Source organism: Salvelinus fontinalis, chromosome 8 (genome assembly GCF_029448725.1).
Source record: "Salvelinus fontinalis isolate EN_2023a chromosome 8, ASM2944872v1, whole genome shotgun sequence".
In the NCBI taxonomy this organism is placed as follows: domain Eukaryota; kingdom Metazoa; phylum Chordata; class Actinopteri; order Salmoniformes; family Salmonidae; genus Salvelinus; species Salvelinus fontinalis.
This window is the reverse complement of record NC_074672.1, coordinates 15,546,230-15,618,318: the sequence shown is the minus strand read 5'-3', so window position 1 is coordinate 15,618,318 and position 72,089 is coordinate 15,546,230. Positions and strand designations below refer to the sequence as shown.

General features: G+C 42.9%; 2 protein-coding genes across 11 annotated transcripts in view; both read right to left on the bottom strand.

Moving 5' to 3' along the window:
- LOC129860684 (membrane cofactor protein-like) overlaps positions 1–2,265 on the bottom strand; it is a 19,389-nt gene extending 17,124 nt beyond the window's left edge. For 6 of the 8 annotated variants that reach the window (XM_055931329.1, XM_055931328.1, XM_055931335.1 and 3 more), the window contains exons 1-2: positions 2,121–2,265; positions 1,732–1,824 (exon numbers count right to left, since the gene is read on the bottom strand). In XM_055931329.1, the coding sequence (XP_055787304.1) occupies positions 1,732–1,810 (79 nt within the window). In that variant the 5' untranslated portion in view covers positions 1,811–1,824; positions 2,121–2,265. The remainder of the gene's footprint in view (positions 1–1,731; positions 1,825–2,120) is intronic. The other 2 variants (XM_055931330.1, XM_055931332.1) reach the window with 1 other exon arrangement.
- Positions 2,266–24,038: 21,773 nt separating this feature from the next.
- LOC129860685 (membrane cofactor protein-like) lies at positions 24,039–56,773 on the bottom strand. 3 transcript variants are annotated; one of them, XM_055931338.1, is made up of 11 exons: positions 56,628–56,773; positions 56,238–56,330; positions 47,370–47,555; positions 44,700–44,796; positions 44,131–44,204; positions 43,838–44,020; positions 36,013–36,189; positions 29,342–29,392; positions 28,508–28,549; positions 26,605–26,650; positions 24,039–25,862 (listed from the first exon to the last, which is right to left on the bottom strand). In XM_055931338.1, the coding sequence occupies exons 2-11, from the start codon at positions 56,314–56,316 to the stop codon at positions 25,838–25,840; spliced, it is 960 nt and encodes a 319-aa protein (XP_055787313.1). In that variant the 5' UTR covers positions 56,317–56,330; positions 56,628–56,773; the 3' UTR covers positions 24,039–25,837. The 3 variants fall into 3 exon arrangements, with proteins under 3 accessions (XP_055787313.1, XP_055787314.1, XP_055787315.1); XM_055931339.1 differs by having other exon boundaries at positions 29,342–29,386; XM_055931340.1 differs by lacking the exon at positions 26,605–26,650.
- Positions 56,774–72,089: the final 15,316 nt, after the last annotated feature.

Below are 72,089 nucleotides of genomic sequence, written 5' to 3'. Positions count from 1 at the left end.
AACACCACTGTCTTTCTGGATGTTTTAAAAGGTTTGCAAATAGTTATTTCTGCAAGGAATGTGAATCGAAAGGGATATGGTAATACCCATGTAGGTGACGTAGTTTCTCTACTGGTATAATGTGTATAAATGTGTGGTAGTTGCACACCTCCCTGCTGAATTATGTAGAGCTGATTTGGGCAAGTAGATTCTTTGTGGGGTCAGTTTGCGCTGTTCTGTGAAGGGAGTAGTACACCGCGTTGTACGAGATCTTCAGTTTCTTGGCAATTTCTCCCATGGAATAGCCTTCATTTCTCGGAACAAGAATAGACTAACGAGTTTTGGAAGAAGTGCTTTGTTTCTGGCCATTTTGAGCCTATAATCGAACCCACAAATGCTGATGCTCCAGATACTCAAATTGTCTAAAAGCCAGTTTTATTGCTTCTTTAAATCAGACCAGTTTAAATGTGCTAACATAATTGCAAAGGGTTTTCTAATGATCAATGAGCCTTTCAAAATTATAAACTTGGATTAGCTAACACAACGTGCCATTGGAACACAGGAGTAATGGTTCCTGATAATGGGCCTCTGTACGCCTATGTAGATATTCCATAAAAACTCAGCTGTATCGAGCTACAATAGTCGTTTACAACATTAACAATGTCTACACTGTATTTCTGATCAATTTGATGTTATTTTAAAGGGACTTTTTTTTGTTGCTTTTCTTTCACAAACAAGGACATTTCTAAGTGACCCCAAACTTTTGAACTGTAGTGTATGTTATGGTTCACTCTTAGTTTTCCTTAACTCCACTGTGGAATGTCCATGTTGATCCTATTGGTTGTCTTGGTCCTCTTGATCTACCAACCGGTCTTCTTTGTTAGTCAGGCCTGACCCCTTCATCCTGTAGTTTTTTTCCTGTAATCTAATTTAATATGACTTAAGATGCCAAATGTTATGGCCAGGCCCCTTCTAATAGGGTATAGCAGACTCGTTAGAACTTTGACTACATGCCCTCTAGACGGACTACATGCCCTCTATCAAAAACTGTCATGTTTACACAAAACAAAAGGCTGTAAAAGTATGCTAGACATTTATAGAATAAATCCTACATAGTTTGATGTTTGTGACAAACGGTGAATTAGTTAATGATTTATACAGCTTTAATTGCATTTTAAAGATTTGCATTTCCATCAAATCTGGAATTTTTATTCAAAACAGGTTGTTTGTAAAATGTCATTTATAGACTAAACCATATCTATTTTTATGTTTGTGACAATCAATGAATTAGTTATTGATTTTTACCATTTAAAATGGATTTTGGCTAATGTATGTTGAATGTCCGAATCTAAAAACAACTTTACCTCGGGTCTTTCCATTGGCTCTATTTCCCTGCATGGAAGCATTGCAAACCATCGGTTTGGATTTTTGACCTGGCTTCATGTACTCCTGAACAACACTGCAGCCTATCGACATGTTGTGTTATTTCTGTATAACAAAAATAAATAATCGACGACCAAGTTGCCGATTTTACAATGGGGGTCAATAGGAAACTAATGTTGGTTTCCCCAAATTTGTATCCCAACTTTTCTCATTACGTTCTCAAACCCTGGCCTGGTCTATTTGACAAGCGTTCCCGGAAGACTCGGAGTGTTGCGCCTCTGGGTTTAGAAACTATGTGGTACACGCTTCAAACCAATGAATGAAAACATGCACTCGGAGAAATAGAGTTCTGCTTCTAGATGACCCTACCTTGAACAGTGAGAACCATGAAGGCAAGGTGGACCATCCAGATTGTCAAGGACCAACAGACGTCTTTAGAGGGCTGCATGACGTCGTCGTTTCCTGTAACAAACAGCAGCAGCACACGGTTTCCTGGATTGGTTGGTTTGCTCTGTACTGTAAAGTTTGATCCCCTCTTATACGGATGAATTTTTCTCAATATCCACTTGTTGTAATCACACTGTGTTCATAATAAAATACAGGCACAACTAAGTTAGCTAGCTGGTACTGGAGACTGCGAGCTAGCTAGCATGGCTAATTAACGTTAGCTAGCTACTGTGTTTGCGTACATCGCACTTTCTTCTATAACAATGTCCAATAATGATCAGTTTTAGTATTAGGAAAACTCATAGTCTTACCTTAATGTTCAAGTAGTCTAGCTACGACTTCTTCAACTGGCAACTCTGTCTGCCTGTTTCGCAACAGCAAATTAACGTTTATTTTGCGAACTTCCTGGATGGCAGCGGTCTTGAAGCTCGTGAGAATCATGGAATTTGCGGTTTGCCTTCAAAATAAAAGTTCCCCATGTAAACTAATCAAAAGAGTGGAATAATGGCATATTTGGACTAAATAGTGCTAAACAAGGTTGTAATGGTGTTACATAACTTAAAAATAAAATACAATAATGAATTATATTTACAATAAATACAAACAGTCGAAATCCCACTGTGGATGTATTAGATCAGGGGTCTCAATTTGTCTATCACTGTGTGTAGCCAATTGATGTGATAACCATCTTGAGGGATGACAGAAATACTTTCCCAGAAACCTTCTCAATTAAACGTTAACTGTAAAGTAGGTTTACATGGCAGAAGTAGTGTATATCATGAGTAAGTATGTTATTTATATATATTATTTGTCATTTGCTAACTTAGCCCTGAAATGAGCAATGGCTCTGTACTGCTGCTGCTATCAACACATTAGATGGCACATTCCTCACTAGCTATATGCCCAATTAAAGGGGAATTATACAAAATAAAACATTTCTTTCATCCCCCCCCATCCCTGAAAAAGGTATTCAGATTTAAGCATTGACATGGGCCCTCCGAGTTGTTTTAACCATTATTCTACCAGGTATATTGCCAGAAAATATAGCGCACAACTTTCTATTGTACACTAAGTACCTGGGGAAGAGTTGCAGGAAGAGAAGAATGTGCCTATTTGAAAGCTAGTTTTGTAGCTCACAACATGTAAAAAAAACTATTTTTAAGTAGCTCATTCTAGAAAAGTTTGGAGACCGCTGTATTAGACAGACTGGACTGCATAATTGCATTGCAATTATTATACATATGCACCGTCACCCAATTTCCAGCGGTGGAAAGTCTATCCAACTATCATACTTGAGTAAAAGTAAAGATACCTTAATAGAAAATGACTCAAATAAAAGTAATTCAGTAAAATTCTACTTGAGTAAAAGTATAAAGTTTAAAAAATAAAAAAAATAGACGTCTATGTTTGCTTCACATTTAGTCCAGTCTGATCCAGCCTTGATTTGGTCCAAACATAGATGTCTATAAATGACATATTTTCAACTTTCATTGAGAAATGAAAATGTACCTGATTTCAATGTCCGGAAAATACATATTTTCACCTTTCATTCAGAACCTAAATCGAACTTCAACGTCTGGAAAAATACATACTTTAAACGTCTTTTCAGCTTAACTTTTGTTTACTGGGACTATTCTTGTAGGCAGTGATGGATTTAGGTATAGGCGACATGTGCAGCCGCCCAGGGCGTGCACAGGGCGTCCGCACAATATTTTTTGTAATGGTGACATTGATATAATAATTATAATTGATATAAAAGTAAAAGTCACCCAGTAAAATCCTACTTGAGTAAAAGTGTAAAAGTATTTGGTTTTAAATGTACTCAAGTATCAAAAGTACATTTAATTGCTAAAATATACTAAACTATCAAAGTAAAAGACTAAATCATTTCAACTTCCTTATATCAAGAAAACAAGATGGCACCATTTTATAGTTTTTATTTATTTACAGGTAGCCAGGGGAACGCTCTCACCCTCGGAGAGAATATACAAATGAAGCATGTGTTTAGGAAAGATAAGAGGCAGTAGGGATGTTCTCTTGATAAGTGTGTGAATTAGACCATTTTCCTGTCAAAATGTAACAAGTACTTTTGGGTTTCAGGGAAAATGTATGGAGTACATCACTTTCATTAGGAATGTATTAAAGTAAAATTATAAAGTTGTCAAATATAAATAGTAAAGTACAGATACCTAAAAAAAAACGACTTAAGTAAAAATACTTGAAAGTACTACTTAAGTACTTTACATCACTGCAAAAACGTAATGTTGTTAATATAGTAGTGACTATATTCCGTGGGAGATTCAGGGTGAAATTCCCTTTTAAAACCAAGATATGGTCACTATGCAGGGTTCTCCCCAAATAAGAGGGGCGTTGCACTACCTTGTCGGCTTGGCTGCACCACTATGTAAAGAATTCAGAGTCAATTACTTAGTAATACTTAGTAATGATAGAGTAACTACACTATATATAAAAAATAATGTGGACACCCCTTCAAATTAGTGGATTTGGCTACTTCAGTCACATCCGTTGCTGACCGGTGTATAAAATTGCCATGCAATCTCCACGGACAAACATTGGCAGTAGAATGGCCTTACTGAAGAGCTCACAGAGCGGGACCGTCGAGTGCTGAAGCGCATAGCGCGTATTCATTGTCTGTCCTCGGTTGCAACACTCACTACCGACTTCTAAACTGCCTCTGGAAGCAACGTCAGCACAATAACTGTTTGTCGGGAACTTCATGAAATAGGTTTCCAATACCGAGCAGCCACTCACACGCCTAAGATCACCAATGCCAAGCATCATCTGGAATGGTGTAAAGATCGCCACCATTGGACTCTGGAGCGGTGGAAACGCGTTTTCTGGAGTGATGAATCACATTTCACCATCTGGCAGTCCGACGGATAAATCTGGGTTTGGTGGATGCCAGGAGAACGCTACCTGCTCCAATGCATAGTGCCAGCTGTAAAGTTTGGTGGAGGAGGAATAATGGTCTGGGGCTGTTTTTCATGGTTCGGGCTAGGCCTCTTAACTCGACAGCATACAATTACATTCTAGACGATACTGTGCTACCAAGTTTGTGACAAGAGTTTGGAAAGGCCCCTTCCTGGTTCAGCATGACAATGTCCCCGTGCACAAAGCCAGGTCCATACAGAAGTGGCTTGTCGAGATCGGTGTGGAAGAACTTCTGTTCATGGCCTCCCGAGTGGCGCTGCGGTCTAAGGCACTGCGCCTCAGTGCAAGTGCTTTTGTTCTCCGAGTTGTAAATGCAAGCAGAGTAGAAACTGGCTACTGTTTAGTTGAGTGATCTAGCTGGCAAGGTAACTGCTGTTTGACAACAACAAAAAGTGTATTCCCAGTGCTGAGCTAGTAGTGTAACTGACATGTTAAATTAGCTAATATTTCATCCCCTCTTGACTTAGGTGAATGACCTGCAGTGGCGGTTTTAGCTTATATGGCTCCCTGGGCAAACTACCCCCCCCCCCCTTTAGCCGCCCCCAACAAAAACATTTGGAACAACACAAATAAATAATCATAACATTTGAAACTATATATATATATATATACAAAAATAAGACTCATAAATATAAAAAAATAAGTAACAAAGACAAATAGAAACAAATTTAAGTATATAAATACAAATAAAAAAAGAGAATCTAATTATTACACTATTACCCTATTGCGAACAAAAAACACACAAATAAAACTAAATTGCACAAATCCTATATCACACAAATAGAATAACACACTTAGAAAGAAGAGAACCTGATTATTACACTATTGCACTTCAAACAAAAAACACACAAACTAAATTGCAAAACTAATTGCATTAGTACTGTACAAAGTAAGAGGTGCGCTATTTGATAGAGTCATCCACTCCCCCTACCTCAGGCTTCCAGTGGGGAGACCTGAGGTCAACCTACCCCCGCCCCCTCCCCATCTCGTACTTCTGAGTGGGAGACCTACCCAGGCAATAGCCTGCCTAGCTCACAAACTATAATCAGGGTGTAACGGCTGTCGTCTTCCTCCTCGTCTGAGGAGGAGAAGTTTGAAGGATCAGAGGACCAATGCGCAGCGTGGTAATTGTTAATCTTATTTAATGGAAGTGAACAACTCAAAATACAAAACCATAAAGTGAAAACCGAAACAGTTCTATCTGGTGCAGACACACAAAGACTGAAAACAACCACCCACAAAACCCAAAAGAAAACAGGCTACCTAAATATGGTTCCCAATCAGGGACAACGAGTGACATCTGCCTCTGATTGAGAACCATATCAGGCCAAACACAGAAAACCAACACAGAAATAGAAAACATAGATTACCCACCCAACTCACGCCGTGACCAACTAAAACAAAAGACAAAACAAAGGAACTAAGGTCAGAACGTGACAGTACCCCCCCCCCCCCCTCCCCCGCATCTGTCCGCGGTGGTGGCTCTGGCGCTGGACGTGGACCCCACTCCACCATTGTCTTTGTCCGCTTCAGTGACGTCCTTTGAGAGGCGACCCTCGCCGCCGACCTTGGCCTGGGAACCCTAATAAAGGACCCCACTGAACTGAGGAGCGCCTCCGGTCTGAGGGGCGCCTCCGGTCTGAGGGGCGCCTCCGGACTGAGGGGCGCCTCCGGACTGAGGGGCGCCTCTGGACTGAGGGGCGCCTCCGGACTGAAGGGCGGCTCCGGACTGAAGGGCGGCTCAGGACTGAGGGGCGGCTCAGGACTGAGGGGCGGCTCCGGACTGAGGGGTGGCTCCGGACAGGCTGGCGGCTCCGGACAGGCGGGCGGCTCTGGCGGCTCCTGACTGGCGGGCGGCTCTGGCGGCTCCTGACTAGCGGGCGGCTTCTGATTGGCGGGTGGCTCCTGACTGGCGGGCGGCTCTGGCGGCTCCTGACTGGCGGGTGGCTCTGGCGGCTCCTGACTGGCGGGCGGCTCTGGTGGCTCCTGACTGGCGGGCGGCTCTGGCGGCTCCTGACTGGCGGGCGGCTCTGGCGGCTCCTGACTGGTGGGCGGCTCTGGCGGCTCCTGACTGGCGGGCGGCTCTGGCGGCTCCTGACTGGCGGACGGCTCTGGCGGCTCCTGACTGGCGGACGGCTCTGACGGCTCAGGACAGACAGGCGGCTCAGATGGCGCTGGACAGACGGGCAGCTCAGGCGGCCTGCTGGAGGTCATTTTGCAGGGCTCTGGCAGTGCACCTCCTTGAACAAAGGCGGAGGTAGCGGTCCTGCTGCTGGGTTGTTGCCCTCCTACAGCCTCCTCCACGTCTCCTGATGTACTGGCCTGTCTCCTGGTAGCGCCTCCATGCTCTGGAAACTACGCTGACAGACACAACAAACCTTCTTGCCACAGCTCGCATTGATGTGCCATCCTGGATGAGCTGCACTACCTGAGCCACTTGTGTGGGTTGTAGACTCCGTCTCATGCTACCACTAGAGTGAAAGCACCGCCAGCATTCAAAAGTGACCAAAACATCAGCCAGGAAGCATAGGAACTGAGAAGTGGTGTGTGGTCACCACCTGCAGAACCATTCCTTTTTGGGGGGTGTCTTACTAATTGCCTATAATTTCCACCTTTTGTCTATTCCATTTGCACAGCAGCATGTGAAATTTATTGTCAATCAGTGTTGCTTCCTAAGTGGCCAGTTTGATTTCACAGAAGTGTGATTGACTTGGAGTTACATTGTGTTGTTTAAGTGTTCCCTTTATTTTTTTGAGCAGTGTATATATATATTCCAATCTTCTTTTTTTGTGCGGGCGCCCCATGCCGCCCCCGGCAAGATGCCGCCCTGGGCGGCTGCGCATGTCGCCTATGCCTAAATCCGCCACTGATGACCTACAGTACGAGCAGCTAGTTAGCTAGCTAGTAGCTACCACAGCCAGTTCAGCTCTAGCTATCTGTCTGGTAGCAGTATCTAAGAGCTGTTATGTGTATGGAAATGTTTGGTAACCTTTGTTTTGTCCCGTTTCAACAGAAGTAAATTTGATGATGTACCATTGTAAAATTAGCTAGCAGAGTTAGCCAAAGTCACTAACTTAGCTATTGTTTTTTTCTCAATCACACTAGACCTGAATCAAACGATGAAACCAGCGGCCAAACAATTGAAGACCTGTCACACCCTGATCTGTTTCATCCGTCTTTGTGCTTGTCTACACCCCCCTCCAGATGTCGCCCATCTTCCCCATTATCCCCAGTGTATTTGTGCCTGTGTTGTTTGTTTTGTTCGTTAAGCATACCAGCGTTTTTCCCTTGCACCTGTCTTTTTTTTTAGTTCCTGTTTTCTAGTTTTCACAGTTTTGACCATTTCTGCCTGCCGTTCTGTACCTTGTCACACCACCCTAGATTATTGACCTCTGCCTACCCTGACCCCAAGACTGCCTGCCGTTCTGTACCTTATGGACTCTGATCTGGATTACTAACCTCTGCCTGCCCTTGACCTGTCGTTTTGCCTGCCACCTGTTCTAGTAATACACTTTTGTTACTTCGACACTGTCTGCATCTGGGTCTTCTCCAATATTCTGACGTTTTTTCAGTGCAATGCAAGCTTTTATTAGTCAGTAGAACAATGTACCGTTATTGATCTGTCAGTTTCCCTAGCTAATTCCCTACTTTTCACACTGCCATGGTATAAACAGCTTTACAGGCTTTTCATTTTTTTTTTTTTTTAACTAGGCAAGTCAGTTAAGAACAAATTCTTATTTACGATGACGGCCTAGGAACATTGGGTTAACTGCCTTGTTCAGGGGCAGAACAACAGATTTTTACCTTGTCAGTTCGTGGATTCGATCTAGCAACCGTTCGGTTACTGGCCCAACGCTCTAACCACTAGGCTACCTGCCGCCCCATCCATTTTCACAAGGCTTCACTGTCATGGTGCACAGTCAGTACACAACACTATGCTAATCATGTCTTAGCAGGATAAGATGGTGACAGGTGTCCCAGCAGGGTCAGACAGCCAGGGAAGATTTTGCAGTATATTATAACCATCAGTGAATGGATTCAAAGTTCCATCTTGAGTTGATAGGTAGGCTACAGTCTGAGAGACGGGAATAATAGTCATTTAAATTGTTGAACCATTTAGTCTATTCATGGATAATAGAATGTATAAATGTACACAAATGGAATTATTTGTCATGCCTCATCGGAGCAGGATCAGATGGTGAAAGGGGTCTCATCAGGGTCAGGCAGCCAGGGATGACTAGTCTGACGGAGCTGAGGTGAATTTTTGCAGATACACTGTATTTCTACATTTACATTCTCTGTGCGGCAAACACTGGACAAGCAAAAAGACTGAAACTATTTTAAGGCAGTCTCTAAAGTTCATTTCCAAACTGTATCAAGGGTTAATAAAGGCTTTTCCCGATGACACAAAACATGTCGAACAATAGTGAGTTTTGTCACCAAAGCCCCATACACTACCCACCACTGCGACCTGTACACTCTCGTTGGTTGGCCCTCGCTTCATACTCGTCGCCAAACCCACTGGCTACAGGTTATCTACAAGTCTCTGATAGGTAAAGCCCCGCCTTATCTCAGCTCACTGGTCACCATAGCAGCACCCACTCGTAGCACGCGCTCCAGCAGGTATATCTCACTGGTCACCCCCAAAGCCAATTCCTCGTTTGGTCGCCTTTACTTCCAGTTCTCTGCTGCTAATGACTGGAACGAACTGCATAAATCACTGAAGCTGGAGACTCACATCTCCCTCACTATCTTTAAGCACCAGCTGTCAGAGCAACTTACAGATCACTGCACCTGTACATAGCCCATCTGTAAACAGCCCATCTATCTACCTCATCCCCATACTGTATTTATTTATCTATCTTGCTCCTTTGCACCCCAATATCTCTACTTGCACATTCATCTTCTGCACATCTACCATTCTAGTGTTTAATTGCTATATTGTAATTACTTCGCCACCATGGCCTATTTATTGCCTTAACTCCCGTATCTTACCTCATTTGTACTCACTGTATATAGACTTTTTAATTTTTTTCTACTGTATTATTGACTGTATGTTTTGTTTATTCCATGTGTAACTCTGTGTTGTTGTATGTGTCGAATTGCTATGCTTTATCTTGGCCAGGTCGCAGTTGCAAATGAAAACTTGTTCTCAACTAGCCTACCTGGTTAAATAAAGGTGAAATAAAATAAAATAATAAATAGGAAGACCTGGGAGACGCTGTTGATGATGATGAATGGATAAAGATATGTTAGAATGCCCAGTCGTGTTCATAGAATCTCAGACATAAATTACTGCAGTTTAAGCCTATCCATAGAATGTTCTATATGCCAGTGAAACTGAATATCATGCACATAGAAATGTAATTATTCTGTTGGAAGTGTAAAACACAAAAGGGGACATATTTGCATATGTTGTGGTCTTGTGAAGGCTGGCTGAATTCTGTCAAAGAGTATGCTCTTTTATCTGTGCACAGATTCTCCCTTCTCCCTGTTTTTGTTTGCTTGGAAATGTTGATACTGGAGACTTATCAGAAGAAACTGTGTAACCTAGCATTTATAGCGGCTAAGAAATGCATTGCCATTAATTGGAAGGTTGGTTATCCTCCCACTGTCACGCCCTGATTGTCTCCACCCACCTCCAGGTGTCTCCTGTTTTCTCCACGAGTCCCCAGTGTATTTATCCCTGTGTTTCCTGTCTCTCTGTGCCAGTTTGTCTTGCCAAGTCTAGTTTTCCCAGTCTCTGTTTTTTCCTAGTCCTGCTGGTTTTGACCCTTGCCTGTCCTGACTACGAATCCGCCTCCCTGACCTCGAGCCTGCCTATCCCCTTGTACTGTTTGGACTCGGACCTGTTCACTGAACCCCTGCCTGTTCTGACCTCGAGCCTGCCTATCCCCTTGTACTGTTTGGACTCGGACCTGTTCAGTGAACCCCTGCCTGTCCTGACCTCGAGCCTGCCTATGTCCTGGTACTGTTTGGACTCTGACCTGGTTTATGAACTCTCGCCTGTCCCCGACCTGCCTTTTGCCTAGCCCTTTTGGTGTCTGCATTTGGGTCTCGCCTTGTGCCCTTACACCCACAATAGATGGAAGAAATGTCAAGATATGCATCACTAGATTGTATTTATTACAAGACTAAGTGTATACTGTGGAACTTTTATAAGGTCTGGATGCCATATGGAATACAGTACGACAAAAGGAGTCTGTATTGAAAACATGCCCACGTCATGGGAGATACCTATTAGGCAATCCCTAGCTGTTGGGCTGCTCAGTTCTGGCCTTGGGGGTCTGCTGTACTGTTGGTTGACACTTTGGCCTTGGCCTTACACACCTGAAACCAATAATAAATGTTGGTTTGGTGTGTTGGGTTGGTGCAGGGACGTGGACCCCTAGGGGTAGGACGGGGTGACACAGCTATATTGTGTGCAAGTAAAAATATATTAATTATATGGAGGGTGTACTGTTAGTGTGTTTTTTTATTTAAAAAATCGTTTTCCAACCTTTCCTTGAGACATAAAAAAAAGATGGGAAGGAAGTTGTGTTAGGGCTTGCAGGCGGCTCGGGCTGGCTTAATAAAGACAATCTTTGTACTTCATTTGTAAGAGTTGTTCATTTGTTAAGCTATTGGTTAAAGGTACAACACAATATAGGTTATTGAATTATCATTGATCTAGTTCGGTCTTATCAATCACTTAAACATATTTAATAATGATATCTTACCTAGCTTGGGCATTTTTGCTTACTTTATGTTCTAAATAGAGACTGCTAAAGGGCCATGGGTCATATTAGATTGTGTAGAAATGCAGGAAATGAGCTTTAGATGCCCCCAAAAATGGGAGGTACTCCAGACCCCCCACCAAGTTATGTCCCCCTCACTTCTAAAACCAAAGTTGCGCCCCTGAAAATAGACATCTACTCTCATACCATTTGTTGATCACACATTCCCAACCGAAGCTCTCAGATGGGCAGCGTATACTAGACATCGCAAAGAAGCGGGGGAAATGTTATTAGCGGTATTTTGACATGCATAAGTGAGAGAAGTGCTTTGATAAAGCAACCTATGGATTACAGAATAAAGTTAGGAATTTCCATGTGAGACAGGAGTCAGGAATTTATGTTTCAGTGAGATTGGGACTGAATAGGAAAATAGCCTATAGGGTCTAGGACAAGAGAAAATATAATTTCCCCTCATGCCTCTCGGAATTGTGAACAGACCATGGCTGTGAAGATGATGCCTATGTAATGAATTGTGCATAGGCCTATCAAATTGGTAACTGTCTGAAGACACAATGAAAGCTCAGAGGCACACATTTTTTTATGGGTTATAGTGGTTTTCTGCAGGGTTTATGAACTGCATTCGGTTCGAATTGCAATGTTAATTAGAAGTGTGCTTTGAATTTATGCTGTGTATTTTTTGCATTAGTGCAACTAAAAAAAGGTTGTAATTTCCTGGGTCTTATCAACAACAAAAAATACAAAAATGAGTTTCTGTTGAATAAATTAAGGTAGATCCCTCTCCGTTTCATTCCTATCAGGAATCAAGGTACGACCCAAGTGCAGACTGTGTGAAGTAACCATGTTTATTGTAACCACGGGCAGGCGAACGACAGGCCAAGGCAGGAAGGGGTCGATAATCCAGAGCAGAGGCCAAGGTACAGGACAGCAGGCAGTGGTCAGGTGGGCAGGTACAGGGTCAGGACAAGCAACCATTTTTAAAAAACAGGATGACGAGAAAAAGAGAGACTAGGGAAAACCAGGAGCTGAGACAAAACGCTGGTAGGCTTGAACAAACAAGACGAACTGGCAACACACAGAAAACACACGTATAAATACACAGGGGTTAGATAATGGGGAAGATGGACGACACCTGGAGGAGGGTGGAGACAAGCACAAAGACAGGTGAAACAGATCAAGGCGTGACAGTTCCGTTTGCTTCCATTTGGTTCTTAAATGGTAAAAGGTTTCCGTTGTGAGACGTTGTCACGTTCCTGACCTGTTTTCCCTTTTTTTTGTATTTATTTAGTATGGTCAGGGCGTGAGTTGGGTGGGTTGTCTATGTGTGATTTTCTATGTTGGGATTTTGTGTTCGGCCTGGTATGATTCTCAATCAGAGGCAGCTGTCAATCGTTGTCCCTGATTGAGAATCATACTTAGGCAGCCTGGGTTTCACGTGTGTTTTGTGGGTGTTTGTCTACCGTGTTAGTGTTTACCACACGGTACTGTTTCGGTTTTCTGCACTTCGTTTATTGTTTTGTATTTCAGTGTTCAGTTTCAGTTTTAATAAATCATCATGAGCACGAACCACTCTGCATATTGGTCCGATCCTTCTCGCCTCTCCTCGTCCGATGAGGAGGACGAAATAGACTATCGTTACAGAAACACCCAACAACAAGGGACCAAGCAGACTGGAAAAGGGCAGCAGCAGCAGCGGAGAAAAATCCAGGACTCATGGACGTGGGAGGAGATTCTGGACAGGAAGGGACCCTGGGATCAGCCAGGGGAATATCGCCGTCCTAAAGCCGAGTTGGAGGCAGCGAAGGCAGAGAGGCGCTGGTATGAGGAGGCAGCGCGGCGACGCGGTTGGGAGCCCGAGAGTCAGACCCAAACATTTCTTGGGGGGGGGGGGCACACGCGGAGTGTGGCAAAGCCGGGTAGGAGTCCTGAGCCAACTCCCCATGCTTACCGTGGAGTGAGAGGGCGTCGTACTAGTCAGACACCGTGTTATGCGGTGGAGTGCACGGTGTCCCCAGTACGCGTGCTTAGCCCAGTGCGGGCTATTCCACCTCACGGCACTGGTAGGGCTAGGTTGGGCATCGAGCCGGGTGTCATGAAGCCGGCCCAACGCATCTGGTCTCCAGTGCGTCTCCTCTGGCCGGCGTACATGGCACCAGCCTTACAAATGGTGTCCCCGGTTCGCCAGCATAGCCCAGTGCGGGCTATTCCACCTCGCCGCACTGGCAGGGCTACGGGGACCATTCAACCTGGTAAGGTTGGGCAGGCTCGGTGCTCAAGAGCGCGTCTACTCCTTCACGGTCCGGTATATCCGGTGCCACCTCCACGTACCAGTCCTCCGGTGGCAGCCCCCCGCACCAGGCTTTCTCTCCATCTCCTCCCTACAGGTGTACCCGCCTGCCCAGCGCTGCCTGAGCCGCCCGCCTGCCCAGCGCTGCCTGAGCCGCCCGCCTGCCCAGCGCTGTCTGAGCCGCCCGCCTGCCCAGAGCCAGTAGAGCCGCCCGCCTGCCCAGAGCCGTCAGAGCCGCCCGTCTGTCCCGAGCAGCCAGAGCCGCCCGTCTGTCCCGAGCAGCCAGAGCCGCCCGCCAAACAGGAGCAGCCAGAGCCGTCCGCCAGACAGGAGCAGCCAGAGCCGTCCGCCAGACAGGAGCAGCCAGAGCCGTCCGCCAGACAGGAGCAGCCAGAGCCGTCAGCCAGCCGTGACCAGCCAGAGCCGTCAGCCAGCCGTGACCAGCCAGAGCCGTCAGCCAGCCGTGACCAGCCAGAGCCATAGTATGGTCAGGGCGTGAGTTGGGTGGGTTGTCTATGTGTGATTTTCTATGTTGGGATTTTGTGTTCGGCCTGGTCTGATTCTCAATCAGAGGCAGCTGTCAATCTTTGTCCCTGATTGAGAATAATACTTAGGCAGCCTGGGTTTCACGTGTGTTTATTGGGGGTTTGTCTACCGTGTTAGTGTTTACCACACGGTACTGTTTCGGTTTTCTGCACTTCGTTTATTGTTTTGTATTTCAGTGTTCAGTTTCGGTTTTAATAAATCATCATGAGCACGAACCACTCTGCATATTGGTCCGATCCTTCTTGCCTCTCCTCGTCCGATGAGGAGGACTAAATAGACTATCAATACAGACGTAATTAATACACCCCAGAATTTGTCCAATAAAAACTCTTGTTTTCGTTGAAAAACATTTTCTGTTTTAAGTTAACAGTTTATTGCAAAATACCCCAGCTAGGAACCAACCAGGTCAACTCAGTAGTGAACCTGGGTGTATTTCTACTACACCGGCTCTGACGCTTGTCGGATGCGGCAGGGCTTTAAAACTATTATGGATTACAAAGGGAAACCCAGCCACGAGCTGCCCAGTGACGTGAGCCTACCAGACGAGCTAAATGCCTTTTATGCTAGCTTCGAGGCAAGCAACACTGAAGCATGCATGAGAGCACCAGCAGTTCCGGACGACTGTGTGATCACGCTCTCTGAAGCCAATGTGAGCAAGACCTTTAAACAGGTCAACATTCACAAAGCCAGACGTATTATCAGGATGTGTACTCAAAGCATGCGCAGGCCAACTGGCAAGTGTCTTCACTGACATTTTCAACCTCTCACTGACCGAGTCTGTAATACCTAAATGTTTCAAGCAGATCACCACAGTCTCTGTGCCCAACGAAGCGAGGGTAACCTGCCTAAATGATTACTGTACCGTAGCACTCACGTCGGTAGCCAGGAAGTGCTTTGAAAGGCTGGTCATGGCTCATATCAACACCATCATCCCGGAAAACCTAGACCCACTCCAATTCACATACCACCCCAACAGATCCACAGACGACACAATCTCAATCGCACTCCGCACTGCCCTTTCCCACCTGGACAAAAGGAACACCTATGTGAGAATGCAGTTGAATACAGCTCAGCGTTCAACACCAGTGCCCTCAAAGCTCATCAATAAGCTAAGGATCCTGGGACTAAACACCTTCCTCTGCAACTGGATCTTGGACTTCCTGGCAGGCTGCCCCCAGGTGGTAAGGGTAGGCAACAACATATCTGCCATGCTGATCCTTAACACGGGGGCCCTTCAGGGGTGCGTGCTTAGTCCCCTCCTGTACTACTTGTTCACCCACGACTGCGTGGCCAAACACGACTCCAACACCATCATTAAGTTTGCTGATGACACAACGGTGGTAGGCTTGATCACCGACAACGATGACACAGCCTATAGGGAGGTCAGAGACCTGGCAGTGTGGTGCCAAGACAACAACCTCTCCCTCAATGTGAGCAAGACAGAGGAGCTGATCGTGGACTACAGGAAAACGCAGGCCCAACAGGCCCCCATTGACATCGACGGGGCTGTAGTGGAGCGGGTCGAGAATTTCAAGTTCCTTGGTGTCCACATCACCAACAAACTATCATGGTCCAAACACACCAAGACAGTCGCGAAGAGGGCACGACAACACCTTTTCCCCCTCAGGAGACTGAAAAGCTGCACCATCGAGAGCATCCTGACCAGTTGCATCACTGCCTGGTATGGAAACTGCTCGGCATCTGACCGTAAGATGATACAGAGGGTAGTGCGTATGGCCCAGTACATCACTGGGGCCAAGCTTCCTGCCATACAGGACCTATATACTAGGCGGTTTCAGAGGAAGGCCCAAAAAATGGTCAAAGACTCCAGTCACCCAAGTCATAGACTGTTCTCTCTGCTACCGCACGGCAAGCGATACCAGAGCGCCACGTCTAGGACCAAAAGGCTTCTTAACAGCTTCTACCCCCAAGCCATAAGACTGCTGAACAATTAATCAAATGGCCACCCGGACTATTTACATTGACAACCCCCCCATTAATTTTTCACTGCTGCTACGCACCGTCTATTATCTATGCATAGTCGCTTTACCCATACCTACATGTACAAATTACCTCGACTAACCTGTACCCCTGCACACTGACTTCTGTACCGGTAACCCCTGTATTTATCCTTGTTTTTGTTATTGTGTTACTTTTTATTATTTTTACTTTTGTTTATTTAATCAATCTTTTCTTAACACTTTCTTGAACTGCATTGTTGGTTAAGGGCTTGTAAGTAAGCATTTCACAGTAAGGTCTACTACACCTGTTATCATTTGATTTGATTTATTACGCCGATTCTGTTGCAAAACGTTTCTTAAATGGAAGCCAACGGAACGAAATGGGGAGGGAGCTACCTGAATTTGTCAAGTAGAGACTCGTTTTAGTTGAGAAACTGAACATTTGCAACTGTTTGGACTACTGATTACACCCCTGAAGGAGTGGCACGCTGAGCTGGATGGATTGTTTAAAAAAAATTTTTTTTTAAATCACCACTTTTGTATTTAAAGTATCAGAACCACTCCATGTAAATGTGCTATGTAGAACAATTCTAAGTGTGACTCATGTAGTCACTGAGGAAACGGCACACCCTTTCATAATTTCCTGCCACTCCTCCCAGCTCTGACACAATATTTGTCAAAGCTGTAGATATGCTTCCAAATACTTGGGCAAGATATCTGAATATTTTATGCATGGTTTCTAAGCAGTAAGATACAGTAAGTATTATTGTGTGTTTGTGGTTAACACTATATCATCACAGCTTCCTCACGAACAGTTCTGCTGTAACCATGTTCTTAAAGTGATTACAGCAAAGACATTCCTTACATGTTTTACCAACTTTATGTACACATATCTGATCTCTTAATATACAGTAATCACATATCATGATGGAAAACTTTTATATTGAGGTTATTAGTTTGAAGGAGGGGCTACAACCGGAAGTGGTTTGTCATTTCTGGTCAAGATCTGAAAGGTTTGGCTCTCCATTATGTTGAGTGTCTACAGTGAAAAGTGACTCTCACGCTGTGCAACATTGTCTCATTGTATGACAGAGTTCCTGGGAGGGATATAATAACAATCACCATGAGATTATAAATGGATGATGATTTTATGATCGATTTATAATCTCATGTCACACAACTCAGTATTCTCACCTTCTAACAAACAAAATGTGTGCTACAATGGAATAACTTATTTATTACAACGTACAGACGTTTATCTTGGAGCTCTCAAATCCATTTATGTTAGGCTTCTTTTCTCCCGTCTCCGACCAAAATCAATAGATAAGACTTGTTTTATACAGGGCAATCACAGGAAGAACATACATGATGAAATCCTGACAAATGCAATGAAAGTTACCGGACTCGTTAAGCAACATTTGTTTATTGCATGATATCATTCACTTCTTGTTTTACTGTCACACTAGATTGGGTTTAGAATATTTGTTTATTGCATGATATCATTCACTTCTTGTTTTACTGTCACACTAGATCGGGTTTAGATTATTAATACACACAAGAATAGGCCTACAGTAAATCAGTATTCAGACCTTCACTTTTCCACATTTTGTTACCTTAGTCTTATTCTAAAATGGATTAAATAAATAAAGATACTGCGCAATCCGCACACAATAACCCATAATGACAAAGCGAAAAAAGTTTTTTATAAATGTTAGCAAATGTATATATAAAAAAAAAAGAAATACCTTATCTAGATGAAAGTAAAAACACATCATTCTCTTCCCAAATTTTTTTTTCCCACCTGTATTTTGTCAGGCCAGTGAACATGGTGGTAAACTGTACTATTTGTATGGACCCTAGGTTACCCTTTGTTATCATACTAACTGTATGTCGTATAACCTTAATTAGTGCTCCCGCTCACCTGATGTACCATGCCAGGTGTGTATAATACTGACGTTAATGGGAGAGGGAAGGGGTTACGGTGTGGTCTTTCACTTAAATATAACTTCCAAAATGAAGAGAGACAATGATACAAAGTAATCTGGGGAAAAAATGCAACTTTATGGACAATGATGGATGGTTCATAAAATAACCTTTGTGGGAGGGGGCTCTTAAAAGAGCAGTTTCACTCTACGGCATACTGCCATGGGACTTCACCTGCTGGCGATGAGAAGTAGGTGGTCAGCTTCTCCCTCACCTGGAGTGCGTGTCTGGGGGTGTTGTTGGCACCTGCCCTGGTGACATCAGGAAGGTGACCATTTGGCGTGCCCATCTCCATCCGGAGCGGCTCCTGGAATGACCTCCGCAGGTAGTTATAGAGAACACATGTGGCCTTCACGCAGGCATCGACATTTGAGGGGCTGAGACCAAGCACTCTCCAATACATTCTCCACCGGGCTGCCAGAATCCCAAAGGCGCATTCAACAACTAACCTTGCCCTGGACAATCGTTTGTTAAAGATCCTTACAGGCTTTGGCAATGGCAGCTGGCGTCCAGCGTATGGCCTCATGAAGTTGGGTCTTAAAGGGAAGGCCTAGTCGCCGACAAAGACGTGGGGAACAGGTCCCAGGTCTTCAGCTCCAGGGAATGATGCAGGTGGTGGAATCTCCAGGGTGCCATCCTGAAGTGCCTGGCCAAAGGCAGAGTCCCGGAGGGTCCCGCCATCACTTCCCTTGCTGTAAGCACCAACATCGACAACACGGAAACAGTAGATGGCATCTACTACAGCCAAGAGTACAACTGAATATGTACCCTTGTAGTTGTAGAATTGCGAACCTGAGCACGGTGGAGCCTGGATTACTACATGTTTCCCATCAATGGAGCCAAGACAGTTGGGGAAATTCCACCTCTCCAGGAACTCGGCAGCGATGGCCCTCCAGTCTTCCTCCTTGGGGACAGGCATGTATTCACCAATCAGACAGTCCCAAATGGCTTGTGTCACAGAGGGGACAATGCCTGCCACCGTGGACCGTCCAACTCGGAAACTGAATCCAATTTTCCTGTAGGAGACCCCTTTCGCCAAGAATCTAAAATATAATTCAAAATAATTATCAATATTGTGTGTAACTTGAATTCCACCCACATATTATATCTACTCATATCTCATTACATTGTAATACTCATCAACCATCATTAACAATGCCTTGAAACAGTACAATTCAGTCTATGACTATATCAATAAACTGTAGCCCAGGCCAACTCTACTCTTAGAAAGAATGGTACTATCTAGCTAAAGGGCTCTCTAGTTAATAGTCCCTATTTGATATCAGATGTACTTTTACAGAATGTTCATTAGGACTATAACTTTTCCCAAAGTTGGTTTATAATCCTTTTTTAATTATGCAATGTTACCAAATGAAAAGAAAGTCGAGGTGCCTTCTGCCCTGATGAAGGTAGGCTAGTCTTCTCCAGGACCCATTGTTGTTCAAGACAGTTACAATCGTTCATTACATTCTTATTGGACTCACATACACTCTTAGAGAAAAAGGTTCCAAAAGTGTCCTTCTGCTTTCCCCATAGGATAACCATTTTTGGTTCCAGGTATAACCCTTTGGGGAAAATGTTATACATGGAACCCAATAGGGTTCTACTTGGAACCAAAAGGGGTACTACCTGGAACCAAAAAGGGATCTCCTATGGGGACAGCCGGAGAACCCTTTTAAGTAGCTAGGTTGCACATAAAAACAATGAATCAATCAATTATGGTATCAAAGGCTTTCAAAATGTCCTAGAATGTAGCTTACCGGAGACAAATCGCCAGGCGTTCAACTGGGCTGATGGACTCCCGGTTGTTGGTATCCATCCGGGCGATCCTGGCTCCAACCATCTGGAGCAGGTGATCGAACTGGCTTCGGTCCAGACGAAAGTAACTTCGGAATTCCTCTCCAAACATTCGAAGCTCTTAAATGAGTCGGTGGAACTCCCCTGCCTGCTTTCGGGAGTTTAGCCATCTCTGGAACCGCACAGACCTGCGCTTTCAGCGGGGCTGGTCCCGGCCCAACAGCGTGATCAAGACCACCTTCCTCAACGTTGGTCTCATTGTTGAAAGAGCCTACTCTGCTATCTTGACTATTATTGCATTTCGCTCCAAAACTGCATTATATATGCATTATATTATAGACTCTTACAATTAATTTGTGGATGTCATCGAATAAATAATATACACTGCTCAAAAAAATAAAGGGAACACTAAATAACACATCCTAGATCTGAATGAATGAAATATTCTTATTAAATACTTTTTTCTTTACATAGTTGAATGTGCTGACAACAAAATCACACAAAAATTATCAATGGAAATCAAATGTATCAACCCATGGAGGTCTGGATTTGGAGTCACACTCAAAATTAAAGTGGAAAACCACACTACAGGCTGGTCCAACTTTGATGTAATGTCCTTAAAACAAGTCAAAATGAGGCTCAGTAGTGTGTGTGGCCTCCACGTGCCTGTATGACCTCCCTACAACGCCTGGGCATGCTCCTGATGAGGTGGCGGATGGTCTCCTGAGGGATCTCCTCCCAGACCTGGACTAAAGCATCCGCCAACTCCTGAACAGTCTGTGGTGCAACGTGGCGTTGGTGGATGGAGCGAGACATGATGTCCCAGATGTGCTCAATTGGATTCAGGTCTGGGGAACGGGCGGGCCACTCCATAGCATCAATGCCTTCCTCTTGCAGGAACTGCTGACACACTCCAGCCCCATGAGGTCTAGCATTGTCTTGGATTAGGAGGAACTCAGGGCCAACCGCACCAGCATATGGTCTCACAAGGGGTCTGAGGATCTCATCTCGGTACCTAATGGCAGTCAGGCTACCTCTGGCGAGCACATGGAGGGCTGTGCGGCCCCCCAAAGAAATGCCACCCCACACCATGACTGACCCACCGCCAAACCGGTCATGCTGGGGGATGTTGCAGGCAGCAGAACGTTCTCCACGGCGTCTCCAGACTCTGTCACGTCTGTCACGTGCTCAGTGTGAACCTGCTTTCATCTGTGAAGAGCACAGGGCGCCAGTGGCGAATTTGCCAATCTTGGGTGTTCTCTGGCAAATGCCAAACGTCCTGCACGGTGTTGGGCTGTAAGCACAACCCCCACCTGTGGACGTCGGGCCCTCATACCACCCTCATGGAGTCTGTTTCTGGCCGTTTGAGCAGACACATGCACATTTGTGGCCTGCTGGAGGTCATTTTGCAGGGCTCTGGCAGTGCTCCTCCTGCTCCTCCTTGCACAAAGGCAGAGGTAGTGGTCCTGCTGCTGGGTTGTTGCCCTCCTACGGCCCCCTCCACGTCTCCTGATGTACTGGCCTGTCTCCTGGTAGCGCCTCCATGCTCTGGACACTACGCTGACAGACACAGCAAACCTTCTTGCCACAGCTCGCATTGATGTGCCATCCTGGATGAGCTGCACTACCTGAGCCACTTGTGTGGGTTGTAGACACCGTCTCCTGCTACCACTAGACTGAGAGCACCGCCAGCATTCAAAAGTGACCAAAACATCAGCCAGGAAGCATAGGAACTGAGAAGTGGTCTGTGGTCACCACCTGCAGAACCACTCCTTTATTGGGGGTGTCTGGCTAATTGCCTATAATTTCCACCTTTTGTCTATTCCATTTGCACAACAGCATGTGAAATGTATTGTCAATCAGTGTTGCTTCCTAAGTGGACAGTTTGATTTCACAGAAGTGTGATTGACTTGGAGTTACATTGTGTTTAAGTGTTCCCTTTATTTTTTTGAGCAGTGTACTTGGCAAATAAATGAATAAAAACATGTAAAGAAATTCTCCAGTCAAACTGTTTTTATTATTAATCCCACACATTTTTTACTGGATATGTGTGCAACAAAAATGTAACATTCACATTTTGCTACTTTCTGTCAAGTCCATGCATACAATTTGACCACATAGAACGCTCTGCAACGCAATGCTGTAAGGCAAACGCAGCGTTCCATTGGAAATGAATGTACTTCTGGTGTTTCGAAACGCAAAAGACACAGTCGGTGTGCTCGCAGCGTAATGACGTCCTTAGCGAACGTTATCGCTACGTGCTTGTTCGTGAAACATGTAGTTGGCTCCTAAATAATGATGCATCTGGTACTATCGTCTTAATGTTTAAAGGGATACGTCAGGATTTTGGCAATGTAGCCCTTCACCTTCTACCCCAGGGTCATATGAACTCGTGGATACCATTTGTGTGTGTCTGCGTGCAGTTTGGAGGTAGGTGCTAACTAGCGTTAGCGCAATGACTGGAAGTCTATGGTAACTGCTAGTAGATACCATGAACTTCGTCATTGCGAAAATGCTGGTTAGCATTGGCTCGCGAAACTACCTCAAACGTCCTTAATACTAGATACAGATTGGTTTTTCTCATGAGTTCATTAAACTCTAAATAAAGGGCAGACCATTGCCAAAATCCTTAAGTATTCCTTTAAATTACATCACAGACCCAGAGCAGTTTCAGCAAGATAACAGACCCATCTGAGATGTGTAAATATTAGGCAAAGAACCAAGGACTGCCATGACCCAGACACAGTATATGACCTGAATGGGATGACCTGAAATATTCTGCTTTTACAAACTGTTATGCTGTGTTCAAATGAAACGCAATACCTTGCTCTTGGTAAAGCTTTTAGAATGTATTCGTTTCTACACTCAAATTCTACACTCAAATATTCTTTCCTACAGTTCGACCTGGCTCCTCGACGCGGAGAACCTCATGTGACTAGACGCACCCCTGACTACTTTCTGTAAATTTGAAGCCATCCTTGTTCAAGTACTGCACATCTAGATTTGAATATACTGTACAAGAGGGGTTTAATAAATGCATTCTACAGAAGATAATGGTATAGGAAACCTACAAAATAATAGCAAGAACCCCCTCTGCAGTTTAGAAAAGGCTGTCATAATGCTGTGCTGATTAACATTTACAATACATGAGGAGAATAATAGGATTCCACTATTTCAGAAGCTCCTTAATTATCCTCTGGCACTTAATTGTATGAGATGGAGATTTGTCTATGGCAACATCTCAAAGTATCTCATTTATTTTAGGACATTTCTAATTATTAACTTAGTGTTGACATGACCAAGGGACTGATGAAACTTGATATGTATTTATACATTTTATATTCTTATCGATTGTGAATTTAGCATTATATGAATCACACCAATACCATTATACCCCAGAATCGAATCTGATTTTACTGTTTAAGCCAACGTGTGTAAATGTGTCTGATTTTAGCTGAGATTATAGCTATTTAAACCTACTCTGACACCTCTTGATTGATTTGAGGATCCCTGTTTCCTTAAAGTGATAAAATGTACACCTTCAGCGACGGAGGACCTCCCCTATTACACGACGAGGATGATTAACAATGAGATATTAGACACCATGAATAGCTGTATGGAACCTGTTTGGGTGTTTGCTCAATTATTTGATTTAACTGTCATGTGACAAGTATAAAAAAATTAATTAAAATGATCATATCTCACACATCACAGACGGACACTCATTCTGACAGTTCTGACTACACAGAAAATAATGCTACCTCACAACTTGGCGTATACAGGAAAAACAAAAATATAAACAAGAGAATAGCACAGCAGAGAACTCAGACATCAAGAGGAAAACATTTAATACTCATTCATGATTGCTTGTTTTTTTATCCTTTTTTCTATACAATTTTTTACTGTAACTGTAACGATGGATACTAGTTCAGTATCAAAAGTAATCAATGGACAGACAAATGACACCAGTTCATGTATAAATGAGCGATGTTTATTGATTGGTACATTAAATCAAACATGTGAAGAAGAAAAAACATTAGTGGTGAGATCTACATTATACTTAAACACACATTAATACTTCATTTTATTCATTAAAATTGCTCCTGTTCGATAGTTGTCTTAGATATAATGAAAGATGACCTTTTGGAACACGTATTTTCATTCCATTTGGAAAACATGCTGTTTTACATTTAACACTGCTGTTTATTTAGTAGGGTACATTGACCAGAATAAGATCAAACCTACTTTTATATTCACCTAACATTGTGCTCTACTAAATAACAACATGGGTTCATATGAAGCAACCACTTGATTAGATCCTACAAAATACATTAGAAATTAAATAGCATTTTCATCAACAACAAAAAAAGAAGCTGTAAAGACCACCACTATGAGACGACCAAGCAATGGAATAAAGAGGGGAGTGGAAAATGTCAGTCAAGATATCAAATAAATACAGGGTATAACTGCAGAATGGTGTGTCTTTTCCATTGATAAGGCAAAGTAAAGAATCTAAAACTCTTAACATTCAAAATTCACTGTGCTGATTCATCTACTTTGTATAGTGAGTTTTTCTACTTTATATTTACTCTGCACTGTTGAGGAAGTAAGCATTCTACTACTGTTACACGCGCTATTCTGTGCATGTGACAAAAACTGATTCATTTTAGCCTCCTATTAGTGAGAGCTGCAGGCTTCCTCCTAGAACACCATGGTCCGGTGGTCTTATTGCAAGAGATTTGCATTTACTGAAAGGCAGCAATTCAGCTGTCAGGTACGGTGGATGTTAAATTAGAAGTGGTTGAATAGCAGAACTCCAATACATTTGCTCAATATACTTCAGCCAGTTGCCATAATGAATCTCACACATTCAATGTGACATATTCAAGAACAGTTTACAGGGGAAAAAGTCTCAAACATGATTCATCTCTGGAAATAGACATTGGAACATTACAGGCATCTAATTCTCTTTTTATTAAAACAAAATGTCTTTACTTTTTAAAAATGCATCTTTCCTTGGCTTATCTACAGTAGAACAATACAAATAGGCTAGAAGTTCAAATAAAGATTCCAAAGCTGGATCATGAGCCAGAGTCCTTGATCCCTCAAAGAGCTAAACACACTCAAAAGTATACTTTAGTGTTTCAAGCATGGTCTCCTTGTAAAACCAAGCTTTTCAAATTCAATGACTAGAGCTAAATGAACCATCTTTGCTCTTGAGCTCCATGATATGAGTGTTTCAACACACCTGCAACCTGCTCTAGCAAACCAATATGTTGACCTTCAGTGGCATGACTTATATTAAGACGTTGCGTCAAACACACTCCTCTATGTATTTATTTGGTCAGTGAATCTAAAACTTAAATTAGGATCTATACTCCAGCAGGTTAGATCAAATGTTTGATATGAGGCGACAGTACAGAATGCCACATTTATTTGAGGGTATTTTCATTCAAATCTGTTTTACTGTTTAGAAATGACAGCACTTGATGCATCTATACTGTGAGTCTTGCTGGGCATCTTAATGGATATGATTCCCTTCATTTCAAAACGGGCAAAACTGTTATTTGTGAAGTACACTGGAAACATGAATAGTTATTGAATAATCAGGTTTGGCCACTCATTAAGCACAAGCTTCCAAATGAGAGTGAACCAATTCATTCTTCATCATGAGGTTTCTAAACATCATGTAATAGAACTTCCTTTGAAAGGATATGAACGCGGTGTTTGGGAGGGGCTACTACATTCATAAGCAGGAGGGTAGTACATTAAATCACAGCAGCCTGTCTGGTACTGAAAAATAAAATACCAAAAATTTATTTAGAAAACTCCCGAAAATACATTTCACATTTATTTCTACAACTGTCCTGCTAAAAGAGTGAACATAAACAGGATACATTTGTCTTTAGTGAGTTATTAGTGGGTACATTTCCTAGGTAGCCAAATCGATAGCTGTAACCCAAAAGTTGAGCAATGTATTTCATGACTGCATTTCTGGATGACCAGGAGGCCAAACCTAGCCTGGAACCCAGACCTGTTCTGTGTAAATCTACTCCTTGACATGTGTCATGGCAAACTGTTTGTTATATGACAGAGTGGTAAGGAGTGGAATGTCAGCACAAAACAAGTCTGGATCCCAGGCTAGGCCAAACCCATTGCCCCAACAATCTGTCACCCTTCCCCGACACGTGAGTGACAACCCGTCTGGACATCATCAACGACAGACACACCAACCAGTTCAATGTTTAAGAACACTAGAAGATTTTTGGGAATAAATGGCTATTGCATTTACTTTGCAGCTCCACTACTGTGGCTGGTGTGTGTATAATGATATTAAACACCAGAAAGCTTTGCAAATATAAAGCATGCAGCATTTAGCTGAAACGGCATTGGTGGCTATGACGGCAGTAAGTACTCAAAAGAACACATGAAACTGAGCAACAGTTGTTTTAGTGAGCGCAAAGAAAAGAGGGAGGAGCCATGACAGGAAACAAGCCTTGATTGGATGTTAGTTAATGAAATGAGAATGACTTACCGTGCTGTATATTTGTAGATTATAAATCCTATAATACAAACAATGACTAGAAAGAAAAAAAAGGAGAAGTTTGAATCCTTTAGGTATTATTTTGTTTAACATATAAAGTAGTTAATTTTTACTTGGCAAAGAGTTTAACACCACAACATTCCTTCTCCTTATTGTGAACAACATTAATTTAATAATGGGATGTCAACAGAAAGGGGTATTGGTATAGGTTTGTGTGCCAGTAACAATAGTATTAATAGTAATTAATAGTAATACAAAAGTATTACAAATAACTTCATGTCTGTCCTGCAAGGTAAGGCTTGAACATAATACTACCATGGTAATAAAAATAAACTCAGCAAAAAAAGAAACGTCCCCTTTTCAGGACCCTGTCTTTCAAAGATAATTCGTAAAAATCCAAATAACTTCAACTCTTCATTGTAAAGGGTTTAAACACTGTTTCCCAATGCGTTAAGACACTAACAGCTTACAGATGGTAGGCAATTATAGGTCTCAGTTATGAAAACTTAGGACACTAAAGAGGCCATTCTACTGACTGAAAAACACCAAAGGAAAGATGCCCAGGGTCCCTGTTCATCTGCGTGAACATGCCGTAGGCATGCTGCAAGGAGGCATGAGGACTGCAGATGTGGCCAGGGCAATAAATTGCAATGTCCGTACTGTGAGACGCCTAAGACGGCGCTACAGGGAGGCAGGACGAACAGCTGATCGCCCTCGCAGTGCCAGACCACGTGTAACAACACCTGCACGGGATCGGTACATCCGAACATCACACCTGCGGGACAGGTACAGGATGGCAACAACAACTACCCGAGTTACACCAGGAACGCACAATCCCTCCATCAGTGCTCAGACTCTCAGCCTATTGCGGACAGAGGCTGGACTGAGGGCTTGTAGGCCTGTTGTCTGGTGAGGACCTGCCTTACATCACCGGCAACAACGTCACCTATGGGCACAAACCCACCGTCGCTGGACCAGACAGGACTGGCAAAAAGTGATCTTCACTAACGAGTCGCGGTTTTGTCTCACCAGGGGTGATGGTCGGATTCGCGTTTATCATAGAAGGAATGAGCGGTACACCGAGGCCTGTACTCTGGAGCGGGATCGATTTGGAGGTGGAGGGTCCGTTGTGGTCTGGGGCGGTGTGTCACAGCATCATCGGACTGAGCTTGTTGTCATTGTAGGCAATCTCAACGCTGGGCGTTACAGGGAAGACATCCTCCTCCCTCATGTGGTACCCTTCCTGTAGGCTCATCCTGACATGACGCTCCAGCATGACAATGCCACCAGCCATACTGCTCGTTCTGTGCGTGATTTCCTGTGTTCTTCCATGGCCAGCGAAGAGCCCGGATCTCAATCCCATTGAGCACGTCTGGGACCTGTTGGATCGGAGGTTGAGGGCTAGGGCCATTCCCCCCCAGAAATGTCCGGGAACTTGCAGGTGCCTTGGTGGAAGAGTGGGTTAACATCTCACAGCAATAACTGGCAAATCTGGTGCAGTCCATGAGGAGGAGATGCATTGCAGTACTTAAAGCAGCTGGTGGCCACATAAGATACTGACTGTTACCTTTGATTTTGACCCCACCTTTGTTCAGGGACACATTATTCCAGTTCTGCTAGTCACATGTCTGGGGAACTTGTTCAGTTTTTGTCTCAGTTGTTGAATCTTGTTATGTTCATACAAATATTTACACATGTTAAGATTGCTGAAAATAAACGCAGTTGACAGTGAGAGGACGCTTCTTTTTTTGCTGAGTATGTTAAAAAATAAATTATTGGTACAGCAACATTGTTGTATGACTAGATGTGAAAATGTTCAACATAAAACCAAACAAATACTGCTTATCCTGTTCGTCTTTATAAGATGGAATATAGAAAAATTCTTGCAACTTACCAAGTCCACCTAGAACACCCCCTACTATTTTCCATGTGTGTTCTGTAAGAGAAACAAACGAGGGAAGGAATATGCCATCATGAATTTGCAGTAAATACGAAATCACTTAATAGCCTAAATAATGCTTGAACCATCAAATATATCATATACAACACCAATAGATAGCAACTGGGAGACAGCTTACTGTTGTAACAACATATACACGGAGTGTACAAAACATTCATATTGAGTTGTCCCCCCTACCCCATTTGCCCTCAGAACAGCCTCAATTCATCAGGGGCCCCCGAGTGACGCAGCGGTCTAAGACACTGCATCTTAGTGCAGTGGTTCGAATCCAGGCTGCATCACATCCAGCCGTGATTGGGAGTCCCATAGGGCGGGCACAATTGGCCCAGCGTCGTCCGGGGTAGGTCGTCATTGTAAATAAGAATGTAATTTTTTAATTTTTTAAAAAGGGATGCTGGCCCATGTTGAAGTTGGCTGGATGTCCTTTGGGTGGTGGACCATTCTTGATACACACTAAACTATTGAGCATGTAAAACCCAGCAGCATTGCAGTTCTTGACACAAACCGGTGCACCTGGCACCTACTACCATTCCCCGATCAAAGGCACCTACATTTTTTGTCGTGCCCATTCACCCTCTGAATGGCACACATACACAATCCATGTCTCAATCGTCTCAAGGCTTAAAAATCCTTCTTTAACCCGTCTCCTCCCCTTCATCTACACTGATTGAATTGGACTTAACAAGTGATATCAATAAGGGATCATAGCTTTCACCTGGCCAGTCTATGTCATGGAAAGAGCATGTAAAACATCAATAGGCAGCTTACTGTTGGCCGCTGGTGGATCTGTGGGACCAGGACCAGGTGCACCATCTGTTGCTAAAAGAGGTGATATTAGGGTTCACACACACACACACACACACACTTTACACCAACAATTACAGCTTACTGATGTTGGATAAATAAAGTAAATCAAAAGAATGCAGTGAAAGAATTAGGTGGTGTTAGAGGCATGGCATGCCAGTGAACAAACTACTTTATTTCTGTGTTCGAGGTAGTCTATGTGAAACATAACTCAAGGTCGGGTTCAGCCCTATGTGAGTACAGAATGATGTTTACTTCAAACGTTTTTGATATGGGTTGTATTTCCCCATGACTACTTGATAGGTACATTGTTACATACTGTAGGCTAATCTAAAAACAAAACTCCCTAAATTCTATCAGCACATCGATTGTCCGACCAGGGCTGGCAGAACTCTGGACCATTGTTATACTAACTTCCGCGACGCATATAAGGCCCTCCCCCGCCCTCCTTTCGGAAAAGCTGACCACGACTCCATTTTGTTGCTTCCAGCCTACAGACAGAAATTAAAACTACAAGCTCCCGTGCTCAGGTCTGTTCAACGCTGGTCCGACCAATCTGAATCCACGCTTCAAGACTGCTTCGATCACGCGGATTGGAATATGTTCCGCACGGCGTCCAACAACAACATTGAAGAATATGCTGATTCGGTGAGCGAGTTCATTAGGAAGTGCATTGACGATGTCGTACCCTGAGCAACGATTAAAACATTCCCAAACCAGAAACCGTGGATTGACGGCAGCATTCGCGTGAAACTGAAAGCGCGAACCACTGCTTTTAACCAGGGCAAGGTGACCGGAAACATGACCGAATACACACAGTGTAGCTATTCTCTCCGCAAGGCTATCAAACAGGCTAAGTCCCAGTACAGAGACAAAATTGAATCGCAATTCAACAGCTCAGACACAAGGGGTATGTGGCAGGGTCTACAGTCTATCACGGATTACAAAAAAAAAAACAGCCTCGTCGCGGACCAGGATGTCTTGCTCCCAGACAGGCTAAATTCCTTTTTTGCCCGCTTTGAGGATAATACAGTGCCACTGACATGGCCCACTACCAAAACCTGCGGGCTCTCCTTCACTGCAGCCGAGGTGAGTAAAACATTTAAACGTGTTAACCCTCGCAAGGCTGCAGGCCCAGACGGCATTCCCAGCCGCGTCCTCAGAGCATGCGCAGACCAGCTGGCTGGTGTGTTTACGGACATATTCAATCAATCCTTATCCCAGTCTGCTGTTCCCACATGCTTCAAGAGGGCCACCATTGTTCCTGTTCCCAAGAAAGCTAAGGTAACTGAGCTAAACGACTACCGCCCCGTAGCACTCACTTCCGTCATCATGAAGTGCTTTGAGAGACTATTCAAGGACCATATCACCTCCACCCTACTGGACACCCTAGACCCACTCCAATTTGCTTACCGACTCAATAGGTCCACAGACGACGCAATCGCAACCACACTGCACACTGCCCCAACCCATCTGGACAAGAGGAATACCCATGTGGGAATGCTGTTCATCGATTACAGCTCAGCATTTAACACCATAGTACCCTCCAAACTCGTCATCAAGCTCGAGACCCTGGGTCTCGACCCCGCCCTGTGCAACTGGGTCCTGGACTTCCTGACGGGCCGCCCCCAGGTGGTGAGGGTAGGTAACAACATCTCCACCCCGCTGATCCTCAACACTGGGGCCCCACAAGGGTGCGTTCTGAGCCCTCTCCTGTACTCCCTGTTCACCCACGACTGCGTGGCCATGCACGCCTCCAACTCAATCATCAAGTTTGCGGACGACACTACAGTGGTAGGCTTGATTACCAACAATGACGAGACGGCCTACAGGGAGGAGGTGGGGGCCCTCGGAGTGTGGTGTCAGGAAAATAACCTCACACTCAACGTCAACAAAACAAAGGAGATGATTGTGGACTTCAGGAAACAGCAGAGGGAGCACCCCCCTATCCACATCGACGGGTCAGTAGTGGAGAAGGTGGAAAGTTTTAAGTTCCTCGGTGTACACATCACGGACAAACTGAATTGGTCCACCCACACAGACAGCGTTGTGAAGAAGGCGCAGCAGCGCCTCTTCAACCTCAGGAGGCTGAAGAAATTCGGCTTGTCACCAAAAGCACTCACAAACTTCTACAGATGCACAATCGAGAGCATCCTGTCGGGCTGTATCACCGCCTGGTACGGCAACTGCTCCGCACACAACCGTAAGGCTCTCCAGAGGGTAGTGAGGTTGGCAGAACGCATCATCCGGGGCAAACTACCTGCCCTCCAGGACACCTACACCACCCGATGTCACAGGAAGGCCATAAAGATCATCAAGGACAACAACCACCCAAGCCACTGCCTGTTCACCCCGCTATCATCCAGAAGGCGAGGTCAGTACAGGTGCATCCAAGCAGGGACCGAGAGACTGAAAAACAGCTTCTATCTCAAGGCCATCAGACTGTTAAACAGCCACCACTAACATTTAGCGGCCGCTGCCAACAAACTGACTCCAGCCACCTTAAAAATGGGAATTGATGGAAATTATGTAAAAATGTACCACCAGCCACTTTAAACAATGCCACCTAATATAATGTTTACATACCCTACATTACACATCTCTTATGTATATGTATATACTGTACTCTATATCTACTGCATCTTGCCATCTTATGTAATACATGGACCACTAGCCACTTTAAACTATGCCACTTTATGTTTACATACCCTACAGTACTCATCTCATAGGTATATACCGTACTCTATACCATCTACTGCACCTTGCCTATGCAGTATGTACCATCACTCATTCATATATCTTTATGTACATATTCTTTATCCCTTTACACTTGCGTGTATAAGGTAGTAGTTGCGGAATTGTTAGGTTAGATTACTTGTTGTTATTACTGCATTGTCGGAACTAGAAGCACAAGCATTTCGCTACACTCGCATTAACATCTGCTAACCATGTGTATGTGACTAATAAAATTTGATTTGATTTGATATTCAGATCACAATCAAGGAGAAAAGCCACCATAAACTACCACTTGTTGCCGGCCAGGTTCAAGTTGAATCTATAATTCAGGTGTCAATTAAAGTTTAGACAGGCATATCTTCGGACACAAATAACTAGGGGAATTTAGCGAGCATAATAGGCTGTGTGTGCTTCACAGTACCAATGACAATTCTCCACCTCAGCCAGACTGACATGCAACTTTGTGTGGAGGTAATTTGAAAGCCTCACCAGAAACACACCACTGGCTTATTCTACTACCATAAAGGATCAAAGGTTAGGCTAATAAAGTCAGTTGAGGTGTTAGTAGGGCTGTGACGGTCATGTAATTGTCGATCATTGGCCAGCCAAATGACTGCAGGTCACTGTAATAACCATTCAAAATGTTTTTGGGAAGCACATTTTCACCTAGTAGGGGGCTTTGTTGTAGTCGGAAGGGCTACAAAGGAATGTAATACAATTAAGCCAGTACTTATTCTTGTCTAGTCTGTCACAACACTTTACGGTTGTGATCCCTCAAATGCTTTAGTCAGCCAGTGTGGTCTGAGGAGTAGAATGGTCTTGGACAAGATGGCTAATCAATCATTAATAGTGTTAATCAGCTCACTAGACCAAGGGATTGTTTGAAAGATCAAATGTTGAACTTGAACACCAGTTTGTTTTAAATAGTAACCAACTTTGCTACTAAAAGCATTAGGGCTGTTCCGAAAAAAAGAAGAAAAAAGGTCTGTACTTTCAACCAATTGATTTTAAAACATGTATTTTTCCATATATAACCACACCTTGTGTGTTAATAAAATCAACTATATAAGCATTGAGATTTTCTGATGCTTTAAACTAGAGGTCGACCGATTCATCGGAATGGCCGATTAATTAGGGCCGATTTCAAGTTTTTATAAATCGGTAATCGTCATTTTTGGACACCGATTATGGCCGATTACATTGCACTCCACGAGGAGACTGCATGGCAGGCTGACTACCTGTTATGCGAGTGCAGCAAGGAGCCAAGGTAAGGTGCTAGCTATCATTAAACTTATATTATAAAAAACAATCAATCTTAACATAATCACTAGTTAACTACACATGGTTGATGATATTACTAGTTTATCTAGCTTGTCCTGCGTTGCATATAATCGATGCGGTGCCTGTTCATTTATCATTGAATCACAGCCTACTTCGCCAAGCGGGTGATTTAACAAGCACATTCGCGAAAAAAGCACTGTCGTTGCACCAATGTGTACCTAACCATAAACATCAATGCCTTTCTTAAAATTAATACACAAGTATATATATTTAAACCTGCATATTTACTTAATATTGCCTGCTAACATGAATTTCTTTTAACTAGGGAAATTGTGTCACTTCCCTTGCGTTCTGTGCAAGCAGACTCATGGTATATGCAGCAGTTTGGGCCGCCTGGCTCGTTGTGAACTGTGAAGACCATTTCTTCCTAACAAAGACTAATTCATTTGCCAGAATTTTACATAATTATGACATAACATTGAAGGTTGTGCAATGTAACAGCAATATTTAGACTTAAGGATGCCACCCGTTCACTGAAAGAATAAACGTTTTGTTTTCAAAATAATAGTTTCCGGATTTGACCATATTAATGAACTAAGGCTCGTATTTCTGTGTGTTATTATATTACAATTATGTCTATGATTTGATAGAGCAGTCTGAGTGAGCGGTGGTAGGCAGCAGCAGGCCGTAAGCATTCATTCAAACAGCACTTTCCTGCATTTGCCAGCAGCTCTTCACTGTGCTTCAAGCATTGCGCTGTTTATGACTTCAAGCCTATCAACTCCCGAGATTAGGCTTGCAACACTATAGTGCCTATAAGAACTTCCAAAAGTCAAAGGTATATGAAATACAAATGGTATAGTAAGAAATAGTCCTATAATAACTACAACCTAAAACATCATACCTGGGAATATTGAGACTCAGGTTAAAAAGGAACCACCAGCTTTCATATGTTCTCATGTTCGGAGCAAGGAACTTAAACGTTAGCTTTTTTACATGGCACATATTGCACTTTTACTTTCTTCTCCAACACTTTGTTTTTGCATTATTTAAACCAAATTGAACATGTTTCATTATTTATTTGAGACCAAATTGATTTTATTGATGTATTTATTAAGTAGTTGTAATTGTCATCATTACAAATATATATATATTTTTTTATATATATATATAAAAAAATAAAAGCGGCCGACTAATCGGTATCGGCTTTTTTTGGTCCTCCAATAAATCGGTATTGAAAAATCATAAATCGGTCGATCTCTACTTCAAACTCACGGTGATGAAATAACACAAATGACTGAAGAGGAAGCCAGAGATCAAGATAACCATAAGGGGAAAAAGTAACCTGTTCGCCCATCCTCCTCCCGCTCCTACTGACATTCGGAAATTCTGCCGTTACTCTCCTGAAGTTGCCAGTAATAGGCTACACGAGGAGTCTGCAAACTTTCTCATGTAGAATTCCAATTTATTTGACCATTTCTACTGATCTGCGTGCCAAGTTATGGTTTTCATATGCACACTTTGCGTGGAACAGTTTCGTTTAATTTATAATACGTCTTCGTATCTCAATCTTTGTCATGTTATTAATCAAAATTCTATCCAAATCAAAATGAAAATTATACAACCCTAAAAAATAACATCTATTGCCAACTACGTAAAAACAATGCAGCCTGCAGGTAGAAAATATCCGGATGAAAAATAAATAAATATAAATACACAGGCTAATAAGGATTGCCAGTCTGCAACAAACTTGAAACAGTGTATCAACTATTAACTTGGGTCCAGACTGACATTGTATAAAATATTTTGGGCCCCTCAGTTTGCTGCACCAGTGAGCTCAGGACAGACAATTTATGCAAGGGATAAGAATTATTATTTTATGAAATTTCCACTGGATCAGAGCATAACATTTTTCCCTTTCACGCTGAGGGGTTACTGAAAGGGAGAGAGCTGGAAAGATTTTTCAAATACATTGAGGAACTATTGTCATTCTCAATGGATGTCAAAAACAGACTGTTTGCTTGCTGTTTGATGTGAAGAGAGAGTGCGCATTCTGGAGGGAGACGGGGAGTGTGGCTGCGCAATGCACTTCTTGGACTGTGCCATCCCTGCGGCCTCCGCAATGGTTTCGTCTCGGCCTCCACAATAGATTCGTTCACTGAGACTGGTGTGAATAAGACCGGTGTCTTGTGTGCCGTATAAATAAATACATTTATTTTACTGCTCGACAAAAGATTTTAAAATCTTGGTGGAACAACAGCCCATTATTGACCAGACAATCAACCAGTCGAATAATTGGGGTCAGCCCTAAAAAGCATGCAGGCGATTAGCAAGGAATGGACTAGAAGGAAATAATAGATGGAAATCAAAATGACCAAATCCAAACTAATGCATTCAGGGAAAATAATTACCTGGGGTTGCTATGCACAGGCATGCATATGGTGAAAAATAATGATTGTCATGAAGACTAGTCTCATTATGTAAGATAGGGTCAATTCAAAAATTCTGTTTGCTGACATATTGGTCTTCTGGTCCTAAACACCCAATGACGCACAAAATATCCAAGTTAAAATATAGGCTAAAGTGTGTTAAATAACAAACACCGAAACAAGTCTTACCTTTGCATGTGGGAATAGAAGCTGACCAGCCTTCTATTTCACATGTCAGACTGGCCTCTCCCATCATCTCATATCCATCGTTGCACTTATACGTCACAAAAGACTTGTGCTTGTAGGGTGGCGAACGACCTTCAATCCTAACGCCATTCTCAACAACAGGAGCAGGACATGAAACCACTGCAGATGTAAACAAAGGGCAATTTCATTAGCTACTGTTGTGAACAAGGTGGGCCCAAGTTGCTCATTAGTTTAAGGCTATTTGAAGGCAATATTATCAACATTTTGCTATAACCACATATTTATGAAATCTGGAACTAGGCCTTCAATAAATAAGCTAGTTTGTTACACACTTCGCCTGAGCTCAATGTTGCATCATGGTTTTTAGAATAGGCCCACAGTACACATAAACCATGTTTAGACTGCTCTATTAGCCTGTGTTGTATGTTTATACAACAGGTGGGTCTAATCCTGAATGCTGATTGGATAATACTGCATTCCAGCCTGTGTATTTCACAAGATACCACCTGCTAAATCTATGACATTGAAGTGCCTATTTACTATGTTCCATCTCACTGCGCAATCCACTGTCTCATCAACCCTGCCAGGAAATGTATAAATAATGGCGCGGAAGGAGATGGCTGCCGTTTTACGAAACCCTGTAACCAATTGTGCTATTGTGAATGTTTTTTTTTGCGTTATTTGTAAGTTATTTTGTTGATGACGTTTCTGCCACCGTGTCTTATGACCGAAAAGAGCTTCTAGATATCAGGACAGTGATTAGTCACCCCATACTGGGGGAATACTTTTTCTTCAATTTACTTCAGACAAGGCCCTCATCCCTGTAATTCGCAGGAGAAAGAGACAGAGGTATCGTGGACGAAGATCCGGGTGGCTTGTTAGGATCTGTCACTGAGAGGGTAATCTACCTTTACCATCGGTCCTATTAGCCAACATACAATCAATCAATAATAAAATAAACAAACTACAAATCACGTATATCCTACCAACGGGACATTAAAAACTGTAATATCTTATGTTTCACCAAGTCGTGGCTGAACGATGACATTAATAAACATACAGCTGGGGGGTTTTAAGCTTTTTTGTCAGGATAGAACAGCAGCCTCTCGTAAGACAAGGGGTGGCAGTCCATGTATATTTGTAAACAACAGCTGGTGCACGAAATCTAAGGAAGTCTCGAGGTTTTGTTCGCCTGAGGTAGAGTCTCTCATAAGCTGAAGATCACACTATTTACCAAGAGAGTTTGTGTATTTTTCATAGCTGTCTACATACCAACACTGGCATTAAGACCGCAATCAATGAGCTGTACACGGCGATAAGCAAACAGGAAAGCACTCATCCTGAGACGGCGCACCTAGTGGCCGGGGACTTTAATGTAGGGAAACTCAAATCTGTTTTACCTCATTTCTACTAGCATGTTCAATGTGCACACAGACAGAGAGAGAGATAGAGAGATATATAAAGATAGAGACCACCTTTACTACACACATAGAGACACGTGCAAAGCTCTCCCTTGCCCTCCATTTGGCGAGGGAGATCTGACCAAAATTCTATCCTCCTGATTCCTGCTTACAAACAAAAACTAAAAGGCACCAGTGACTCTGTCAATAAGGAAGTGGTCAAATGAAGCAGATGCTAAGCTACAGGACTGTTTTGCTAGCACAGACTGGAATATGTTCTGGGATTCTTCCGATGGCATTGAGTGGCTTCATCAATAAGTGCATCGATGATGTCGTCCCCACAGTGACTGTACGTATATACCCCAACCAGAAGCCATGGATTACAGGCAACATCCGTACTGAACTAAAGGGTGGAGCTGCAGCTTTCAATGAACGGGCCTCTATCCCGTAAGTTTATAAGAAATCCTGCTATGCCCTGCGACGAACCATCAAACAGGCAAAGTGTCAATACAGGACTAAGATTGAGTCGTACTACACCGGCTCCGATGCGTGTCGGAAGTGGCAGGGCTTGCAAACTATTACAGACTACAAAGGGAAGCACAGCCACGAGCTGCCCAGTGACACAAGCCTACCAGACAAGCTAAATTACTTCTATACTCGCTTCAAGACAAGTAAAACTGAAGGATGCTTGAGAGCATCAGCTGTTCCGGACCACTGTGTGATCACTCTCTCCGTAGCCGATGTGAGTAATTACCTTTAAACAGGTCAACATTCACAAGGCTGCAGAGCCAGATGGATTACCAGGACGTGTACTGCGAGCATGCGCTGACCAACTGGCAAGTTGCTCCCGAGTGGTGCAGCGGTCTAAGACACTGCATCCCAGTGCTTGAGGCGTCACTACAGACACCCTGGTTTTAATCCAGGCTGTACCACAACCGGCCATGATTGAGATAGTGCGCCGCCCAATTTGCCCAGATTCGTCCGGGGGTTTGGCCAGTGTAGGCGGTCATTGAAAATAAGACTGACTTTCCCTAGTTAAATAAAGATTAAATAAGAAATAAAAAAAAGTGTCTTCACTGACATTTTCAACCTGTCCCTGACGGAGTCTGTAATACCAACATGTTTCAAGCAGACCACAATAGTCGCTGTGCCCAAGAACACTAAGGTAACCTGCATGAATGACTACCAACCCGTAGCACTCATGTCTGTAGCCATGAAGTGCTTTAATAGGCTGATCATGGCACACAACACCATTATCCCAGAAACCCTAGACCCACTCCAATTTGCATACCACCCCAACAGATCCACAGATGACGCAATCTCTATTGCACTCAACACTGCCCTTTCCCACCTGGACAAAAGGAACACCTACGTGAGAATGCTATTCATTGACTACAGCTCAGCGTTCAACACCATAGTGCCCTCATAGCTCATCACTAAGCTAAGAACCCTGGGACTAAACACCTCCCTCTGCAACTGGATCCTAGACTTCCTGACAGGCTGCCCCTAGGCGGTAAGGGTAGGTAACAACACATCCGCCATGCTGATCCTCAAAACTGGGCCCCTCAGGGGTGCGTGCTCAGTCCCCTCCGTACTCCCTGTTCACTCATGACTGCATGGGAGGCACGACTCCAACACCATCATCACGTTTGCTGATGACAACAGTGGTAGGCTTGATCACCAACAACGATGAGACAGCCTATAGGGAGGAGGTCAGAGACCTGGCTGTGTGGTGCTAGGACAACAACCTCTCCCTCAACGTGATCAAGACTAAGGAGATGATTGTGGACTACAGGAAAAGGAGAACCATGCACACCTCCACTCTCATCGACGGGGCTGCATTGGAGCAGGTTGAGAGCTTCAAGTTCCTTGGTGTACACATCACCAAAAAACTAACATGGTCCAAGAACACCAAGACAATCGTGAAGAGGGCACAACAAAGTCTATTCCCCCTCAGGAGACTGAAAAGATTTGGCATGGGTCCTCAGATCTTCAAAAGGTTCTGCACCATCGAGAGCATCCTGACCGGTTGCATCACTGCCTGGTATGGTAACTGCTCGGCCTCCAACCGCAAGGTACAATAGAAGGTAGTGCGTACGGCCAGTACATCACTGGGGCCAAGCTTCCTGCCATACAGGACCTCTATACAAGGCGGTGTCAGAGGAAGGCCCTAAAAATGTTAATAGACGCCAGCCACCCTAGTCATAGACTGTTCTCTCTGCCACTTGCATGGCAAGTGGTACCTGAGCGCCAAGTCTAGGTCCTGAACAGCTAATCAAAGGGCTACCCAGACCTCTTTACGCTGCTGCTACTCTGTTTATTATCTTGGCATGGTCACTTTAACTCTACCTGCATGTACATATCTCAATTACCTCGACTAACCGGTGCCCCCGCACATTGACTTTGTACTGGTACCTTCTGTATATAGCCTTGCTATTGTTATTTTACTGCTACTGTTTATTTATTTGTTACTTTTATTTTTCTACTTAACATATTTCTTAACTTTGTTGGTTAAGGGCTTGTAAGAGTCATGACGTGGCCCTTTCTGAGTGTAGATCATGGCCCACGTGAGCATAGACATTACGTCGGCGTCACAGAACCACAATTTTCTACTAAAATGTATAAAACCCACTCCTGATGAAATTCACACCAGACCATGGAAACCCCGGTGTAAGCTAAAGTTGCATATGGTTGAATTTCTAAGACTAAAACATGCTAGGTGATGCTGGTGTGTGAAGTGGTATAAACTACAACTCTACCAAAGGACAAGACTATACCATGTGAAGCATTGGCTACACGGCTAGAAGTGGTTCAACTCTGAAACTATCGTTCCCTACAGAATAAGAGCAAATTTTAGACGTATAATTACTAGTCTGCTGCTAAAAATGACGCAAGTCGAGAACAAGAATACTAACAACCGCCGAAGCATCTATTCTATGAGAACATTTATGAATGGTACACTGAAGTATGCATTCTAACCACCTACAACCACAAAAGACAGACCAATTTTCGGGGAAACACAAGCAGAGACTTTTGTCGACTCTCTCCAGCAGATGGACCGGCGACCACAGAGAGAGACAGCAAGAAATACGTGTAAATATGTCAATTGCAATTTATTTTCGAATGAGCGGTCATCGTTCATGTAAAGTATTAGCAATTTCTATGAGTGTAGTAATCCTCTATGAGTTTCCCGCTCTTGAACTGCCACACTGCCCCTATTATTTGTTTACCAAGCCAACATATTGGTTTCGCCCGCTAGGGACTTTTCTTTGTACAATGTAGCAACACGATGTATGAACTAATTGTGTGCGTTTATGTATTTCTGTGATTATTTAGTTAGTAAATAAATAAGCCAATTTGTATATCGTTGATTCATAATTTATACTAGGGTTTGTGCACATAACCAAGGGTTTGTGCACATAACCAAGAATTTTACAACGTTTGGAATGAGACTGATGGAAGGTAAAGATTAATAATCATTAATAGAAGACTGTACTCGATAAGATATGAAAATGTGAAGAGTCGATATAAGGACAAAAAATTTCCTGTGGTGCCCCGACTTCCTAGTTGATTAAAGTTTCTGATCAGATTAATCATGTAATAATAATTACACATAGAAAACTGATTTGATAAAAATAAGTCTTCACATTTAATGATAGTAAAGACAAGACATAAGTAAGCATTTCACTGTAAGGTCTACACCTGTTGAATTCGGTGCATGTGACGAATAAAATTTGATTTTAAAACTTAAAAAGCATCTAGACATTATCTCCCATTTCTTTTAGACTAGCATTTGGTTTTCAACAGCAGAGAGGTAAAAACCTTACCGTCTGTCTCTCAAAACTTTCTCAATATTGAATTGCGATCACCATCGTCCCATATAAAGTGAATGTGTCCGAACGAGACAGACAGCTATTTGAGCTGGTTGTCATAGCAACATACACAACTTTTTCCAGTTGACTGGCTAAATCGAAACTTTGTTGCCAAAACTAAAATGGATGAGTGGAACATTTCTTTTGGATATTTTTGTCAGCAAGACTATTGATAAATCAGAAAAAGAGATGGCAAAAATACCCAGGCATGCAGATTTGGGGGATACTGCATTGAATGACCTAGAGAAAAGCTGCAACGAAAAAAAAACAGTTAAGAATACAAACTGGGCTGTGCGTTGCTTCGAGGACTAGCAGAGAAGAAAAAAGTTGTTGACTTCAAAACTGTCACCAAGGAAGAGTTTAACATCATTTTCCGACAGTTTTATGGAAATGTACGAAATGGGAAGGGGGAGCAGTACAGCATAAGTAGCTACCTGGCACTCCGTAATGGGCTCAACCGGTTTGTAAATGACCCACCCATCGGTCGCAGCTGGTGCCTTATGAAGGACACTGAATTTACAATATTTAACCATGTATTTCTGGGCAACATCAAACAACTAAGGCAGCAAGGAAAATATCAAAACAGCTACCCTCAAAACACCGATAAGGACATGGCCCTGTTCCAAAACTCCCAGGCTCTGAATGCCGGTACACCAGGGGGTTTGGTTCAAAAAAAGTGTGGTTCGACCTCCAGTTACATCTGGGGTAGAAGAGGAAAACAGACAACTAAAGCCCAACTCATTCCTCGTGAAAACAGACGAGAACGGTATGTTGTTGATAGTCTGTTTGGGTTAATTCTGCTGCACTCGTAATTAGGCTACTGGAAAACAATAACAATAACGCATTCTCTCTCTCAGATACACCACTCTCGCATATAACGAGGCCACAAACAATCATCTGGACCCAAGGGAGAGGGGCTGGGAGTCCAAGAGGGGATTCATGTTCGAGCAGCCAGGGAACCCACTACGCCCGGTGGCATGACTAGAGAAATATCTATCGAAATGCCTGGATAACGCATGTATTGTATTTTATCTCCACCCAAGGAGAGGAGGGTGTATCGGGGACTCGATCTGGTACATGTCAGAGCCGATGGGCGCAAACTATCTGGCAGCACTTCCCCCCAAGATCTGCAGGGCAGCAGGAACAACTACATACACAAATCACAGCATCAGGACCACGACAGTCCAGAAACTGGCCAGTGCTGGTTTAGAAGCAAGGGAGATTATGTCAGTGAGTGGGCATCGGTGCGAAGGTTCTCTCCATAGCTACTGGCATCCCTTACCGACAGAAAACACTCGAGCAACATCCTGGCCGAAAACAAAGAGAATACTGCAGCACCATCAACACCCAAAAGGCTGAAGCAAGGCAGCAGACGTAGTAGCACAGACTCCGACAGACATTTTAACCATCCAGGTGAATGTACAGATAAATGTGACATGCAATAAGTAGCTATAGCTATGTCAGCTGTGGTGGATAACAAAGAGTATGGTTTTGTTTATTAAAGTCACCTCAAATTAATGTCATGGATTGTCTTTCTTCAGTGTCCTGACAAAGCTCATTGTTATAGATGTATTCAAATAAAGCTAACTAGAAAACAGCTTAAACAAATGCAAATGCTTTGCTGTTATTCTGGCTCCACTTTGACGTGGCTAAGTTAGCCGTAATTGGCTAGCTAGCAAGCAAGGGATAAGACCATTGCCAGCCAGTATGGCATTTAGAACGAACGACTGGGTCGCGTCCATAGATACAGAGCAAAAGACTGAATGACTGGGTTGCGTCTCTAGCAATCCTACATTTGTGTCAGGAATATATATTGTGGAAGGATGAAATAGTATGAATAAATTAATACAATTTTAATTAAAAAACGTATGAAAATATGTCAATCATTATTTGAATATGTTGGTAACTTGTATAAAAGTGATAATGCCCTCGACGCCGGTGTTTGGAGGATATATTGGCTCGGTTTGCCAGCACTCGACGAAAACGAACAACATCCATGCCAATATATTCTTCAAACACCGGCGTCGAGGACATTTTCACTTAAATGTCTCACGCACATCTCTGCTTATGTTAAAAAAAAACGTTTATCAGGCTAGATAGTGATATTTTTGTAATTTATTTTTTAAATGAGGTCATCTGGACCCTGACCGTGCTCATGATTGTGAGGTGGAGTAATGTAATCTGATTACTTTCCCTTTAAGAGGCATTAGAAGTAGACAAAGGATTCATCAAACGCATTTGGGGTGTCATCATAGTGGTCTATGACATGTGGTCAGACTCACTCTGGTGGAACAAACTTAAAAATTGCTCCATTTTTCAAAGCTGAATTGAATGTCATTGAAAAAACAGAAAGGTGTTGAATCCTTTCTGAAGTCAAATAATCCAAAAAGTAATCTAGTTTTCAAAAGTATCTGTAATCTGATTACAATATCTTATCAGTGTGAACAGTTCATACGAACAGTTATGTTTTGTTAACAACCATAATTGTGACTGTTTAAAACAGAAGGGGGGTACAAAGGCAAGCTTTCAACGTACTTTTACACTCAGGTGGAGCTGGCTGGAATTCTCCGTCCTTTTCACAGACTATGGATTTAGTTCCAGACAGAGTGAATTCCTTCTCACAGCTATATTCCACAACACTTCTATAGCTGTACTCGTCTTCAGGTGGGATAACAGGTCCACCGTTGACAATGGTGGGGGGCTTTCCACACTTCACCACTGCAGAGTAGAACACAACAGCAGTTATGAACCATTTTGATCTAGGCACAAGCATAGAACCGTTACAGTTATTGTTATTTTCACTTGACATGCTCCTTCAGATGACTAACCTTCACATACAGGAACTCTGCCATCCCAGCCTCCAACCAAACAGTTCCTTACACCGCTGCCCACAAGTGTATAGCTGAAAAAGTGAATGATTAGACAGTATTTGGAGCATTGCTTTTAGGATAGCAAGGGTTACAACAGAAACAACTCTGATCTCAAGCAAGATAGTAAGGGAAGATCATAGGCTAAACATTAAACATTTCCTTCAGCTTTTAGGGGGGAAGTTTGATTAAGGCCTACCTGGAAATAATAAAATTAGGCCTACAAATTTACTGCTTTGTGAAGCATGACAGTTGACATGTTAAAGCACTTAGTTCAGCCCATGAAGATAGACTCATCATGGACATTGCTAATAGGGCTTCCAGCATTTTAAAATAGCCAACTGGGTGGGGATTGCTATGAGTTAGGAGCCCAGTGAAGAAGAATAAAAATGGACAACTTTAAAACGTAGGGGTCACAGATGCTATAATGGCACAGATACAAAGATGAGTGCGCTCTCTATGGATCAGCCCTATGAGAGACACAGAGAGACAGAGACAGAGAGACATGAGGCAAATAGCCTTGTACTGACCCAGTGTCACAGAAAGCAACAGCCCTGGCGCCAAACAGAACCCCCGAGAGATTATATCGGCCGTTTAGCACTTCTCCTGGTGAGCCACACGGCCTTACTGAAACAACCATAAAGAAAAATAGTCATGTACGGAGGAAATGTAGGCTAGCCTGACCTGTTTTGTGCCAACATCCCACTCCTTGCCACTCTGTGTCATATGCCAAACATGACATGGAGTGGCAAGGAGTGGAATGTTGAAACAAAACAGGTCCAGATTCCAGGCTAGGCTACTTTTTCAGTGAGTTTTATGAATGGGCAATGAATATATCAAGTTGTGAGTGGGTGGGTAAAAACTGTTTAGTGAAAAGCATGAGCTGGTGCATACCCAAAAGAGTTAGAGGAGGTGCTGACTAACGGTGAGTAAACTATAGGCTATAAAAATAAATAAGAGAGTTGCACACTGTATACACAAGCTCCCAGTTATTTATTGGGTAAACCACCAACTTTCTGCATCACTGTGCCTTCTTCAGGGTAATATCATGAATGCTTGAACCAGGTTATATAAACAACCAGTGCAATTAATGCAACCATTGACTAGTGAGGAATATGTCATAGTAATTAGGGTGGTGAGGATGAAAAAGTTACTGTTAAAAGACAATAGTTTACAGCATGTTAAATATATTAGGCTATTGTTTTCATCATATTACAACATGATTAGAGATTGTACATACTATTAACATGAAAATGCATTACTATTTCATATATATTTAATTGTTTCCAATTAATTTCATCTTAGTTACATGCAATCCTTTGGTTCAAACGCGATGCATAATAAGCATCTCTACAAGGAAACATCTGGCTGCACGCTGATAAGCTGTGGAAAGAACATGTTCATTTAGCAGACCTGGTCATAAAAAAAGGGGGACTTGTTTATAGAAAAGGGCCTGAGGTCCAAGTCAACATTCAGACCACTAGTATTTTACATTTACATTTACATTTAAGTCATTTAGCAGACGCTCTTATCCAGAGCGACTTACAAATTGGTGCATTCACCTTATGACATCCAGTGGAACAGCCACTTTACAATAGTGCATCTAGATCTTTTAAGGGGGGGGGGGGGGGGGGGGGGCAGAAGGATTGCTTTATCCTAGGTATTCCTTGAAGAGGTGGGGTTTCAGGTGTCTCCGGAAGGTGGTGATTGACTCCGCTGTCCTGGCATCGTGAGGGAGTTTGTTCCACCATTGGGGTGCCAGAGCAGCGAACAGTTTTGACTGGGCTGAGCGGGAACTGTACTTCCTCAGTGGTAGGGAGGCGAGCAGGCCAGAGGTGGATGAACGCAGTGCCCTTGTTTGGGTGTAGGGCCTGATCAGAGCCTGAAGGTACTGAGGTGCCGTTCCCCTCACAGCTCCGTAGGCAAGCACCATGGTCTTGTAGCGGATGCGAGCTTCAACTGGAAGCCAGTGGAGAGAGCGGAGGAGCGGGGTGACGTGAGAGAACTTGGGAAGGTTGAACACCAGCCGGGCTGCGGCGTTCTGGATGAGTTGTAGGGGTTTAATGGCACAGGCAGGGAGCCCAGCCAACAGCGAGTTGCAGTAATCCAGACGGGAGATGACAAGTGCCTGGATTAGGACCTGCGCCGCTTCCTGTGTGAGGCAGGGTCGTACTCTGCGGATGTTGTAGAGCATGAACCTACAGGAACGGGCCACCGCCTTGATGTTGGTGGAGAACGACAGGGTGTTGTCCAGGATCACGCCAAGGTTCTTAGCGCTCTGGGAGGAGGACACAATGGAGTTGTCAACCGTGATGGCGAGATCATGGAACGGACAGTCCTTCCCCGGGAGGAAGAGCAGCTCCGTCTTGCCGTCTTTTTGTATAGGAGATCCAAGAGGCCTCCCTCTGTAGTAGTAGGGTCTCAATGTTACCGCCTCTCCTTGGTAGGGTAACATGCTCGATGCCATTCTGTATTTGATGAAAGAGATAGGATGGTTAGCTTCAACAGAGTGGGCTGCTACTGGATAGTCAGTGTTCTTACACCTGATTGAGCTGCGGTGTTCGGCTATGCCTTGTTTTAATTTTTCCCACCTTTGTCCTACATGGGTTTTCCCACATGGACAGGTGAGGAGATGGATTCCTCCATGTGTCTTGCATGAGATGACACCACTAACAGGGACATTTTTATTATGACACACCTCACTACTGTCATTGGTTGCACAAACGGTTTGTCTACATAACCTGAGGTGCGTTCAGTTCGCTTGAACGGTTGCTACACTGCAGAACGGTTTGTGCTGAACGACACGTTTCCCCAAATCGCTCTGGAACAGACTTTGAGGTACATTTGCTCCCGTGTGGCGAGGTGTGGCTTGAAGCAATGAGTGACGTATTTAAAAAGGACAGAGCCACGATGACAAGGCTCCCCAACCCCTCCACGTTTTTCAACAGGTCGTTCCGTACAGCACCGTTTCCGTTTAATTGAACGCTCCAGAATGTAAACATTTACTGAACGCAGCCCTGGTTCAAGCATTCATGATATTACCCTGAAGAGGGCAGTGATACTGAAACATTGGTGGTTTACCCAATAAATAACTGGGAGCTTATATAGGAGTGGGAGACTATTTTTTTTATTACTAAAAACATTTACAGGAATATGGCCGAACGTTTTAGCACAATAAAAAATACAATTATTGGAATTACATTCGCATGTCAGTTTCACTGTACTCCACACGCCAGCAGTACAGGTGACTGATGGAGACCCTCCTGCACTGACATATCCAATTGCACACTCAAAAGTTGCTTTTGTTCCATCTCCAAATGTCTCTTGAGTTGATTTAAGAACCATGTTTGACCCTTCTAACGGTATGGGTTTGGAGCAGTCTTGACCTGAAAACAAAGGAGACAAAATTGAATGACCAAGGTGGACAAATACTGGAGACAACACCTTCAAAACCCACATTGTCTCACGTCAGATGGCCTCATTCTAACCCGACACGCAGTTGCCAGGAGCCATGTGTCTAACTAAACGTGAAACTCATGGTGCTTTCAAGACAACTCAGACACTCGAAGGGTTAACATTTACGTACGTGTTCTGCGTAAAGCTTCCCATTGGTCGATTCTGATATTTTCCAAGTGGGAAGCTCTGAGCTCATTTTTCTACAGTGGGTTTCCAAGTCGAAAATGTTAGTTTTGAGCTGTCTTGAAAGCAGCATCTCTTAAAATTGAGATTTTGCTCATTCTCCAAACACTAGTTCTTAGTTTTGAAAATCACGCAGATGTAAAGCACTGGTTACCAGAGACGGAAGTGGAAGCGAGACACCCCACTCTGTTTTTTTTCTGGTTCAATTAAAGGCAAATGAACTAATTAGATCAGACTCAGTTACTCGTGCAGTGGTGTCTATAGGAGAGCCACCCCGTTAAGTAGACCAGAGTTTTTTTCCAAATGTAAAACAGCCTGAGTGAACCATCTTTGCTGGCTCCTACGGAAAGACATGCTTGATCAGCTCCTCTTGCCCCAGCTAGTAGCCTTGTGCTAGCTTGTTTGAATGCCATTACGGTAGCTAGTTTGCCAGCTTGTTGATGAAGTTGTATGCCACTAAAGATACGGGACTGTTCTAAGAAATCACCATGCATCTGACTGACAACTGGCACTGTCTCACTACGTTGTAAAACTTGGCCAACGCGATGACGTCGCAGCTAGAACCGTCAGCTGTGCTGCAGAATTCGGCACACTAATCAGAACATTAACTATAATGAAAACTAATGTGTGTTATTCGATATAATTTCAGTATACTATCAGTGTAGACGGCCGTCGCACAATCTGACGTGAGCCAATGCTTCAAACCATAGATGGTATAAGCAAAGACAGTACAGTATGAAGATATACAGGCTGTACCACAACCGGTCGGGATTGGGAGTGCCATAGTGCGTCGTACAATTGGCCCAGCGTCGTCCGGGTTTGGCCGGTGTAGGCCGTCATTGTAAGTTGTTCTTAACTGACTTGCAAAGTTAAATAAAAGGTTTTAAAAAATGCTATGTCATGGCAACGTTATCTAGTATAGCTCACGCGAAGAAACGCGTCGTCTGGTCTACCAGTCGCGTCGCGCTGAACTGCGCATGTCGTCAACTGAAAAGGCACTCCTATTCCATATAAAGTTAGTCTAACAAAAAATGTTAACGTGTCAGTGTCACACGGTTGTAGTAATGACAGGCTCAGCTATATAAACACATTGGCTCGAATCTAGGTTGCCTTTCGAATTTTTCACTTCACAGACTTGCCATATTTCTAACCCGGTCGAGAAGGGCGTAATTGCGGCTCACAAGTAAGGGCGTTCCTGCATGTGGGCATTTCTGTACGAACTCCTCTTTATACTTCTATTGGGGGTGCTACAGGACATAACGTTGGGTGCCAACCACTGATAAACCCTGCAGAAGAAGCTAGCTAGGACACCAGTAGACACTGGCCGTGTCTGAATACCCATATTTGCGTCCTAAAATAGGCCACCTGAGTATGCGAAAGAAGAAAGTTTAATTTTATAAAAATATTTTATATTTGAGATTCTTCAAAGTAACCACTCTTCGCCTTGATGACAGCTTTGCACCCACTTGGTATTCTCTCAACCAGCTTCACCTGGAATGCTTTTCCAACAGTCTTGAAGGAGTTCCCACATATGCTGAGCACTTGTTGGCTTTTCCTTCACTCTGCAGTCTAACTCATCCCAAACCATCTCTATTGGGTTGAGGTCAGATGAATGTGGAGGCCAAGTCATCTGATACAGTCTCCATTACTCTCCTTGGTCAAATAACCCTTACACAGCCCGGAGGTGTGTTTTGGGTCATTGTCCTGTTGAAAAACAAATGGATACGAACTCCTCTTTATACTTCTATTGGGGGTGCTACAGGACATAAGGAAATCCTACAGGACATCCTCTCTAGGTTTCTTCCTAGGTTTTGGCCTTTCTAGGGAGTTTTTCCTAGCCACCGTGATTCTACACCTGCATTCTAGCTGTTTGGGGTTTTAGGCTGGGTCTCTGTACAGCACTTCGAGATATTAGCTGATGTACGAAGGGCTATATAAAATAAACTTGATTGATTGATAGTCCCACTAACTTCTTGAGAATACAGGGGGTGCTGTTTTCACATTAGCATAATTGCCTCTACAGATTAAACTGCCTCTTATTCAATTATTGCTGTTACTATATGCATATAACCATATACCATTGGATAGAAAACAAGCTATGGTTTCTAAATCCGTTTCAATTTTGTCTCTGAGTGAAACACAGGTCATTTGACAGCACTTTCCCTGAGCCAGAAGAAGATTGCAAGATGTGTATGCTCGCTTCAACGCTCTGCCTATATATGGTCACGCCACCTATGACCCGAAACACACTTCCTTCGTCTTCCTCTGGGTGTCAGGAAGACGTCAGAGGAGAAATTTTTTGTTTATCTTGTACTGACGTGAAATAAGACCTATTTCTTTAGCGTGACCGACAACTTCCGGTTTTCTGAAACGCGCGTTTTAGAGGTGCAATTGTCTTTTGTTATGCTGACGTTACGGATGAAAACTATCTCCGTCTCGAAGTTTGTTTGATACATGTGACCATATCATCGTAATGTATGTTTTTTCAATATAGTTTAATCAGATTATTTGAATTTTTTCGGGAGTTTTGCCGTGTTCCGTTCTGTGAGTTTTTTAACTTTGGACAGGGACCGTGCCAGTCGACCAGTACCCAGGCTAAATGAAGAGGGAAAGTTGCCATTGTGAATGGATTGAACGACTCATCAGGACTAAGGACACCTTGATCAACATTCTGATGAAAGATCAGCAATAGTAAGACCCAATTTACGATGTTATTTCATATATCTGTCGTGCATGTGAACTGGTCGGGCGCGCCCAACTGGTTCTGGCTGGGGTGGCTATGCTAAATTAGCGCTACATTTTGTTTTCGCTATAAAACATTTAATAAATCTGAAATATTGTTTGGATTCACCAGATGTTGGGCTTTCAATATCTGTACGCTGTGTATTTTTTCTGAAATGTTTTAAGACAAGTAATTAGTTATATAACGTTGGTCTCTGTAATTGTTCTAGCTGCATCAGCACTATATCAGATTGCAGCTGCAATGTAGAACTGTGATTTATACCTGAAAAATGCACATTTAAAAAAAAAAACTATGCTATACCATAAATATGTTATCAGACTGTCATCTTATGAATTTGTTTGTTGGTTAGTGGCTATCAATATCTTAGTTTAGCCGAATTGGTGATAGCACCTGATGGAGTAAGAAACTGTTGGAGTAAGAAAATGGTGTCTTTTGCTAACGTGTTTAGCTAATAGATTTACATTGTGTCTTCCCTGTAAAACATTTAAAAAATCTGAAATGGTGGTTTTATTCACAAGATCTGTGTCTTTCATTGGGTGTCTTGGACTTGTGATTTAATGATATTTAGATGCTACTATTTAATTGTGACGCTATGCTAGCGATGCTAATCAGTGTGGGGGGGTGGGGGGTGCTCCCGGATCCGGGTTAGGTACTCTGTAGAGGCTAAGCTTGCCTAGTTAAATAAAGGTTAAATAAAAAATACAAAATAAGCGCAAACGAGATGGGATGGCGTGTCGCTGCAGAATGCTGTGGTAGCCATGCTGTTGAAGTGTCCCTTGAATTCTAAATAAATCACAGACCGTGTCACCCGCAAAGCACGCCCACCATGCTTCATGCACCATCACACCTCCTCCATGCTTCATGGTGGGAAACACACATGCAAAGATCATCCGTTCACCTACTCTGCGTCTCACATCCGTTCACCTACTCTGCGCCCACCCGTAGCACGCGCTCCAGCAGGTATATCTCTCTGGTCACCCCCAAAACCAATTATTCCTTTGGCGGCCTCTCCTTCCAGTTCTCTGCTGCCAATGACTGGAACGAACTACAAAAATCTCTGAAACTGGAAACACTTATCTCCCTCACTAGCTTTAAGCACCAGCTGTCAGAGCAGCTCATTGATTACTGGACCTGTACATAGCCCATCTATAATTTAGCCCAAACAACTACCTCTTTACCTACTGTATTTATTTATTTTGCTCCTTTGCACCCCATTATTTCTATCTCTACTTTGCACCTTCTTCCACTGCAAACCAACCATTCCAGTGTTATTTTTTACTTGCTATATTGTATTCACTTCGCCACCATGGCCTTTTTATATTTTTATTTATTTATATATATATTTTGTTTGCCTTCACCTCCCTTATCTCACCTCACTTGCTCATATTGTATATAGACTTATTTTTCACTGTATTATTGACTGTATGTTTGTTTTACTCCATGTGTAACTATGTGTTGTTGTATGTGTCGAACTGCTTTGCTTTATCTTGGCCAGGTCGCAATTGTAAATGAGAACGTGTTCTCAATTTGCCTACCTGGTTAAATAAAGGTGAAAAAAAGACACGGCAGTTGGACCCAAAAATCTCAAATTTGGACTCATCAGACCAAAGGACAGATTTCAACCGGTTTAATGTCCATTGCGCGTGTTTCTTTATTGGTGTCCTTTAACAGTGGTTTCTTTGCATGTCTTAAAGTAATGATGGACTGTCGTTTCTCTTTGCTTATCTGAGCTGTTCTTGCCATAATATGGACTTGGTCTTTTACCAAATAGGTCTATCTTCTGTATACCACCGCTACCTTGTCACAACACAACTGATTGGCTCAAACGCATTAAGAAAATACATTTCACAAAATGAACAAGGCACACCTGTTAATTGAAATGCATTTCAGGTGACTACCCCATGAAGCTGGTTGAGAGAATGCCAAGAGTGTGCAAAGCTGTCATCAAGGCAAAGGGTGGCTATTTGAAGAATCTCAAATATAAAACATATATTTACTTATTTTTAAATTGGTCACATGATTCCATATGTGTTATTTCATAGTTTTGATGTCTTCACTATTCATTTACAATGTAGAAAATAATACAAATAAAGAAATCCCATTGAATGCATAGGTGTTCTAAAACTTGACTGGTACTGAACACCTAAAATAACATTGCAGGACTGTGGTTGGGTTCGGGACCAGTTTTGGGGTAGCGTGTGGGAGTCGGACAGAAAGCCAGAGGAGTGAAACTGGGCTGACTTTCTGCACATTTTCTCATCAATGAAACATCTGATCAATACATTTTTATGTTCCTAAAACTATAATCTGTTACGAACACATTGTACTAAATTTGATAGACTTGAAGCTTTGCCAAAGTTTGAAAAAAAATGACATTGTTTAGAAGGAGTGCAAGGTTGAATTGAGTTTGTGCACAGATGCACTTCACAGAGGCGTTCCATAACGGAAATATACAAATACATGCTATAATGAGCCAATAGGATCTCGCTAGCTCGTGCTTGGCTTTGCCCACTATGCTTCCTTTGCTCCCATTGTAAACGACACAGATAGGTATTGATAACTAACCCCAAAAAACATTGTCACAAACGCATTGCGCCTCTAGGTTTGAAAACTGTGGTATAAGCAAAAACAGTACAGTATGAAGATATGCTAAAACTGCTTCTCCAATAGCAATAGACCCAGTCGGTATTAGATGCATCATTGTGACCCTGCGCGCCTGTGGGGAAGACAACCAGTGGTTACCCCATCGGCTTACTGCAGACTTTTAAAACGATTTAATCTATTTTAGAAAAAGGTTAACCTAACAAAATGTGGGAAAAGTAACGGGGATATGCACTGTATGTGTATCCTACTTGAACACAGCGTCCCCACATATCCCACTCCAAATAGCCTGAAGCCACTGGCTTCTTTTCACACCGAGGTAAAGTTGTTTTTATAATCGCACATTCGACATTCAGCGGATATTCGCCAAAAGCCATTTGACAATCAATAACTAATTCACCGCTTGTCACAAAATGAAACTAGATATGACTTATTCTATAAATGTCTAACATAGTTTTACAACCTTTGTTTTGAGAAGAAATTCAAGCTGACTTGATAGAAATACATAACTATGGCATCTATAAAATTCCATTTAAACGGTATAAATCAATAGCGTTTTCACTGATGACATAAACAAGGTATGATTTATTCTATAAATGTCTAGTGTACTTTTACAGCCTTTGCTTGGAGTAGAAATTCCAGTTTCGATTTGATAAATACATAAAATCTCAAATATTGCTTTTAAAGACAGAAAAAAATCTGTAACTAATTCAGTGATACACAGAAAAGTGACATTATGCATTTATTTGCAATAACTTTAAAGAAATGTTAATTTCAAGTGCAATTTGTTCTATATGAAGTTGTACAATGTTTTCAATGTTTGCATTTTTAGTGCAACACATTTTAAAGTAGTTACAAGGCACAACAGTCATTTATTCATGTCTCTAAATTAACAAGAAAGAGGGCCCTTCCAATCATTTTCTACTTTGGCTTTGTTGAAGTTCTTCTTTGTCATCTCCAGACAAGATGAACGGTACCATCTCCTGAGGTAATAGATTCAACTGTTCAACACTTAAAGCCAAATATTTTATACCCTGGGTATTTCTAGAACACATTCTGGAAAGTCTATAGATTCAGTTGTCACTTTATTAGGTACAACCCCCTTTGCATCTTGAACAGCGTGAATTCAAAACTGTTGCTGAAACTGGGAAAGAGCTAGACTGTTCACGTTATGTCCAGTTGGAGGTTATTACAGTCAGTACACGTTTTGGAAATTTTCTGACTTACAAAAGACCATCAGACTGTGCTGTCATTTTGCACATTCTAAAGTTCTAACAGTAACAGAATACCTGAATACTTCTCTGCATGCTTTAGTGTCTAGCAAGCCAAGACCACGGGACTTGGTGTATGTAGCAATTTATTTTTTTGAATAGGGTGGTGAACCTAATAAAGTGGCGAGTCTAGAGATCACAGACAACTCCTTTTGAGCAGTGTCTGTCTGTTATATGTTTGATCAATGGGTATAATGGTAAATCTGATCCCCAAGGTCCTCATAGTCTCACTTGGATATTTAGAGTTGGAGGTAAAGAAAAAAAGATGAAACTAGGACATTAAAACACTGGCAGAATTCTTTCATCTACATAAAATATGTATTTTAAAGTATAAATACCTTTCTAAGACCACTGTCTTTCTGGATGTTTTAAAAGGTTTGCAAATAGTTCTTTCTGCAAGGAATGTGAATCGAAAGGGATATGGTAATACCCATGTAGGTGACGTAGTTTCTCTACTGGTATAATGGGTATAAATGTGTGGTAGTTGCACACCTTCCTGCTGAATTATGTAGAGCTGATTTGGGGGGTCAGTTTGCACTGTTCTGTGAAGGGAGTAGTACACAGCGTTGTACGAGATCTTCAGTTTCTTGGCAATTTCTCGCATGGAATAGCCTTCATTTCTCGGAACAAGAATAGACTGACGAGTTTCTGAAGAAGTGCTTTGTTTCTGGCGATTTTGAGCCTGTAATCGAACCCATAAATGCTGATGCTCCAGATACTCAAATGGTCTAAAAGCCAGTTGTATTACTTCTTTAAATCAGAACAACAGTTTAAATGTGCTAACATAATTGCAAAGGGTTTTCTAATGATCAATGAGCCTTTTAAAATTATAAACTTGGATTAGCTAACACAATGTGCCATTGGAACACAGGAGTGATGGTTGCTGATAACGGGCCTCTGTACGCCTATGTAGACATTCCATTAAAACTCAGCTGTATCGAGCTACAATAGTCGTTTACAACATTAACAATGTCTACACTGTATTTCTGATCAATTTGATGTTATTTTAAAGGGACTTTTTTTGTTGCTTTTCTTTCACAAACAAGGACATTTCTAAGTGACCCCAAACTTTTGAACTGTAGTGTATGTTATGGTTCACTATTAGTTTTCCTTTACACAAAACAAAAGGCTGTAAAAGTATGCTAGACACTTATAGAATAAATCCTACATAGTTTGATGTTTGTGACAAACGGTGAATTAGTTAATGATTTATACAGCTTTAATTGCATTTTAAAGATTTGCATTTCCATCAAATCAAAGCTGGAAATTTTATTCAAAACAGGTTGTTTGTAAAATGTCATTTATAGACTAAACCATATCTATTTTTATGTTTGTGACAATCAATGAATTAGTTATTGATTTTTACCACTTAAAATGGATTTTGGCTAATGTATGTTGAATGTCCGAATCTAAAAACAACTTTACCTCGGGTCTTTCCATTGGCTCTATTTCCCTGCATGGAAGCATTGCAAACCATCGGTTTGGATTTTTGACCTGGCTTCATGTACTCCTGAACAACACTGCAGCCTATCGACATGTTGTGTCATTTCTGTAAAACAAAAATAAATAATTGACGACCAAGTTGCCGATTTTACAATGGGGGTCAATAGGAAACTAATGTTGGTTTCCCCCAATTTGTATCCCAACTTTTCTCATTACCTTCTCAAACCCTGGCCTGGTCTATTTGACAAGCGTTCCCGGAAGACTCGGGAGTGTTGCGCCTCTGGGTTTAGAAACTATGTGGTACACGCTTCAAACCAATGAATGAAAACATGCACTCGGAGAAATAGAGTTCTGCTTCTAGATGACCCTACCTTGAACAGTGAGAACCATGAAGGCAAGGTGGACCATCCAGATTGTCAAGGACCAACAGACGTCTTTAGAGGGCTGCATGACGTCTTCGTTTCCTGTAACAAGCAGCAGCAGCACACGTTTTCCTGGATTGGTTGGTTTGCTCTGTACTGTAAAGTTTGATCCCCTCTTTTACGGATGAATTTTTCTCAATATCCACTTGTCGTAATCACACTGTGTTCATAATAAAATATAGGCACAACTAAGTTAGCTAGCTGGTACTGGAGACTGCGAGCTAGCTAGCATGGCTAATTAACGTTAGCTAGCTACTGTGTTTGCGTACATCGTACTTTTCTTCTATAACAATGTCCAATAATGATCAGTTTTAGTATTAGGAAAACTCATAGTCTTACCTTAATGTTCAAGTAGTCTAGCTACGACTTCTTCAACTGGCAACTCTGTCTGCCTGTTTCGCAACAGCAAATTAACGTTTATTTTGCGAACTTCCTGGATGGCAGCGGTCTTGAAGCTCGTGAGAATCATGGAATTTGCGGTTTGCCTTCAAAATAAAAGTTCCCCATGTAAACTAATCAAAAGAGTGGAATAATGGCATATTTGGACTAAATAGTGCTAAACAAGGTTGTAATGGTGTTACATAACTTAAAAATAAAATACAATAATGAATTATATTTACAATAAATACAAACAGTCGAAATCCCACTGTGGATGTATTAGATCAGGGGTCTCAATTTGTCTATCACTGTGTGTAGCCAATTGAACCATCTTGAGGGATGACAGAAATACTTTCCCAGAAACCTTCTCAATTAAACGTTAACTGCAAATTAGGCTTACATGGCAGAAGTAGTGTATATCATGAGTAAGTATGTTATTTATATATATTATTTGTCATTTGCTAACTTAGCCCTGAAATGAGCAATGGCTCTGTACTGCTGCTGCTATCAACACATTAGATGGCACATTCCTCACTAGCTATATGCCCAATTAAAGGGGAATTATACAAAATAAAACATTTCTTTCATCCCCCCCCATCCCTGAAAAAGGTATGCAGATTTAAGCATTGACATGGACCCTCCGAGTTGTTTTAACCATTATTCTACCAGGTATATTGCCAGAAAATATAGTGCACGACTTTCTATTGTACACTAAGTACCTGGGGAAGAGTTGCAGGAAGAGAAGAATGTGCCTATTTAAAGCTAGTTTTGTAGCTCACAACATGTAAAAATAATAAAAATAATAATAATTAAGTAGCTCATTCTAGAAAGATTTGGAGACCGCTGTATTAGACAGACTGGACTGCATAATTGCATTGGGTGCATACATATGCACCGTTACCCAATTTCCAGCAGTGGAAAAAGTCTCCAACTATCATACTTGAGTAAAAGTAAAGATACCTTAATAGAAAATGACTCAAATAAAAGTCATTCAGTAAAATTCTACTTGAGTAAAAGTATAAAAGTCTATGTTTGCTTCACATTTAGTCCAGTCTGGTCCAGCCTTGATTTGGTCCAAACATAGATGTCTATAAATGACATATTTTCAGCTTTCATTGAGAAATGAAAATTTACCTGATTTCAATGTCCGGAAAATACATATTTTGACCTTTCATTCAGAACCTAAATCGAACTTCAACGTCTGGAAAAATACATATTTTAGACATATTTTCAGCGTAATTTTTGTTTACTGGGACAATTCTTGTAGGCAGTGACGGATTTAGGTATAGGCGACATAGCCAGCAGCCCGGGGCGGCACAGGGCGTCTGCACTATTTTTTTTGTAATGGTGACATTGATATCATGTCACCATGTGGGACTGTGGGTCAATTAACCTTGTTGGAGTGTGTGCCCTGATTCTAGTTTGTGAGCTAGGCAGGCTACTGCCTGGGAAGGTCTCCCACTCAGAAGTATGAGATGGGGAGGGGGTAGGTTGACCTCAGGTCTCCCCACTGGAAGCCTGAGTTAGGGGGAGCGGGGAATCTATCAAATAGCGCACCTCTAACTTTGTACAGTACTAATGCAATTAGTCAAATCAGTCACACTACGAAATGCTACCAAATAAACCACAATTCATTCATAATACTGTGACTATATAGTTTCACAGACATATTGTTGCATTTTTTTTTGGTTTGTGCGAAATCGTTAAGAATAATATAAAACCAGTCTGCACACCACCAAGGTAAATTGGTTTAATCTTGACTTGGTTGACAGTGTTGGGGGATGGGTAATGTATTGATGCTCCAGTGCTAAATTAACACAAATGGATAAGAAAAGATCTAAGCCATCAGGTGCCGAGTTTAGGAAAAAGAGGAAAGAAGAAGAGGAGAAACACGAAAAAGATAAAGGTATGCAGCTATGTCATCTCTTTATGAGTATAATATTATGCATGTAATGAAATAGGCTAGTGTAACAGGGTTGGTTATGTTTCCACTTGCCTCTAAAGAAATGTGTATTTAATGTTCAAGCATTCTTATTGGTTAGTTCAACTTTGATGACAATAAGGTGTGTTGTGATTGGCCCCGCTTGCAGATAGGGGGAGATCGCGAACGTCAGGTCTTCCCAGTAGGAAAATGTGATGCAAGGGGTAGGTCACGTTCTGAATACTGTTTTCTATTTTCTATTTTCCAATGTGTACAAGTTTGCTGTACATTACTGATTTATACATGTGTGGGTATATGGTACCTGTTAAGGATTGAGGGGCTTTCTGGGATGTGCTTTGGCATATGATTGCTGTAAATAAGTGTGTTAGCTAGCATACACCGATGTCATGGTCACATAAGCCACTGCTAACACAGTTGTCTTCATGCTACAGATTTTGCCATCGACAGCCATCAACACTGTTAAGCCCTGCACAACTAACGTGCTGTTTCCCATTTAACAACAGGTATTTACACATGTTATATTTTGTATTGTATTTTTGTATTTTGTTCGCCCAGTAGGAAAATGCAATGTAACAGTTAAAATATTACGTCTGTCCCCTCGCCCATACCCAGGTGCGAACCAGGGACCCTCTGCACACATCAACAACTGACACCCACGAAGCATCGTTACCCATCGCTCCACAAAGGCTGCGGCCCTTGCAGAGCAAGGGGAACCACTCCTTCAAGTCTCAGAGCAAGTGACGTCACCGACTGAAAGGCTGCTAGCGCGCACCACCCCTACCTAGCTAGCCATTTCACATCCGGGTCACGGCACCAATGTAACAGTTTAAATTTTACATCCGTCCCCTCGCCCATACCCAGGCGCGAACCAGGGACCCTCTGCACACATCAACAACTGACACCCACGAAGCATCGTTACCCATCGCTCCACAAAGACCGCGGCCCAAGGGGAACCACTACTTCAAGTCCCAGAGCAAGTGACGTCACCGACTGAAAGGCTGCTAGCGCGCACCACCGATACCTAGCTAGCCATTTCACATCGGTTACATTCACCCCCCTTTCGACCTCCTCCTTTTCCGCAGCAACCAGTGATCCGGGTCACGGCACCAATGTAACAGTTAAAATTTTACGTCCGTCCCCTCGCCCATACCCAGGCGCGAACCTGGGACCCTCTGCACACATCAACAACTGACACCCACGAAGCATCGTTACCCATCGTTCCACAAAGACCGCGGCCCAAGGGGAACCACTACTTCAAGTCTCAGAGCAAGTGACGTCACCGACTGAAAGGCTGCTAGCGCGCACCACCGCTACCTAGCTAGGCCTTTCACATCGGTTACACTAGTATAACACTGATGTTTGTTAGCCTATGTTGCTTGCTATGCAATTACACATAGTGCGACAATATTCAGTTTTCTGTCCAACATGCTACATAACATTGGATATAATTTCACAGTTTCATCATGATAATGTGTGTAGTCCGCAGCAAAACGATTACAACCTAACTAGCACATTATTGATTTGGTTAACTTTTATTGAGGTGACAAAGGTCTTCTGTGATTGTATTGACTAAGTCCTGAGCTCAGTAAGGGGAATTTCCAATGCTGTAGGCTAACTTAAAATACGTCCATATTATGCTGATATTTTGTATCTTTTGTGATATATTGAGTCTTTTGTGGTGAATAAAAATTACAGTTAGTGCAGAATGGTCTTTTGGGGGGGGGGGGGGGGCTGCCACTGCTTGTAGGCGCTGCAATTTATTTTTTTTTGCGCAGGAGGAAGGCAGGTCTGGGCTTCGCCCACTGAACGACACACCGAATTAAGAATTTCGGTGTATTGATATGACATTTCGCTTAGTCTCAATCTCAGTATTTCCCAACCTACGTTTTTGTGGGCATGTATATGGTTGTCCTTGTTCGGAGGAGTCTTTCAGTAATGTTCATATCAGCTGATTCATTGCTAAATATACGAGCTGACACAGTACATCTCTGGTAGGTAGAAACTATGAAAGATAACAAATTTTCGCGCTTGATGACAAATGTGAGTGAAAAACAGACCATAAAAAATGTGTGCCTTGAGAAGTTCTGATATTAGTGTGTGTTGGTCGTTCGAAATAAACAACACTATCAGGCAAGTTTGTATGTAGTGGGGCGGTGTCTGCATTTGCTATGAATGCCTGACTTTGTGATTCACTATGAGCTGACGAATACACAGGAAGTCGAAACTTCCCGATGAAAATACGGCAAATGAAAATGTGCTCGTTCTAGCTTGTGGTTTGGATAATGTTTATAACGTTTATGATAAGATGGTGAAAAAATATCAAATTTTCATACTTGAGTAAAAGTAAAGATACCTAGATAGCTAGAAAATGACTCAAGTAAAAGTGAAAGTCACCCAGTAAAATCCTACTTGAGTAAAAGTGTAAAAGTATTTGGTTTTAAATATACTTAAGTTTCAAAAGTAAATGTAATTGCTAAAATATACTAAAGTATCAAAAGTAAAAGTATAAATCATTTCAAATTCCTTATATTAAGAAAACCAGATGGCACCATTTTATAGTTTTTGTTTATTTACGGATAGCCAGGGGAACGCTCTCACCCTCGGAGAGAATATACAAATGAAGCATGTGTTTAGGAAAGATAAGATGCAGTAGGGATGTTCTCTTGATAAGTGTGTGAATTAGACCATTTTCCTGTCAAAATGTAACGAGTACTTTTGGGTTTCAGGGAAAATGTATGGAGTACATCACTTTCATTAGGAATGTATTAAAGTAAAAGTATAAAGTTGTCAAAAATATAAATAGTAAAGTACAGATACCTAAAAAAAAAACTTGATTACTACTTTCAAGTATTTTTTAGTTAAGTCATTTACATCACTGAAAAAACGTAATGTTGTTAATATAGTAGTGACTATTTTCCGTGGGAGATTCAGGGTGAAATTCCCTTTTAAAACCAAGATATGGTCACTATGCAGGGTTCTCCCCAAATAAGAGGGGCGTTGCACTACCTTGTCGGCTTGGCTGCACCACTATGTAAAGAATTCAGTAAATTACTTAGTAATACTTAGTAATGATAGAGTAACTACACTATATATAAAAAATAATGTGGACACCCCTTCAAATTAGTGGATTTGGCTACTTCAGTCACATCCGTTGCTGACCGGTGTATAAAATTGCCATGCAATCTCCACAGTCAAACATTGGCAGTAGAATGGCCTTACTGAAGAGCTCACAGAACGGGACCGTCGAGTGCTGAAGCGCGTAGCGCGTATTAATTGTCTGTCCTCAGTTGCAACACTCACTACCGACTTCTAAACTGCCTCTGGAAGCAACGTCAGCACAATAACTGTTTGTCGGGAACTTCATGAAATGGGTTTCCATGGCCGAGCAACATCTCACAAGCCTAAGATCACCAATGCCAAGCATCATCTGGAATGGTGTAAAGATCGCCACCATTGGATTCTAGAGCGGTGTAAACGCGTTCTCTGGAGTGATGAATCACACTTCACCATCTGGCAGTCCGACGGATGAATCTGGGTTTGGTGGATGCCAGGAGAACGCTACCTGCTCCAATGCATAGTGCCAGCTGTAAAGTTTGGTGGAGGAGGAATAATGGTCTGGGGCTGTTTTACAATTACATTCTAGACGATACTGTGCTACCAAGTTTGTGACAAGAGTTTGGGAAAGGCCCTTTCCTGGTTCAGCATGACAATGTCCCCGTGCACAAAGCGAGGTCCATACAGAAGTGGCTTGTCGAGATCGGTGTGGAAGAACTTCTGTTCATGGCCTCCCGAGTGGCGCTGCGGTCTAAGGCACTGCGCCTCAGTGCAAGTGCTTTTGTTCTCCGAGTTGTAAATGCAAGCAGAGCAGAAACTGGCTACTGTTTAGTTGAGTGATCTAGCTAGCAAGGTAACTGCTGTTTGACAACAACAAAAAGTGTATTCCCAGTGCTGAGCTAGTAGTGTAACTGACATGTTACATTAGCTAATATTTCATCCCCTCTTGACTTAGGTGAATGACCTGCAGTGGCGGTTCTAGCTTATATGGCTCCCTGGGCGAACTACCCCCCCCCCCCCCCCCCCCCAACAAAAAAAGCACCATTCTGCACTAACTGTAATTTCTATTCCGACATTTGGAACAACACAAATAAATAATCATAACATTTAAAACTATATATATATATATATATATACAAAAATAAGTCTCATAAATATAAAAAAATAAGTAACAAAGACAAATAGAAACAAATTTAAGTATATAAATACAAATAAAAAAGAGAATCTAATTATTACACTATTACCCTATTGCGAACAAAAAACACACAAATAAAACTAAATTGCACAAATCCTATATCACACAAATAGAATAACACACTTAGAAAGAAGAGAACCTGATTATTACACTATTGCACTTCAAACAAAAAACACACAAACTAAATTGCAAAACTAATTGCATTAGTACTGTACAAAGTAAGAGGTGCGCTATTTGATAGAGTCATCCACTCCCCCTACCTCAGGCTTCCAGTGGGGAGACCTGAGGTCAACCTACCCCCGCCCCATCTCGTACTTCTGAGTGGGAGACCTACCCAGGTAATAGCCTGCCTTGCTCACAAACTACAATCAGGGTGTAACGGCTGTCGTCTTCCTCCTCGTCTGAGGAGAAGTTTGATGGATCAGAGGACCAATGCGCAGCGTGGTAATTGTTCATCTTATTTAATGGAAGTGAACAACTCAAAATACAAAACCACAAAGTGAAAACCGAAACAGTTCTATCTGGTGCAGACACACAAAGACTGAAAACAACCACCCACAAAACCCAACGGAAAACAGGCTACCTAAATATGGTTCCCAATCAGGGACAACGATTGACAGCTGCCTCTGATTGAGAACCATATCAGGCCAAACACAGAAAACCAACACAGAAATAGAAAACATAGATTACCCACCCAACTCACGCCCTGACCATACTAAATAAATACAAAACAAGGGAAAACAGGTCAGGAACGTGACAACGTCTCACAACGGAAACCGTTTACCATTTAAGAACCAAACAGAAGCAAACGGAACTGTCACGCCCTTATCTGTTTCACCTGCTTGTCTCCACCCTCCTCCAGGTGTCGTCCATCTTCCCCATTATCTAACCCCCGTGTATTTATACGTGTGTTTTCTGTCTGTTGCCAGTTCGTCTTGTTTGTTCAAGCCTACCAGCGTTTTGTCTCAGCTCCTGTTTTTCCCTAGTCTCTCTTTTTCTCGTCATCCTGTTTTAAAAAAATGTTTGCTTGTCCTGACCCTGTACCTGCCCACCTGACCACTGCCTGCTGTCCTGTACCTTGGCCTCTGCTCTGGATTATCGACCCCTTCCTGCCTTGGCCTGTCGTTCGCCTGCCCGTGGTTACAATAAACATGTTTACTTCACACAGTCTGCACTTGGGTCGTACCTTGATTCCTGATAGGAATGAAACGGAGAGGGACCTTCCTTAATTTATTCAACAGAAACTCATTTTTGTATTTTTTGTTGTTGATAAGACCCAGGAAATTACAACCTTTTTTTAGTTGCACTAATGCAAAAAATACACAGCATAAATTCAAAGCACACTTCTAATTAACATTGCAATTCGAACCGAATGCAGTTCATAAACCCTGCAGAAAACCACTATAACCCATAAAAAAATGTGTGCCTCTGAGCTTTCATTGTGTCTTCAGACAGTTACCAATTTGATAGGCCTATGCACAATTCATTACATAGATAGGCATCATCTTCACAGCCATGGTCTGTTCACAATTCCGAGAGGCATGAGGGGAAATTATATTTTCTCTTGTCCTAGACCCTATAGGCTATTTTCCTATTCAGTCCCAATCTCACTGAAACATAAATTCCTGACTCCTGTCTCACATGGAAATTCCTAACTTTATTCTGTAATCCATAGGTTGCTTTATCAAAGCACTTCTCTCACTTATGCATGTCAAAATACCGCTAATAACATTTCCCCCGCTTCTTTGCGATGTCTAGTATACGCTGCCCATCTGAGAGCTTCGGTTGAGAATGTGTGATCAACAAATGGTATGAGAGTAGATATCTATTTTCAGGGGCGCAACTTTGGTTTTAGAAGTGAGGGGGACAACTTGGTGGGGGGTCTGGGGTACCTCCCATTTTTGGGGGCATCTAAAGCTCATTTCCTGCATTTCTACACAATCTAATATGACCCATGGCCCTTTAGCAGTCTCTATTTAGAACATAAAGTAAGCAAAAATGCCCAAGCTAGGTAAGATATCATTATTAAATATGTTTAAGTGATTGATAAGACCGAACTAGATCAATGATAATTCAATAACCTATATTGTGTTGTACCTTTAACCAATAGCTTAACAAATGAACAACTCTTACAAATGAAGTACAAAGATTGTCTTTATTAAGCCAGCCCGAGCCGCCTGCAAGCCCTAACACAACTTCCTTCCCATCTTTTTTTTTATGTCTCAAGGAAAGGTTGGAAAACTATTTTTTAAATAAAAAAACACATTAACAGTACACCCTCCATATAATTCATATATTTTTACTTGCACACAATATAGCTGAGTCACCCCGTCCTACCCCTAGGGGTCCACGTCCCTGCAGCGCACCAACCCAACACACCAAACCAACATTTATTATTGGTTTCAGGTGTGTAAGGCCAAGGCCAAAGCGTCAACCAACAGTACAGCAGACCCCCAAGGCCAGGACTGAGCAGCCCAACAGCTAGGGATTGCCTAATAGGTATCTCCCATGACGTGGGCATGTTTTCAATACAGACTCCTTTTGTCGTACTGTATTCCATATGGCATCCAGACCTTATAAAAGTTCCACAGTATACACTTAGTCTTGTAATAAATACAATCCAGTGATGCATATCTTGACATTTCTTCCATCCATTGTGGGTGTAAGGGCACAAGGCGAGACCCAAATGCAGACACCAAAAGGGCTAGGCAAAAGGCAGGTCGAGGACAGGCGAGAGTTCATAAACCAGGTCAGAGTTCAAACAGTATCAGGGCATAGGCAGGCTCGAGGTCGGGACAGGCAGGGGTTCAGTAAACAGGTCCGAGTCCAAACAGTACAAGGGGATAGACAGGCTCGAGGTCAGGACAGGCAGGGGTTCAGTGAACAGGTCCGAGTCCAAACAGTACAAGGGGATAGGCAGGCTCGAGGTCAGGACAGGCAGGGGTTCAATGAACAGGTCCGAGTCCAAACAGTACAAGGGGATAGGCAGGCTCGAGGTCAGGACAGGCAGGGGTTCAGTGAACAGGTCCGAGTCCAAACAGTACAAGGGGATAGGCAGGCTCGAGGTCAGGACAGGCAGGGGTTCAGTGAACAGGTCCGAGTCCAAACAGTACAAGGGGATCGGCAGGCTCGAGGTCAGGACAGGCAGGGGTTCAGTGAACAGGTCCGAGTCCAAACAGTACAAGGGGATCGGCAGGCTCGAGGTCAGGACAGGCAGGGGTTCAGTGAACAGGTCCGAGTCCAAACAGTACAAGGGGATAGGCAGGCTCGAGGTCAGAACAGGCAGTGGTCAGTGAACAGGTCCGAGTCCAAACAGTACAAGGGGATAGGCAGGCTCGAGGTCAGGACAGGCAGTGGTCAGTGAACAGGTCCGAGTCCAAACAGTACAAGGGGATAGGCAGGCTCGAGGTCAGGACAGGTAGTGGTCAGTGAACAGGTCCGAGTCCAAACAGTACAAGGGGATAGGCAGGCTCGAGGTCAGGGAGGCGGATTCGTAGTCAGGACAGGCAAGGGTCAAAACCAGCAGGACTAGGAAAAAACAGAGACTGGGAAAACTAGGAGCTGGGAAGAAAGACTGGTTGACTTGGCAATACAAACTGGCACAGAGAGACAGGAAACACAGGGATAAATACACTGGGGACTCGTGGAGAAAACAGGAGACACCTGGAGGTGGGTGGAGACAATCAGGGCGTGACAGTGGGAGGGAGGATAACCAACCTTCCAATTAATGGCAATGCATTTCTTAGCCGCTATAAATGCTAGGTTACACAGTTTCTTCTGATAAGTCTCCAGTATCAACATTTCCAAGCAAACAAAAACAGGGAGAAGGGAGAATCTGTGCACAGATAAAAGAGCATACTCTTTGACAGAATTCAGCCAGCCTTCACAAGACCACAACATATGCAAATATGTCCCCTTTTGTGTTTTACACTTCCAACAGAATAATTACATTTCTATGTGCATGATATTCAGTTTCACTGGCATATAGAACATTCTATGGATAGGCTTAAACTGCAGTAATTTATGTCTGAGATTCTATGAACACGACTGGGCATTCTAACATATCTTTATCCATTCATCATCATCAACAGCGTCTCCCAGGTCTTCCTATTTATTATTTTATTTAACCTTTATTTAACCAGGTAGGCTAGTTGAGAACAAGTTCTCATTTGCAACTGCAACCTGGCCAAGATAAAGCATAGCAATTCGACACATACAACAACACAGAGTTACACATGGAATAAACAAAACATACAGTCAATAATACAGTAGAAAAAAATTAAAAAGTCTATATGCAGTGAGTGCAAATGAGTAAACACCTCCCTCTGCAACTGGATCCTGGACTTCCTGACAGGCTGCCCCTAGGTGGTAAGGGTAGGTAACAACACATCCACCATGCTGATCCTCAAAACGAGGCCCCTCAGGGGTGCGTGCTCAGTCCCCTCTGTACTCCCTGCTCACTCATGACTGCATGGCAGGCACGACTCCAACACCATCATCACGTTTGCTGATGACAGTGGTAGGCCTGATCACCAATAACGATGAGACAGCCTATAGGGAGGTCAGAGACCTGGTCGTGTGGTGCTAGGACAACAACCTCTCCCTCAACGTGATCAAGACTAAGGAGATGATTGTGGACTACAGGAAAAAGCAGGACCGTGCACGCCCCCATTCTCATCGACGGGGCTGCAGTGAAGCTGGTTGAGAGCTTCAAGTTCCTTGGTGTCCACATCACTAAAAAACGAACATGGCCCAAGAACAACAAGACAGTCGTGAAGAGGGCACGACAAAGCCTATTCCCCCTCAGGAGACTGAAAAGTTTTGGCATGGGTCCTCAAATCCCCAAAATGTTCTGCAGCTGCACCATCGAGAGCATCCTGACCGGTTGCATCACTGCCTGGTATGGCAACTGCTCGGCCTCCAACCGCAAGGTACAATAGAAGGTAGTGCGTACCGCCAGTACATCACTGGGGCCAAGCTTCCTGCCATCCAGGACCTCTATACAAGGCGGTGTCAGAGGAAGGCCCTAAAAAATGTTCATAGACGCCAGCCACCTTAGTCATAGACTGTTCTCTCTGCTATCGCATGGCAAGCGGTAACTGAGCGCCAAGTCTAGGTCCAAGAGGCTTCTTAACAGCTTCTACCCCCAAGCCAAAAGACTCCTGAACAGCTAATCAAAGGGCTACCCAGACCTCTTTACGCTGCTGCTACTCTGTTTATTATCTTGGCATGGTCACTTTAACTCTACCTACACGTACATATCTCAATTACCTCGACTAACCGGTGCCCCCGCACATTGACTTTGTACTGGTACCCCCTTGCTATTGTTATTTTACTGCTACTGTTTATTTATTTGTTTCTTAACTTTGTTGGTTAAGGGCTTGTAAGAGTCATGACGTGGCCCTTTCTGGGTTTAGATCATGGCCCACGTGAGCATAGACATTACGTCGGCGTCACGGAACCACACTTTTCTACTAAAATGTATAAAACCCACTACTAATGAAATTCACACCAGACCACGGAAACCCCGGTGTAAGTTGCAAATCATGCCAGGTGATGCTGGTGTGTGAAGTGGTTTAAACTACAACTCTACCAAAGGACAAGACTATACCACGTGGAGCATTGGCTACATGGCTAGAAGTGGTTCAACTCTGAAACTATCGTTCCCTACAGAATAAGAGCAAATTTTAGACGAATAATTACTAGTCTGCTGCTAAAAATGACGCAAGTCTAGAACGAGAATACTGACAACCGCCGAAGCATCCATTCTATGAGATCATTTATGAACGGTACTCTGAAGTAAGCATTCTAACCACCTACAACCACAAAAGACAAACCAATTTTCGGGGAAACACAAGCAGAGACTTTTGTCGACTCTCTCCAGCAGACGGACCGGCGACCACAGAGAGAGACAGCAAGAAATACGTGTAAATATGTCAATTGCAATTTATTTTCGAATGAGCGGTCATCGTTCATGCAAAGTATTAGCAATTTCTATGAGTGTAGTAATCCTCTATGAGTTTCCCGCTCTTGAACTGCCACACTGCCCCTATTATTTGTTTACCAAGCCAACATATTGGTTTCGCCCGCTAGGGACTTTTCTTTGTACAATGTAGCAACACGATGTATGAACTAATTGTGTGCGTTTATGTATTTCTGTGATTATTTAGTTAGTAAATAAATAAGCCAATTTGTATATCGTTGATTCATAATTTATACTAGGGTTCGTGCACATAACCAAGGGTTTGTGCACATAACCAAGAATTTTACAACGTTTGGCATGAGACTGATGGAAGGTAAAGATTAATAATCATTAATAGAAGACTGTACTCGATAAGATATGAAAATATCTGAGGAGTCGATATGAGGACTAAACATTTTCCCGTGGTTCCCCTGACTTCCTAGTTGATTAAAGTTTCTGATCAGATTAATCATGTAATAATAATTACGCATAGAAAACTGATTTGATTGTCACGTTCCTGACCGGTTTTCTGTTATTTTGTATGTGTTTGACGGTCAGGGCGTGAGTTTTGGTGGGTAGTCTATATTATGTGTTTCTATGTTGGTTAAAGGGTGACCTGATATGGCTCTCAATTAGAGGCAGGTGGTTTTCATTTCCTCTGATTGAGAGCCATATTAAGGTAGGTGTTTTCACATTGATTGTTGTGGGTGGTTGTCTCCTGTGTCTGTCGCACCATACGGGACTGTTTCGGTTTGTTTGTTTGTTTGTTCGTTCGGTTTATGTAGTCTGTTCCTGTTTGTGAGTTCTTCGTGTATTTATAAAACTATCTCGCTGCGTATTGGTCCTCAGATCCTTCTCGCCTCTCCTCATCTGAGGAGGAGGAGGAAGTAGACTGCCGTTACATTGATAAAAATAAGTCTTCACATTTAATGATAGTCAAGACAAGACATAAGTAAGCATTTCACTGTAAGGTCTACACCTGTTGAATTCGGCGCATGTGACGAATAAAATTTGATTTATAAACTTTAAAAGCATCTAGACATTATCTCCCATTTCTTTTAGACTAGCATTTGGTTTTCAACAGCAGAGATGTATAAACCTTACCGTCTTTCTCTCCAACCTTCTCAATATTGAATTGCGATCTCCATCGTCCCATATAAAGTGAACGTGTCCGAACGAGACAGACAGCTATTTGAGCTGGTTGTCATAGCAACATGCAAAACTTTTTCAGTTGACTGGCTAAATCGATACTTTGCTGCCAAAACTAAAATGGATGAGTGGACCCTTTTTGGATATTTTTGTCGACAAGACTATTGATTAATCGGAAAAAGAGATGGCAAAAATACTCAGGCATGCAGATTTGGGGGATACTGCATTGAATAGACCAAGAGAAAAGCTGCAACGAAAAAAAAACAGTTAAGAATACAAACTGGACTGTGCGTTGCTTCGAGGACTAGCAGAGAAGAAAAAAGTTGTTGACTTCAAAACTGTCACTAAGGAAGAGTTTAACATCCTTCTCCGACAGTTTTATGGTCAGGGCGTGAGGGTGTGAGTCTCAACCTTTAAGGTCTCAACCTTTAAGTCTTTACTGAAGACTTATCTCTTCAGTAGGTCATATGATTGAGTGTAGTCTGGCCCAGGAGTGTGAAGGTGAACGGAAAGGCTCTGGCGCAACGAACCGCCCTTGCTGTCTCTGCCTGGCCGGTTCCCCTCTCTCCACTGGGATTCTCTGCCTCTAACCCTATTACAGGGGCTGAGTCACTGGCTTACTGGTGCTCTTTCATGCCGTCCCTGGGAGGGGTGCATCACTTGAGTGGGTTGAGTTAATGACGTGATCTTCCTGTCTGGGTTGGCGCCCCCCCTTGGTTTGTGCTGTGGTGGAGATCTTTGTTGGCTATACTCGGCCTTGTCTCAGGATTATAAGTTGGTGGTTGAAGATATCCCTCCAGTGGTGCGGGGGCTGTGCTTTGGCAAAGTGGGTGGGGTTATATCCTTCCTATTTGGCCCTGTCCTGGGGTATCTTCGGATGGGGCCACAGTGTCTCCTGACCGCTCCTGTCTCAGCCTCCAGTATTTATGCTGCAGTAGTTTGTGTCGGGGGGCTAGGTTCAGTTGGTTATACCTGGAGTACTTCTCCTGTCTTATCCAGTGTCCTGTGTGAATTTAAGAATGCTTTCTCTAATTCTCTCGTTCTCTCTTTCTTTCTCTCTCTCTGAGAACCTGAGCCCTAGGACCATACGTCAGGACTACCGGGCATGACGACTCCCTGCTGTTCCCAGTCCGCCTGGCCTTGCTGCTATTCCAGTTTCAACTGTTCTGCCTGCGGTTACGGAACCCCTACCTGTCCCAGACCTGCTGTTTTCAACTCTTAATGATCGGCTATGAAAAGCCAACAGATTTTTTCCTGATTATTATTTGACCATGCTTGTCATTTATGAACATTTTGAAAATCTTGGCTCTCTCTAATTTTCTCCTTCTCTCTTTCTTTCTCTCGGAGGACCTGAGCCCTGGGACCATACGTCGGGACTGCCGGGCGTGGTGGCTCCTTGCTGTCCCCAGTCCGCCTGGCCTTGCTGCTGTTCCGGTTTCAGCTGTTCTGCCTGCGGTTATGGAACCGCCACCTGTCCCAGACCTGTTGTTTTTTAACTCTTAATGATCGGCTATGAAAAGCCAACTGAAAATTATTCATGATTATTATTTGACCATGCTTGTCACTTATGAACATTTTTGAACATCTTGGCATAGTTCTGTTATAATCTCCACCCGGGACAGCCAGAAGAGGACTGGCCACCCCTCATAGCCTGGTTCCTCTCTAGGTTTCTTCCTAGGTTTTGGCCTTTCTAGGGAGTTTTTCCTAGCCACCATGCTTCTACACCTGCATTCTAGCTGTTTGGGGTTTTAGGCTGGGTCTCTGTACAGCACTTCGAGATATTAGCTGATGTACGAAGGGCTATATAAAATAAACTTGATTGATTGAAATGGGAAGGGTGAGCAGTACAGCATAAGTAGCTACCTGGCACTCCGTAGTGTGCTCAACAGGTTTGTAAATGACCCACCCATCAGTCGCAGCTGGTGCCTTATGAAGGACACTGAATTTACCATATTTAACCATGTATTTCTGGGCAAAATCAAACAACAACAGCAAGGAAAATATCAAAACAGCTACCCTCAAAACACCGATAAGGACATGCCCCTGCTCCAAAACTTCCATGCTCTGAATGCCGGTACACCAGGGGGTTTGGTCCAAAAAGTGTGATTCGACCTCCAGTTA

Excerpts from the sequence above, each read along its gene's own strand:
- LOC129860685 (XM_055931338.1), bottom strand. The coding sequence starts at position 56,316 with ATGCAGCCCTCTAAAGACGTCTGTTGGTCCTTGACAATCTGGATGGTC. Across the intron at positions 44,021-44,130 it reads CAGAGTTCCTGTATGTGAAG|TGGTGAAGTGTGGAAAGCCC; the intron begins GTTAGTCATCTG and ends TCTACTCTGCAG. Across the intron at positions 29,393-36,012 it reads TTCTATTCCCACATGCAAAG|CAACAGATGGTGCACCTGGT; the intron begins GTAAGACTTGTT and ends CACCTCTTTTAG.